Raw genomic sequence first — 72,089 nt, forward strand, 5'->3', positions numbered from 1 at the left:
TAACACAAGTTAAATACTAGACAAGTTAATAATCTTAAAAAGAAAAAAATATGTTAAACCGGTCTCCTCATTTTGATTTTGAGATGCTTGTTCTTCTATGGTCATGGTGATCCGGGGGCCATGTGGTACGATACAATAGACAAACTCAATAATAGAAACCACAAACTTTTTGATCGCTCATTCATTTTTTAACCACTAATGCAAAAAAAACTGTTAGTAATTGTGTATTCCATTACAAAGTGAAATTGCCACCAAAGTATGACATCTAATGGATTCTCCGTTACACCATTACTAAACCATTGGTTCATTTCAAATGAAATTGATTTGTATCAAACTGTTTTTTCCACATCGGTCCGGTTTGGTTTATGATTTTTTAGTGAAAGTCCCAAAAGTCGTCGGTAATACTAATAGCGGCGACGCATCGCCGGTACTGAGTCGCCGCTACTGCCTCCGCTACTGCCTCGTCGCTATTGATTAGTTTGTCGCCGCTAATGATAATAGTCGCCGCTATTGGTATGTCGCCGCTAATGATCATTGTCGCCGCTAATAATCCTGTCGCCGGTAAAAGAGTCGCCGACAAAAGTGTCGCCGGTAATGAGTTCTGTCGCCGGTAAATTTTTTTCAATTTTTTTTTTTAAATAATGATTTTTGTTGCCGGTGATAATATCGCAGATAAAAGTGTCGCCAGTAATAACAATATTCGATTAAATATCAAAACCAATAGTGTCGACGCTAATTACAAAACAAACATCATATTAAATATCAAACATAATAGTGTCAATGCAAATTACAAACAAACATCCAAAATACAATTAAATATCAAAAGTCATAATATCCGAATAGCAAAACAACAAAATTTTTACAATCTACCAAGTAGCAAAACGAGACAACATATGCAAATAAAACCCATTCTCACATACCCTCGTCGCCATTCCCATCGTTTCCTTGATTATTTTGGGATTGAAAAAACGAATAAAGTTCATCCCTACATGCCGGGTCGGCGAGCATTGCACGAAGATTTTCCAACTACATAATTAATAATAATATATATAAACTTATAAGTTAGATCGTCAAACATAAAAAAAACTATCAAAATACATTGCTATTTTTAAACAAAGATAGAAAACTAAAGTACATTGCTATATTTTGCACTTGGGACAAAAACCAAATTACCAAACTTTTTAGCAAATAACCACCACAAAACCAAAACTACCAAATCAACATGCATTTTACGATGCTAAAGTAGATTGCTATATTACCTGTGATGGTTGTGATGGCGGTTGTGATGGTTGCGAAGGCTGTGGAATCGTCGGGAGACCAGAAGGTTTGCGGCCAATGCCTCTAATGTGGCCACGTCGCTCTCCTAATACTTTCTCGAACGTAGCTCTTTCTTGAGTTGGCGTTAACTCACTTTCACCTTGAGTTTGTTCTAGCAGCTCTTCAACTAACCGATTCTGTAACTCCCAAAAGTGACTAACAATTAAGTATAAATAAACATTTAAATATATGATAAAATTATAATTAAATACTTACATATTGTTGTTCCGATTCAGCAGTAACAAATACACCATTCTTATCGGTATGAGCTTTGCGAAATGTTTCCACTCTCTTAAGGTTCTGTTTAAGTTTAAAAATTAGATTATATTTTAAATAAATAATTACATGTATCGTACGGTACCTTCTTATAGCAAGTACTGCTATACGAGCTCGAACCCCCACGATTCACAGTTGTTTGCTTTTCACGGATTTTTTTGTTTCTTTCTGAAGCAATTTTGTGTTCATCAGTTTGAAAATACTCAACTGTCTTCTCCCAGTTATCAACAAGCATACCATCCGGAGGATTTGCCAATGCTCTCGGGATATATTCATACCCTCCGACCCTCTTGAAATATTCTTTTGCCTCGGCTTTATGCTCCCGAAAACCTTGTAACAAGGCTGCTTGAAAACTCACTGTCAATAGAGTAGCTTGTGTATCCTGGTACATTTGATTGAGATCAAACTTTGTTTACAATAAAAAAAAAGTTAACCAAGTAAAAAACAATTATAGTTAAACCTATAAAATATATTTAAATAAATAATTACCGCTAAATGTTGTAATACAGTGTCCTTTATATCAGGGGAAACTCTTTTCCAACTCCATTTGTCGAAAGGGACCATCTGCCACATTGTTTTCCCAACTTCTTGGGAAAACATGTCTCCCGCCTCTCCTACAGGATTAAATGTGATATCCCTATCATATTGCATGCCTATTGGTTTCCCTTGGTTCTGCAAGATTGCTTTCAAGCTTTATATTTTTTGCTTTTCCTCGAACTTTCCTTCGGGCACGTTCCTCAACTACAAATGTAATTAAAAATTATTAGAAACGACATTTAATTTATGATAATTGAACAAAAATAGTAAATAAAAATTCATGATAAGACTTACCGTCCTGCTCGTGCTGGCCAGGACCTCTACCACCTGGGAAAGGTGGGTCCTCAGCTCCGTCTCCCCCATGTCCACGACCCATGACAGCAGCCATGGTAAACATAAACAACAGCCACACTCTCATCATTTCCTGAAAAATTATAAGATATACAAATACAATTTTTATTATGGATACACATTACATAGAAATAAACATTTAGATAGGAATAAACATTTCTATTTAAACTAGAAATCCAAATAAAGTTCATATTACAAACACATATTACAAATACACATTACATAAGAACTATTCTAATCAGAATCTTTCTCATATCCTTCAGTGTCTTCTTCGGTATCATAGTCAGAATCGGTGTCATCATAATCAGTCTCGCAATCAGAAACATCATTGACTCTACCAGTTGGCGGAGGAACTTCAGATGCACTTTCTACATCAACAATGACTCTAGGAATGTTTTGAAAGTACATGCTGAAATCGATAAAAAGTGGAGCATCGGATGAAGAGATATTTTGAAGTATATCGACATCATCTACATTTTCGTGTGAGACATTGTCAACATTTTGAACAAGGTCATCGTTCGATGGTAGATCCCAAATACTTCGATGATTAATATGCTCGACAACACACCGGTGGTTATTGTTTGGCTCTCTGATGTAGAACACTTGTTTGGCTTGTGACGCATATATGAGTTGATCATCTTTGTATGCTTCGTGTCGTGTGTCGATACTGGTGAAACTATCACTAGAAATAACTCCTGTTCGAGTATCAAACCACTTGCAACGAAATAGTACAGTTGAATAATCATGTGTATACCTTAACTCTATAATCTCTTCTAACTGGCCATAATATTTCTCGCCTTTCTCACCCACCGCTAAAACCCCAGAGTTTTGTGTTGTACGTTGTGTGTCACGACTAAGTACCATAAACCTAACACCATTGACTATGCATGCGGTGTAAGAATAGGCATTCATTTGCGGGCCCATTGCAAGAACCGACAACTCTTTGTAGAATTCTGGAGATTTTTCTATTTTCATTTGATGAACCTAACAAAAATTAAGTAATAAAGAAATGAAAAAAATAAATTAAAAATTTTTATTTATGCATTTTTTTAATTAATTTTAATTAAAATTACTTGTAAGTTTTTAAACAATTTTATAATACACATTATGTTGTTGTATTGTTCTTTTTTACCGTCGAGATTAAAATATATATAAGTTTTTAAACAATTTTATAATTTTTTTTGTGTTTTTTTTCCAATTATAACAATAATTTAATTATTTATTTATTTTTTCAATTATAAGAAAACCACATAATTTTATATAATACATAAGAACATGAAATTCACATACTTTTACATACATATTATGTTGTTGTGTTGTTTTTTTTACCGTCGAGATTAAAATATATATAAGTTTTTAAACAATTTTATAATTTTTTTTGTATTTTTTCCAATTATAAGTTAACTATATAACTTATTGGTTAATTAGTTTGGAGTTAGCTTGGGTAAAAACTAGAAGCTTTCTAGTTTTTATATAAGTTTTTAAACAATTTTATAGTTTTATTTTGTGTGTTTTTTTTCAAATTATAAAAATAATGTATTTTTTTTTCAATTATAGCATCCTACTTATAAAAAAACACATAATTTTACATAATACATAAGAACATGAAATTCACATACTTTTACATACATATTATGTTTTTGTGTTGTTTTTTTTTACCGGCGAGATTAAAATATATATAAGTTTTTAAACAATTTTATAATTTTTTTTTGTGTTTTTTTCCCAATTATAACAATAAATTATTTATTTATTTAATTTTTCAATTATAAGAAAACCACATAATTTTACATAATACATAAGAACATGAAATTCACATACTTTTACATACATATTATGTTGTTGTGTTGTTTTTTTTTACCGTCGAGATTAAAATATATATAAGTTTTTAAACAATTTTATAATTTTTTTTGTGTTTTTTTTTTCCAATTATAAGTTAACTATATAACTTATTGATTAATTAGTTTGGAGTTAGCTTGGGTAAAAACTAGAAGCTTTCTAGTTTTTATATAAGTTTTTAAACAATTTTATAGTTTTTTTTTGTGTTTTTTTTTTTCAAATTATAAAAATAATGTATTTTTATTTGTTTTTCAATTATAGCATCCTACTTATAAGAAAACCATATAATTTTACATAATACATAAGAACATGAAATTCACATACTTTTACATACATATTATGTTTTTGTGTTGTTTTTTTTTACCGTCGAGATTAAAATATATACATGTTTTTAAACAATTTTATAATTTTTTTTGTGTTTTCTTTTTCCAATTATAACAATAATTTATTTATTTATTTAATTTTTCAATTATAAGAAAACCACATAATTTTACATAATACATAAGAACATGAAATTCACATACTTTTACATACATATTATGTTGTTGTGTTGTTTTTTTTACCGTCGAGATTAAAATATATATAAGTTTTTAAACAATTTTATAATTTTTTTTGTGTTTTTTTCCAATTATAAGTTAACTATATAACTTATTGGTTAATTAGTTTGGAGTTAGCTTGGGTAAAAACTAGAAGCTTTCTAGTTTTTGTATATAAGTTTTTAAACCATTTTATAGTTTTTTTTGTGTTTTTTTTTTCAAATTATAAAAATAATGTTTTTTTTTTTTTCAATTATAGCATCCTACTTATAAGAAAATCACATAATTTTACATAATACATAAGAATATGAAATTCACATACTTTTACATACATATTATGTTGTTGTGTTGTTTTTTTTAACCGTCGAGATTAAAATATATATAAGTTTTTAAACAATTTTATAAATTTTTTTGTGTTTTTTTTTTCAATTATAAGTTAACTATATAACGTATTGGTTAATTAGTTTGGAGTTAGCTTGGGTAAAAACTAGAAGCTTTCTAGTTTTTGTATATAAGTTTTTAAACAATTTTATAGTTTTTTTTGTGTTTTTTTTTTCAAATTATAAAAGTAATGTATTTTTTTTTCAATTATAGCATCCTACTTATACCAAAACCACATAGTTTTACATAATACATAAGAAGGTGAAATTCACATACTTTTACATACATATACCACATATACACCAAATACAAATAAACACAAAATAACATCCTACTTAAACCAAATACACATAATTTCACATATATACATAATAACATCTTATTTATACCAAATACAAAAGTTTCACAATCATATATCACATTTACAACAAACATACATGCATTCACATACACACAATAACATTCTACTTATAACAAATACATAAATTTCTACCAAATACTAATATACCACATATACATCAAACACACATACATTGGAATATATATACCAAATTCACATATATTCAAACAAATACGGAATATACAATCTAATTTTCACATATGACAATTTTCACATAATTTCACATATAAATACAACTTGAAGCTATACAACTAATTGCAATTCAATAACCACAAACAAAAAATTAAATAACTTGCTTGTAATCCAAAACAACACCACCAAAAACAAGAATATGAACAATTTATTATCATTCAATCACTACATAAAGCTAGAAATCGAAATTCATACAAAATAAAAATGAAATCATCAAAAAAAAACTTACCTTTCTTCAAGAAATTGAGGTAGAAATTGATCCCAAAGCTTTAACCACACCTAGAGACACTTGCTTGGAACAATGTTGGGAGAAATTTGCTTGGAAGAAGTAGATTGAAGAGGAAATCGGCCAGATGGTGAAGGAAATTGGAAGCAAACAGAAAGGAAAATGAAGATGGGAGGTTATCTGCGTGCGTTTTTTTTTTTTTTTTTATCTGCGGATGGCAATAGCGGCGACACCGGGGCTTTACCGGTGACAATGAGTAATAGTAGCGACAAACTGGAGGGAAGGGTACCGCGTCAATTTTAGCGGACTATTAGCGGCGACTTTTTTAACCCTTTAGCGGCGACAACTGTGTCGCCGGTATTAGGTTTGACAGGATAAGGCACCCCACCCGTTGGATTGGATATCTCATCGAACGGTTGAGATGCAATAGAGGGGGAAAGTGCGGATTCGGGTGACAACCCTTTAGCGGCGACACTATTACTGGCGACAAAGAGCTTTACCGGCGACTTTTGATAAAGTCGCCGGTAAAGCTCCTTGTCGCCGGTAATAGTGTCGCTGCTAAAGAGTATATTTCTTGTAGTGTTTTATATGCTACGAATATATGAATTTTTCAGGATATCTTATTTCATACAAAGCAGGGAAAAAGGCCACCCATGGTGTTGGTGGCAAATATATTGATATGGGAGACTTAAAAAACCCCAGCCAAATTACATATTGCATACAGGAAAATATGAAATGAAAAAAGAAAAAGTAGATGACATACTAAGTCTGTCGAGCCTTTTGCAAACTTGAAATAAACACAATCACCTTCACATAAACCCAATCTTTGAAGCTATCAAAAAAGTGAAAAAATGCACGTCTCCCTCGGCGGTTGAGAAGTAAAGCTCCGCATGCTATCCAAAATCCAGTAGCAAAACCCATGCCCCCACCAATATAAAACCATCCCCAGAGTTCATCATCATCTGTGTCTTCCTCATCACCCTTGCTTTTACCAATAAGAGGTGGTGCTTTTGATTCTTCATCTCCAGGACAACTTTTGGTAAGGGGAAGTCCGCATAGATGCGCGTTTCCATTGTATCTTGAAGGTGGAAAGGACTGGAGTTGAGTGCAAGATGGGATTCTCCCTGACAAGTTATTGTAAGACACGTCTATGTAATTCAGGAAGCTCATATTAGACATGCTTGATGGTATCCTCCCTGAGAAATTATTTCGGGATAAATCCAAAATCTCAAGATTTATCATCTCACCAATTTTCTGTGGAATCTCTCCAGATAGAGCGCTCTTTGACAAGTTTAGGGAAACCAAGTCATGAAGATTGGTAATTTCGTATGGGATTTGTCCTGTTAAGTTGTTGCTTGACAGGTCAATGCTCTTCAACAATTTCAGAGTGCTAAAGAATTCATGTTCATCTCCTTGCCACTCAATAGTCACATGGTCGGCATATATACCTTGTGTGTTTACACTATCACTTCTCGCAGTTCCATAGGAAAATTCACCTTGTGAGAATCCTCCTTGTTGAACCATGTTTGTAAGATTACTCAAACATGAAGGGATAGTTCCATGGAGATTGTTCATCGACAAGTCCAGAACTTGAAGATTAGCTAAATGGCATGACTGTAAGGGTATGGTTCCAAAGAAGTTGTTTGATCTTAGGATAAGAACATACAACCCTGTTAAGTTTTCACCAATCCAGACAGGCACTTTACCAGAAAACTTGTTGGCCCCCAGATTCAAAGAGATTAAACTTGTGCAATTTTTTAAAGACAGAGGCAATTCTCCAGAGAAGTTGTTCTTGTATAAATACAACGCATTGAGTTGCATCAAAGATCCAATAGAGGGAGGAAGCCTTCCAAAGAGATTGTTGTGTTCGAGATTAAGAACTTTTAGCTCTTTGAAATGCCACAAACAGTCTGGGAGTTGTCCGCTTAATGAGTTATGAGAGAGGTCGAGAAATGATAAGAACCCATCAACAAATTGGCATATAAATGATATTCCTCCAGAGAATTTGTTTCTGGAAAGATTTAATGATGTCAAAGTGGAAGAGACATTCAGTATCGGACCATGAAAGCTGTTGGAACTCAAATCTATCACTGAATCATAGGCAAAATTCGATAATAAATCTGGTACTTTCCCGCTAATGTTGTTGGAAGAGAGATTCAGATATTCTAATTGAGAAGGCCAGCTGTCCCAAAACTCTAGAGGACTTGTGTCCGAAATTCCAGTATTGGAAAGATCAAGAAAGGTAAGATTTTTAAGTGTCTGAATAATCCATTTGGGGAAGCGAGGCCCTAGCCGCTTGCAAGAGCTCAGATCAAGATATTTAACATAAGAGATGTTTGACAAGTGATATGTGGAAGGAACTGTAAGATTATTAAAGGAAATGATAACAGTTTCAAGGCTGGGTAGTTCCCACAATTTCTCACTTATACTTCCATTTAACTGATTATCAGATAGGTACAGAGATTCTAGGGATGCAAACTTCTGGATCTCATCGGACAGTGACCCTGTAAATTGGCTACCGTGAGCATCCAACAATTGTAATGAAAGGGATGTGCAACCAGACAAGTTGTTGAGAAAATCAGGAAATTTGACAATAGCAGAGTTGTTATTGAAGTACAAAGTTTCCAGACTACAGAGGTTACCAAGGTATTTGGGTATCCCATCTAACATGTTGCCAGAGAGCAAAAGAACACGAAGCTTATTGCTGGTTAATAGGAACAACCAACGATACATGGATGAGTTGAGATTGTTGTCTTGGAGAGAAAGGGTATGAATGGATAAAGAAGAAGAAGAAGAGTTGAGAAATGAAGAAGAATATGGATACATGACCTGTGACAGCTCACATCCACCTAAAGATAAATCTGAGAGTTTCTGGAGACTCAGAATGACATCTACCCAGTGATTTTGTTTGGCTAGGGAAATCCCACCCATTCTCAGGGACTGCAAATGAGAGAGATGAGACAACCACTCTATGCTTTTAACTCTACACCTTCCAACAGAATTAAGATGAAGGTGCTGCAAGTTGGTGAGGTTTCCAAACTCTGGAGGAATGGTTCCATTAAAATGATTCCAGCCAAGGTCAAGGTACCTTAACTCGGTCAAAGAACCAACTAATTACCTAAATAGATGAAGATTGGGGATTTCAAAATTAATATAAGTGGAGCAATTGGAAACATCTTATAGTGAACCTGGGAAGCATTCCATGAAGGCATGAGGTTAAACTTTTTGTATATTTGATTCCAACCATGTGGTGCTAATATGACGTTCATGTGGGCTTTCTCGTTTATTTATTTATTATTTTATCAAACATTAAATTTATTTTAATATAAAAGCATAATTAATACGTATATTTTTATTTATTGAAAACTTAAAACTGATACTATGGGCAAAAAGTGCAAGTTCAAACTGTATCTATTACCTTTTATTCTCAACCTTTTCTTTCTAAAAAACTTGTTCATCTATAGAAAGATACAATAGAGGTCATTTGTTGAAGATACAATAGAGAACTCAATAATAGAAATGATAAACTAGAGTAAAATAAGCTTTCAATTTCCATTTATAACTTTTTTTACCGTTACACCATTACTAAACAGGTAGTTCGTTTCAAACAAAATTGATTTGTATCAAACTATTTTTTTTCCACAATGGTCCAGTTCGGTTTCCAATTTTTTTAGTGGGGAAAATGACTTGGGAGGGTAACTACCTCTTATCCGTGTTCACATATTGGCAACTTCTTCCTTTTTGTACATAAGAAAGCAACTAACTTGTTTTAACTGTTTAAATTACACCAATATTACCGGCTAATACATATTTTAACCGGTAACTCAAAGGGAAAATGACTTAGGAGGGTAACTACCTTTTATCCGTGTTCACATATTGGTAACTTCTTCTTTTTTGTACATAAGAAAGCAACTAACTTGTTTTAATTGTGTAACATCCCAAAAAATCATGACAAAAAATTTCGTTTTTAATTTAATACTAAAACCATAATTGTCAAACCATTAATTTAATACTCTAGCATCGGGTCCCGCCCCGCATCAGTCCCCGCCTGGCATCGAGCCCCGCTCGGTATATAGATCTGTCTCGCTTAGGCCCCGCCTGTCTCCGGGCCCCGCCCGCTAAACACATACAATCATATAACATCCTAACACATAAAGAAACATACTCTGCTAATAATGAGATGCAGAACCTCCTCACTGTGTGAATGGGTCTAAGGCCACAATGCCAACCCATGTAGTCTATGAGTAGGAAGACCCGAGGGTTAGTCCTAGGCATTGTATGCTAGTACGTTATTCTGGACCAAGGTTCGATGCTGAGCGGGTGCCTAAGGAATGTTTGCATGTTAGATTATACTTGTTGTCTGTGTGATACTTGTATGTTGTTGTCTGTGTAATACTTGTATGTGCCTGGTAGGGAGATGAGTGTGGGCGAGGTCCCGTATCTCATTACTAAACAGGTTGTTCGTTCCAAACAAACTTGATTTGTATCAAACTATTTTTTTCCACAATGGTCCGGTCCAAACAAACTTGATTTGTATCAAACTATTTTTTTCCACAATGGTCCGGTCCGGTTTCCAATTTTTTTAGTGTACCTCTAATTTTCATTGTGTTTTTTTATGCTATGAATGTATGATTTATTTGAGGATATCTTATTTCATACAAAACAGGGAAAATGGCCACCCATGGTGTTGGTGGCAAATATATTGATATGGGGGATTTAAAAACCCCAACCAAATTACATTACATATTAGAAAATAAGAAATCAAAAATAAAAACTAGTTGACAAACTACGTGTGTCTAGCCTTTTGCATACTTGAAATGAACACAACCACTTTCACATAAACCCAATCTTTGAAGCTGTCATAAAACTGAAAAAATGCACGTCTGCCTCGACGGTTGAGAAGTAAAGCGCCACATGCTATCCAAAATCCAGTAGCAAAACCCATGCCCCCACCAATATAAAACCATCCCCAGAGTTCGAATTCATCATCTGTGTCTTCCCCATCACCCTCACTTTTACCAATCACCGATGTTGGTTCTGATTCTTCATCCCCTGGACATTTTTTGGTAAGGGGAGGTCCACATAGTCCTTTGTTTCCATTGTATCTTGAAGGTTCAAAGGATTGGAGCTGAGTGCTAGATGGGATTCTCCCTGAAAAGTGATTATATGACAAGTCTAGATAATTCAGTAAGCTCATCTGAGACATGCTTGATGGTAGCCTCCCTGAAAACCTGTTTCTGGATAAATCCAAAGTTAGAAGCTTTTTCATCTCACCAATATGCTGTGGAATCTCTCCAGATAGAGCATTCTTTGAAAAATTCAGGGCAATCAAGTCTGAAAGATTGGTAATTTCATTTGGGATTTGTCCTGTTAGATTGTTGCTGGACAGGTCAATGCTCTTCAACAATTTCAGAGTGTTAAAGAATTCATGTTCCTCTCCTTGCCACTCAATCATTGCATGGTCAACATATGGCCCTGATTCATATGGATTATTGGTTACATTTATATAAAACACTACATCTTGTGAGAATCCTCCTTGGTGAAGCATGCTCGTAAGATTACTGAAACATGAGGGGATGCTTCCATGGAGATTGTTCATTGACAGGTCTAGAATTTGAAGATTAGTTAACTGACATAACTGTAAAGGGATGGTTCCAAAGAAGTTGTTTGATCTTAGGATAAGAACATACAGCCCTGATAGGTTTTCTCCTATCCAAACAGGCACATTACCAGAAAACTTGTTGGCCCCCAAATTCAATGAGATTAAACTCGTGCAATTTTTTAAGGACAAAGGCAATTCTCCGGAGAAGTTGTTATCGTATACATACAACACCTGGAGTTGTATCAAAGATCCAATAGAGGGAGGAAGACTTCCAAAGAGATTGTTGTGTCCGAGATTAAGAACTCTTAGGTATTTAAAATGCCACAAACAGTCCGGGAGTTGTCCGGTTAATGAGTTATGAGAGAGGTCAAGAAATGATAAGAACCCATCAACAGCTTGGCATATGAAGGAGATTCCTCCAGAGAATTTGTTTCTGGAAAGATTTAATGATGACAACGTGGAAGAAACATTGGGTATCGAACCAAAAAAGCTGTTAGAACTCAAATCTATCGCTGAATAATCTTTGTCAAAATTTGATGATAAATCTGGTACTTTCCCGCTAATGTTGTTGGAAGAGAGATTCAGATATTCTAATTGAGAAGGCCACATGTCCCAAAACTCCAGAGGAATTGCGTCTGAAATTCCAGTATTGGAAAGATCAAGACTGGTAAGATTTTTGAGTGTCTGAATCCATTTGGGGAAGCGAGGCCCTACCTTGCAAGAGCTCAGATCAACATACTTTAAATAAGAAAGGCCTGACAAGTGATACGTGGAAGGAACTGTAAGATTATTAGAAGCAAGGTCAAGAATTTGGAGGCTGGGTAGTTCCCACAGTTTCTCACTTATACTTCCATTTAACTGATTATCAGATAGGTACAAGTATCGTAGGGATGCAAACTTCTGGATCACATCGGACAGTGGCCCTGTAAATTGGCTTCCTTGAGCAGACAACTCTTGTAATGAAAGGGATGTGCATCCAGACAAGTTGTTGAGAAAATCAGGAAATTTGACAGCAGCAGAGTTGTTATAGAAGTACAAATATTCCAGACTACAGAGGTTACCAAGATATTTGGGTATCCCATCTAACATGTTGCTGGTAAGATCAAGGATTTGAATGCTATTGCTGGTTAATGGGAACAACCAACGATACATGGACGAGTTGAGATTGTTGTCATTGAGATAAAGGGTATGAATAGATGAAGAAGAGTTGAGAAATGAAGAAGAATATGGATACATGACCTGTGACAGCTCACATCTCTGTAAACTTAACCATGAGAGTTTTGGGAGACTTGAAATTACATCTACCCAATGATTTGCTTTGGACAGGGAAACCCCATCCATTACAAGTACCTCCAACTGAGAGAGATGAGACAACCACTCTACCTTTTCCACTCTACACCTTCCAACAGAATCAAGATGAAGCTCTTGCAAGTTGGTGAGGTTTCCAAACTCTGGTGGAATGGTTCCATAAAGAGAATTATAAGAAAGGGAAAGGTAACTTAGTTCAGTCAAGGAACCAATTGACCTGGGAATGGTCCCATTAAAATGATTCAAGCCAAGGTTAAGGTACCTTAATCGAGTCAAAGAACCAATGAAGGTGGGAATGGTTCCATAAAAAGCGTTACCGTAAAGGCCAAGATGATTCAAGTAGGTTAAGTTAAGCAGTGAATGGCTTATCTCACCTTCAAGCCAATATACATTGATATCAAGCCCTGTGACATGACCTGTTTGGTTGCTGCACGTGACTCCACTCCATTTACAGCAGTCATGCTCATCAGCTCTCCATGTAGAGAGATAATCATAAGGGTCTTGAAAGGAAGCTTTGAAAAGAAGGAGAGCATCTCTCTCATTATCCAAACACTTCTTTTTCATATCATTTCCTCCTGCAGCTACCAATTGGCTGCCAGTTGTAGTCACAAGGAGTAGCAAGAGAAGTGAGGAAATTATAAAAACACAAAAATTCATAATGTAAATCAAAATCTTAATTGCTGATTTTTGGTTTGTATTGATGCCTGCCTATATGAACTGCCCCCATAAGGGTTTATATAGTCTCCACCGTGAAGATGAATGATTATAAGTGGGTCGCCATAAATTGTGTGGAATTAATTGCCCCAAATTAAACTTCAAAGACTTGCAAGTCTTGGCAATTTGTCTTTATTATAGTAGATATCTTTTCCCATCTTCTGATATGATATTGTTTGGTATATGATATAAATCCCCAAATGCAAAACTAATGGAATCTTTCAGTCAAATACAAATCTACCAATGATATCAATAGTGATATTATTTGGTCTTTTCCATTGTTAAAAATGATATTTAAAATAACACTGCATTAATAATGATTCGATTTAAAACAGATTAGGATGATAACTAATACAATTTTTCAACATTCTTTTGTCCATATTCCAAATAAAATGACTATAATTAATATCAGCTATACTCGATCGGGAACCAAATATAGTCATTTTAACTGAAACATGGACCAAAGCATTTCAAGAACCTCAAATAAGGACCAAAACTGAAAATTTCAGCTATACTCAGGGACCAAAAACATTTTATTTTACTCAAAAATAAACATAACATACATAAACAGAAGTTTTCATTTGCAACAAATCCTACCTTCTGTTTACCTAAATTAAGCTCCTGTGAATCAAAAATCACATATTAAAGGCTCCAATTCTGCAACTGTCTTTTCTGACCAGCAATTTGTAGCTTCTGAAGCTCCACTCCATTCAACTTTAGAACTTTGCACTACTCATTTACAAAATTTAAGAAAATCATGTTATTAATATTAATCTCAAAGACAACGTATTGATGTATTAAGTATTATAGTATCCTACTTTCATAGTTAGCTACCTCTTGATGTAATACAAGGGGTATGTTGGCCATTTAAAGACATCCAGGAGAATACTTTTTCCAAAAAAAAAAAAAAAGAAGCCGTTAAACTGGATACAAATTACTAAAAATAATTATTGAAATGATCAACTTAGATTCTGCTTCATACAGGTATGTAGATAACTAGTTCTTAACTGATATGAGTATTATTATATGAAAATTTATTTTTGCTCGTGTATTGAATGTAAAAAACCGTGAAAGTATAATGATGTTTTAGTTACTAAACCTTAATTGAGATGCTCATTACAATATGATAGATAATTTTCTTTGTACATGCATTAATTTTTTTTTTTAAAAAAAATACATGAAAGTATATTCAATAAAATTTTCATTTTACTCTCTATGATAGCTGTTAGAAGAACACATTAAGTAATTAGTAATTAGCCTATCCATCAACTAAACTACATAGCTTCTCCAGTTCATACTTTCAATTTTTTTTTTATAAAAAATACAAATTGCAAAATATCACAAGATGAGAAAAGATATCTACAATAAAGACAAATTCCCAAGACTTATAAGTCTTTGAACGTATAATTTGGGGCCATTAATTCCAATTCTGCATCTATGATTTTTCTTATAGTCTTGTTCTAATTTTATGGAAAATAAGTATTGATGGAAATTGTGTATGCCTCATATAAGTGGCCACCAATTTGAGGCCACCCTCATGGGCCCAGGAGCATGTTTGGGCCTTCTAACACAGACCAAGAATTACTTGTTGTGGAGCCCACTTTTAACAATTCTCATCACATCACTTTTTTAAAAGTGATGTATCTTTGAAAATATCACAAGTTTGGAAAAGATCTTGATAATAAATTCAAATTGCCAAGACTTGCAAGTCTTTGAACATCTAATTTGGGGCAGTGTATTATAACTCTTCATCTTTAATTTGTCTTCTAGTTTTAGGCTCTAATTTCATGGAAATTAAGCATTGTGTGTTCCACCCATTTAGAATCATTCATCTTCATGGATACTATATAAACCCTCATGGGCCTGTTCATATAGACATCAACAAAATACTAAAATGTCTTAATAGAGAATAAATGAAAGTACAATATTGCAAAAATAAAAAGATTAATGAATGTACGTTGCTATTTCTTACATTTAACCCTTTTGCATTTGACCAAATGTATTATCATCAAAGTCACAATACAAATTATCACAAAGTGTAGTAGATTATGGTGTTAATGAGAAGCCGAATACATTTGCTCTCATCCAAAACAATCGATCAACTTAACCCCCGGTGATTTTAGCATTTACCTCTTCTAAAAGCTAAGTTTGAAAGATATCATCAACAACACTAATTCAACTGCAATCAAATAATATTATGTTGCACCTACTTGTGCAGCATAACAATGTAAGCACAAACATTAGCTTAACAATGTAGGCACAATCAACCAACAGAACAGATGCTCATAAGGTAGCTGGAAGAAAATATCAGATAAAGGCCAGAACACGCTCCATTTTTACATTTATATTATTCATAACTGAGAAATAAAACCCATCGATCAGTAAAAATCAATGGCCTTTTCCATGGCAAAACCCTGAATTTGCAGGTTTTGCAAATAATATAAACTCACAAGTCTGTCTCCTAATCTAACAATAGATTAGATGCACATGAAGAATACCCAAAATGAAGCAAGAATACAGAAGTAGGACATCACCTAGGCAATGATGTGTGGTTGCTCTGCTACGATGTCTGATTTGGAACCCTCGTTGACTGATTTTGATTGTAGAGGAAAAATGGTGTATTGGATGGCACATAGATCTCACGATCCTATCTGGATCTTGCGAGCATAATCACCAATCTTGTTTCAAAATCAGAAATTAATTTCTGATGTATCGATCACGAGCGCGATAAACTAAATTAATAAATTTATAAAGGCCTTAAGGTATTAAAAAAGGAAAAAGAATGTCCCGCAACTTTTACCATACTTATGAAAAAAATTAAAAATTATGTTTTCTATTAATAGAAAAAACAAGAAATCAGGTAATTTATTCATTTTTGGGATATTACCGAGTTAACTCTAATTCAATGGATTGATTTGTCGAACCGAATGTTAGGTGAGTATACTAGATGCTTAGGTGGCTGGTAGGGTTATACTGAAACCCAATGCACCTTATTTGATGATCTCGACAACCCTAAGTCGTACAAGGAGGAGGGAAAATGGAACCATCTTCTTTTGTGGGAATTTGAAGCGTATGAAGTGCAAATTGATCAGTTTGTCATTGTGGAAGGTGTAGGTGCACTTGTGGATATCAATGTCCAAAATGGGTTTCGTGGATTCCAATGATGTAGACTCTTTGGTTGCCCTAATTTAAGGATAAAAGAAGTAAACTTTGCACATGTTAATAATGATTTTACTTTTAAAGAATTTAATGGTCTAACCTACTTGATGAAGAGAAGAATTTCAAATATTTTTCTTGGATATACCATGCATTACCCAACTTGACCCAACAAATAGTATTGAAATGATCAACTTAGATTTTGGTTCATATGTGTATGTCTATAACTAGTTCTTAACTGATATGAGTATTATTATATAAAAATTTATTTTTGCTGGTGTATTGGATGTAAAAAATTGTGAAAGTTTAATGATGTTTTAATTATTAAGATGATTAAGTTATATTGTGCTTCTTGTATGTACATACATAATTAAGCCTTAATTGAGATGCTCATTATGATATGACAGATAATTTGCTTCTTACATGTATTAAATTTAAAAATACATGAAAGTATACTCAATATAACTTTCATTTTGCTCTCTATGATACCTGTTAGAAGAACATATTAAATAATTCGTAATTAGCCTACCCATCAACTAAACTACATAGCTTCTCCAGTTTATAATATCCTAACAAAGTTCCAAATTTGTTTAAACAGCTAAATCTGGTTGTTCTTTGTTGGTCTTAAGAATGATCTATAGCGCCATACTTTCAATTTTTTATGAAAAATATGACACACCAAAAAAAGTATCAGGAGATGAGAACAAGATAAAGATAATAAATACAAATTGCAAAAATATCACAAGATGGGAACAGATGTCTATAATACAGACAAATTGCCAATTTGAACGTCTATTTTGGGCCAATTAATTTCAATTCTTCAAATCTCATGGAAATCACATGTTGTATGTCCCACTTAGAATCATTTATCTTGACAGTCAAAGATTATATAAAACCTGATAGGGGCCCAGGAGTTACCTTTTGAATCCTTTTCTTTTTATAATTTTCTCACATCAATAAAATAATTTACTTTTGAAAAATTGGTTGGTCCCAGGAGCATGTTGGGGCCTTCTAACAAAGACCATGAATTACCTTTTGTGGAGCCCATTTTTAACAACTCTGAATCTGATCACATCACTTTTTTATATGTCTTTGAAAATATCACATGTTTGGAAAAAGATTTTGATAATAAATACAAATTGCCAAGACTTTCAAGTCTTTGAAGAGTCTTACTTGGGACTGGGGCTGTTTATTATAACTCTTCATCTTTAATTTGTCTTTTAGTTTTAGGTTCTAATTTCATGGAAATTAAGCATTGTGTGTTCCACCCATTTAGAATCATTCATCTTTAATTTGTCCTTTTTTTTTGGTAAAAATATCATTATAAAAGAAAATAATAAACAATTATATGTAATTAACTGTGTTGTACTTGTATGGGGAAAAATGTTATTGATACAAATTTCATACCTGATGAGAGCAGTTGTACATGTGTGATAAAGCCCAAATTGCAGTGATATGTTATGTACAAATCATAAGCATAGCAGTTAAAGATGCCACATGAATAACAATTAATTCTAAATAAGATAACCCCAATTTTTTTTATAAAAATCATTTAAGGAAAACAAAAACATCTACAATTGCAAGAATTGTGATTCGCTAAGTAGTTAAGGTATTTTTTTGTTTTGAGTTAATAAACTTAAGTTGACATGGAGGGTATTACACCAACTTTCTATTAGGGGCTGAGGACATTACAAAAGCTACCTTCCAAAATTTAATGGTTTTGTCATTAGTAGACCGAAGAAAAACAACACCATTGGTCAAACCACCGCTATGTCAAAGTGTCAAACCACCACTAACATCATGTAAACCCTTCAAGAGGATGTCGGTCTGGTGTTGCTGGCGGAATTCGACTTTTATTTTTTATGCATCTCCCAGTCGCAATTCTAGCAGTGAACAACATCACTAGAGTATAAAACCGAAGCATTTGAAGAATCACAACCATCACAAAGCAACGTGCGTGTGTGCTTAGTGAATACATGATTAGTCGAATAAACTTCCCGATGATATCAACGTCGTCGATTGATTACAAAAATCACAAGTGCGACGACATCTCAGTGGTCTACCTTTAACTTCATGAGAGTGTTAGCAGGAGTGTTATCTGGAGGAGGTGAATCATACATGTTCTTCCCATAAAAAATGGTGTAAATGGCAGTAGGAACTATGCTTTTTTTTTCCAAGCAATAGATAAAAATCAAAGTGTCCTCATGATATGATAATAAGGTGGATAGTATGTACATATTTGAAGGAAAGTGTAGAAGATTCAAGATATTGAGAGGGATGGTAGGGATATAGATACGTGGAGATGCCGTTATAAGTATTATAAGAAATTTATTTTATTCTCTCTTACCCCAACTTTATGAAAAGGATATTACAAATAAAAATGGAATGATTTGGTGATGGTGGGCGGTAGTGTTTGGTGGATGCCTAAGGTTAAAGACGAGAAAATACAAGTTGCTAGAGGTTGAAGACGATGGTGTGGCAATGATGTCCCACATGGCATGCCATGTTATCAAACTTAACGGGAGTAACTGATTTCTTAATGAAAATGATGAAATTGATACACAAATTAAGATCTCAGTGAGTGATCTATTGGGCAAAAAAATACTTTAGCGATGAAGTCGGGCCAAAGACAATAGTTTTTTGTGCTACAATGTCATTTTCCCTTAAAACAAAGACAAAAGGTTTTTAGTGGGGAAGTGTTGAGGTAGATTGATTATTTCCAGCCTTCACATTTGGTCAAACTTCAAAGAGTGGGATATTTTATAATTTTTTTTTATGAAACTCAAAATCTTTACATTGATTTCATGGCGGTATATGATAGTTGTAGCGGTGGTAAGATTCATTTATCAAGTATATTTGCACAAAAAAGGTCCTTATTCAAAGTAAAGGAGTAAACATAGGTCCTTATTCAAAGTAAAATGCATATATTTTAGGATTAAATTTGGAAAAATCAACTATAATCGGAGATTAAAATAGTCATTTTGCTTGGAACAAAGACCAAAAAATGTTACAATAATCTCAAATAAGGACCAAAATTGTAAGATAAAAACTTTCTTGGACTAAATTTGAAAAAAATCGTCTTTACTCACCGACTAAAAATATAATTTTCCCACAATCTTATGTTTCTTTTCTTTGGGAGGGTGTTAAGGTAGATGATCCAGATTTATAGCAGTTTAAAGGCCAAGAGGTGGAGGTTTGGTCTCGTGTTTTGTGGAAGCCAAAATAGGTAATTACAGGTCATAATGTTTCTTAAAAATCTACTTTGGTCATTAGAGGTCGTAATGTTCTTATTGAAGATTTTGTCACTCGATGGAACCCTAGTTATCGATTCAATTGATGATGTTGAGGTATGTGAGAAATAGCAATGTACTTTCACTTCTCCCAACCTAACTTGTTTAATAAACAGGCCAGGTTAACCTATTTAAATTTCCAAAAAAAAACCCTTGAAAATCAACTAATCCATCAAATAAAATTACATAAAGCTTAAAAACTCCAATAAATATTCCTGTCTGAAAACAATACAACAATAAGTCGATAAGTCTATAACACAAACAAAAATCAAATGTTTACAACAACAAAAACATTATACATATTTAATTTGTAAATGCTACACAAATCGACCACTAATAATGGTTGATAACCCACGTTTTTTGAGTAATAAAAAATAATTAAAATATAATAATCAATTAAATAAGAATGTGTTGTTTAATAGTGTGAACGTGTGACAGTGCTATTCTATGAGAATTACTAAGAGAATATGTTGTTTAATAATGTGAATATGTTCAATCTCACACAACTATTATCATTTTCATGCATTCTCACTAATTCTTATTCATTTTTGTTCTCATGCATCGTTTATCACTTATTTTCATTCTTATAGAATATGACTCAATAATAAATATTCTAACAACATTCTGACAGAATGAGAATAATAATAAAAAAAAGTCTATAATAACCTTATAGACGATTTAGTTAATGAGAATGCGTGATAATGATAATAGTTATGTAAGATTGAATGTATTCACAGTATCAAGCAACATATTTTCTTTGTTATTCTCACAGAATAGCATTGTCCATACGTCCGCACAATAGATGTCAATCCACATTTGAACCAAGCTCTCTCTCTCTCTCTCTCTCTCTCTCTCTATATATATATATATATATATATATATATATATATATATATATATAGAATATTTAAAAAATTTAAACGGGTAGTAAACATTTTAAGAATTTCAAGTTTTCAACCTAACCCAACCCATTTAATTAAACATGTTAGATGGTTTGACCAATTTAATTAAACAGGTTAGAGATCTCAACCCAACTTGCTAATTACTAATTACCGAGTTGAGTTTGGGTTGGGAGTGCCAACCCTAAATAAAGGTGGATGATCGAAAGTGTTGATAAAGATAGCAATGTGTTACTCGAAGAAGTGAAGATTAGGGATTTCAAAATTAAAAAAAGTGGAACAATTGGAAACATGTTATAGTTAATTTTTTTTGCATATTTGATCCTAACCATGTGGTGCTAATATGACGTTCATGTGGACTGTATTTTTTATTTAAATCTTATTTGATTAAACTTGAAATTTAGTTTAATATAAAACAATAATTAATATGTATATTTTTATTTATTGAAAACTTAAAACTGATATTATGAAAAAAAATAAATCAAATAACTATTTCCTTTACCAACATCACCTTCATCGATGTTGTCTATATGATTTCATAATCCATGAAAGCTTTCATATTATGCATAATTTTTTGTTATGTAACACAAAATCCTAACGAACTCATGGTGCTATATGATGGTGGTGGTTGTATTGATGAATGTAATGTGCACAAAATTTTGCCAGAAGGATGTCATGTTGACGCCACATCATATTTATAAGGATTTATCTAGTTAAAACATACATCGTTTTTGTCCTGAAAACACATTAGATTACGACTAATATCAAAATGCCAATAATGTGGCTAAATAGTGACATTATCCCTTATATAGATGATAAATAACACAAGTTAAATACTAGACAAGTTAATAATCTTAAAAAGAAAAAAATATGTTAAACCGGTCTCCTCATTTTGATTTTGAGATGCTTGTTCTTCTATGGTCATGGTGATCCGGGGGCCATGTGGTACGATACAATAGACAAACTCAATAATAGAAACCACAAACTTTTTGATCGCTCATTCATTTTTTAACCACTAATGCAAAAAAAACTGTTAGTAATTGTGTATTCCATTACAAAGTGAAATTGCCACCAAAGTATGACATCTAATGGATTCTCCGTTACACCATTACTAAACCATTGGTTCATTTCAAATGAAATTGATTTGTATCAAACTGTTTTTTCCACATCGGTCCGGTTTGGTTTATGATTTTTTAGTGAAAGTCCCAAAAGTCGTCGGTAATACTAATAGCGGCGACGCATCGCCGGTACTGAGTCGCCGCTACTGCCTCCGCTACTGCCTCGTCGCTATTGATTAGTTTGTCGCCGCTAATGATAATAGTCGCCGCTATTGGTATGTCGCCGCTAATGATCATTGTCGCCGCTAATAATCCTGTCGCCGGTAAAAGAGTCGCCGACAAAAGTGTCGCCGGTAATGAGTTCTGTCGCCGGTAAATTTTTTTCAATTTTTTTTTTTAAATAATGATTTTTGTTGCCGGTGATAATATCGCAGATAAAAGTGTCGCCAGTAATAACAATATTCGATTAAATATCAAAACCAATAGTGTCGACGCTAATTACAAAACAAACATCATATTAAATATCAAACATAATAGTGTCAATGCAAATTACAAACAAACATCCAAAATACAATTAAATATCAAAAGTCATAATATCCGAATAGCAAAACAACAAAATTTTTACAATCTACCAAGTAGCAAAACGAGACAACATATGCAAATAAAACCCATTCTCACATACCCTCGTCGCCATTCCCATCGTTTCCTTGATTATTTTGGGATTGAAAAAACGAATAAAGTTCATCCCTACATGCCGGGTCGGCGAGCATTGCACGAAGATTTTCCAACTACATAATTAATAATAATATATATAAACTTATAAGTTAGATCGTCAAACATAAAAAAAACTATCAAAATACATTGCTATTTTTAAACAAAGATAGAAAACTAAAGTACATTGCTATATTTTGCACTTGGGACAAAAACCAAATTACCAAACTTTTTAGCAAATAACCACCACAAAACCAAAACTACCAAATCAACATGCATTTTACGATGCTAAAGTAGATTGCTATATTACCTGTGATGGTTGTGATGGCGGTTGTGATGGTTGCGAAGGCTGTGGAATCGTCGGGAGACCAGAAGGTTTGCGGCCAATGCCTCTAATGTGGCCACGTCGCTCTCCTAATACTTTCTCGAACGTAGCTCTTTCTTGAGTTGGCGTTAACTCACTTTCACCTTGAGTTTGTTCTAGCAGCTCTTCAACTAACCGATTCTGTAACTCCCAAAAGTGACTAACAATTAAGTATAAATAAACATTTAAATATATGATAAAATTATAATTAAATACTTACATATTGTTGTTCCGATTCAGCAGTAACAAATACACCATTCTTATCGGTATGAGCTTTGCGAAATGTTTCCACTCTCTTAAGGTTCTGTTTAAGTTTAAAAATTAGATTATATTTTAAATAAATAATTACATGTATCGTACGGTACCTTCTTATAGCAAGTACTGCTATACGAGCTCGAACCCCCACGATTCACAGTTGTTTGCTTTTCACGGATTTTTTTGTTTCTTTCTGAAGCAATTTTGTGTTCATCAGTTTGAAAATACTCAACTGTCTTCTCCCAGTTATCAACAAGCATACCATCCGGAGGATTTGCCAATGCTCTCGGGATATATTCATACCCTCCGACCCTCTTGAAATATTCTTTTGCCTCGGCTTTATGCTCCCGAAAACCTTGTAACAAGGCTGCTTGAAAACTCACTGTCAATAGAGTAGCTTGTGTATCCTGGTACATTTGATTGAGATCAAACTTTGTTTACAATAAAAAAAAAGTTAACCAAGTAAAAAACAATTATAGTTAAACCTATAAAATATATTTAAATAAATAATTACCGCTAAATGTTGTAATACAGTGTCCTTTATATCAGGGGAAACTCTTTTCCAACTCCATTTGTCGAAAGGGACCATCTGCCACATTGTTTTCCCAACTTCTTGGGAAAACATGTCTCCCGCCTCTCCTACAGGATTAAATGTGATATCCCTATCATATTGCATGCCTATTGGTTTCCCTTGGTTCTGCAAGATTGCTTTCAAGCTTTATATTTTTTGCTTTTCCTCGAACTTTCCTTCGGGCACGTTCCTCAACTACAAATGTAATTAAAAATTATTAGAAACGACATTTAATTTATGATAATTGAACAAAAATAGTAAATAAAAATTCATGATAAGACTTACCGTCCTGCTCGTGCTGGCCAGGACCTCTACCACCTGGGAAAGGTGGGTCCTCAGCTCCGTCTCCCCCATGTCCACGACCCATGACAGCAGCCATGGTAAACATAAACAACAGCCACACTCTCATCATTTCCTGAAAAATTATAAGATATACAAATACAATTTTTATTATGGATACACATTACATAGAAATAAACATTTAGATAGGAATAAACATTTCTATTTAAACTAGAAATCCAAATAAAGTTCATATTACAAACACATATTACAAATACACATTACATAAGAACTATTCTAATCAGAATCTTTCTCATATCCTTCAGTGTCTTCTTCGGTATCATAGTCAGAATCGGTGTCATCATAATCAGTCTCGCAATCAGAAACATCATTGACTCTACCAGTTGGCGGAGGAACTTCAGATGCACTTTCTACATCAACAATGACTCTAGGAATGTTTTGAAAGTACATGCTGAAATCGATAAAAAGTGGAGCATCGGATGAAGAGATATTTTGAAGTATATCGACATCATCTACATTTTCGTGTGAGACATTGTCAACATTTTGAACAAGGTCATCGTTCGATGGTAGATCCCAAATACTTCGATGATTAATATGCTCGACAACACACCGGTGGTTATTGTTTGGCTCTCTGATGTAGAACACTTGTTTGGCTTGTGACGCATATATGAGTTGATCATCTTTGTATGCTTCGTGTCGTGTGTCGATACTGGTGAAACTATCACTAGAAATAACTCCTGTTCGAGTATCAAACCACTTGCAACGAAATAGTACAGTTGAATAATCATGTGTATACCTTAACTCTATAATCTCTTCTAACTGGCCATAATATTTCTCGCCTTTCTCACCCACCGCTAAAACCCCAGAGTTTTGTGTTGTACGTTGTGTGTCACGACTAAGTACCATAAACCTAACACCATTGACTATGCATGCGGTGTAAGAATAGGCATTCATTTGCGGGCCCATTGCAAGAACCGACAACTCTTTGTAGAATTCTGGAGATTTTTCTATTTTCATTTGATGAACCTAACAAAAATTAAGTAATAAAGAAATGAAAAAAATAAATTAAAAATTTTTATTTATGCATTTTTTTAATTAATTTTAATTAAAATTACTTGTAAGTTTTTAAACAATTTTATAATACACATTATGTTGTTGTATTGTTCTTTTTTACCGTCGAGATTAAAATATATATAAGTTTTTAAACAATTTTATAATTTTTTTTGTGTTTTTTTTCCAATTATAACAATAATTTAATTATTTATTTATTTTTTCAATTATAAGAAAACCACATAATTTTATATAATACATAAGAACATGAAATTCACATACTTTTACATACATATTATGTTGTTGTGTTGTTTTTTTTACCGTCGAGATTAAAATATATATAAGTTTTTAAACAATTTTATAATTTTTTTTGTATTTTTTCCAATTATAAGTTAACTATATAACTTATTGGTTAATTAGTTTGGAGTTAGCTTGGGTAAAAACTAGAAGCTTTCTAGTTTTTATATAAGTTTTTAAACAATTTTATAGTTTTATTTTGTGTGTTTTTTTTCAAATTATAAAAATAATGTATTTTTTTTTCAATTATAGCATCCTACTTATAAAAAAACACATAATTTTACATAATACATAAGAACATGAAATTCACATACTTTTACATACATATTATGTTTTTGTGTTGTTTTTTTTTACCGGCGAGATTAAAATATATATAAGTTTTTAAACAATTTTATAATTTTTTTTTGTGTTTTTTTCCCAATTATAACAATAAATTATTTATTTATTTAATTTTTCAATTATAAGAAAACCACATAATTTTACATAATACATAAGAACATGAAATTCACATACTTTTACATACATATTATGTTGTTGTGTTGTTTTTTTTTACCGTCGAGATTAAAATATATATAAGTTTTTAAACAATTTTATAATTTTTTTTGTGTTTTTTTTTTCCAATTATAAGTTAACTATATAACTTATTGATTAATTAGTTTGGAGTTAGCTTGGGTAAAAACTAGAAGCTTTCTAGTTTTTATATAAGTTTTTAAACAATTTTATAGTTTTTTTTTGTGTTTTTTTTTTTCAAATTATAAAAATAATGTATTTTTATTTGTTTTTCAATTATAGCATCCTACTTATAAGAAAACCATATAATTTTACATAATACATAAGAACATGAAATTCACATACTTTTACATACATATTATGTTTTTGTGTTGTTTTTTTTTACCGTCGAGATTAAAATATATACATGTTTTTAAACAATTTTATAATTTTTTTTGTGTTTTCTTTTTCCAATTATAACAATAATTTATTTATTTATTTAATTTTTCAATTATAAGAAAACCACATAATTTTACATAATACATAAGAACATGAAATTCACATACTTTTACATACATATTATGTTGTTGTGTTGTTTTTTTTACCGTCGAGATTAAAATATATATAAGTTTTTAAACAATTTTATAATTTTTTTTGTGTTTTTTTCCAATTATAAGTTAACTATATAACTTATTGGTTAATTAGTTTGGAGTTAGCTTGGGTAAAAACTAGAAGCTTTCTAGTTTTTGTATATAAGTTTTTAAACCATTTTATAGTTTTTTTTGTGTTTTTTTTTTCAAATTATAAAAATAATGTTTTTTTTTTTTTCAATTATAGCATCCTACTTATAAGAAAATCACATAATTTTACATAATACATAAGAATATGAAATTCACATACTTTTACATACATATTATGTTGTTGTGTTGTTTTTTTTAACCGTCGAGATTAAAATATATATAAGTTTTTAAACAATTTTATAAATTTTTTTGTGTTTTTTTTTTCAATTATAAGTTAACTATATAACGTATTGGTTAATTAGTTTGGAGTTAGCTTGGGTAAAAACTAGAAGCTTTCTAGTTTTTGTATATAAGTTTTTAAACAATTTTATAGTTTTTTTTGTGTTTTTTTTTTCAAATTATAAAAGTAATGTATTTTTTTTTCAATTATAGCATCCTACTTATACCAAAACCACATAGTTTTACATAATACATAAGAAGGTGAAATTCACATACTTTTACATACATATACCACATATACACCAAATACAAATAAACACAAAATAACATCCTACTTAAACCAAATACACATAATTTCACATATATACATAATAACATCTTATTTATACCAAATACAAAAGTTTCACAATCATATATCACATTTACAACAAACATACATGCATTCACATACACACAATAACATTCTACTTATAACAAATACATAAATTTCTACCAAATACTAATATACCACATATACATCAAACACACATACATTGGAATATATATACCAAATTCACATATATTCAAACAAATACGGAATATACAATCTAATTTTCACATATGACAATTTTCACATAATTTCACATATAAATACAACTTGAAGCTATACAACTAATTGCAATTCAATAACCACAAACAAAAAATTAAATAACTTGCTTGTAATCCAAAACAACACCACCAAAAACAAGAATATGAACAATTTATTATCATTCAATCACTACATAAAGCTAGAAATCGAAATTCATACAAAATAAAAATGAAATCATCAAAAAAAAACTTACCTTTCTTCAAGAAATTGAGGTAGAAATTGATCCCAAAGCTTTAACCACACCTAGAGACACTTGCTTGGAACAATGTTGGGAGAAATTTGCTTGGAAGAAGTAGATTGAAGAGGAAATCGGCCAGATGGTGAAGGAAATTGGAAGCAAACAGAAAGGAAAATGAAGATGGGAGGTTATCTGCGTGCGTTTTTTTTTTTTTTTTTATCTGCGGATGGCAATAGCGGCGACACCGGGGCTTTACCGGTGACAATGAGTAATAGTAGCGACAAACTGGAGGGAAGGGTACCGCGTCAATTTTAGCGGACTATTAGCGGCGACTTTTTTAACCCTTTAGCGGCGACAACTGTGTCGCCGGTATTAGGTTTGACAGGATAAGGCACCCCACCCGTTGGATTGGATATCTCATCGAACGGTTGAGATGCAATAGAGGGGGAAAGTGCGGATTCGGGTGACAACCCTTTAGCGGCGACACTATTACTGGCGACAAAGAGCTTTACCGGCGACTTTTGATAAAGTCGCCGGTAAAGCTCCTTGTCGCCGGTAATAGTGTCGCTGCTAAAGAGTATATTTCTTGTAGTGTTTTATATGCTACGAATATATGAATTTTTCAGGATATCTTATTTCATACAAAGCAGGGAAAAAGGCCACCCATGGTGTTGGTGGCAAATATATTGATATGGGAGACTTAAAAAACCCCAGCCAAATTACATATTGCATACAGGAAAATATGAAATGAAAAAAGAAAAAGTAGATGACATACTAAGTCTGTCGAGCCTTTTGCAAACTTGAAATAAACACAATCACCTTCACATAAACCCAATCTTTGAAGCTATCAAAAAAGTGAAAAAATGCACGTCTCCCTCGGCGGTTGAGAAGTAAAGCTCCGCATGCTATCCAAAATCCAGTAGCAAAACCCATGCCCCCACCAATATAAAACCATCCCCAGAGTTCATCATCATCTGTGTCTTCCTCATCACCCTTGCTTTTACCAATAAGAGGTGGTGCTTTTGATTCTTCATCTCCAGGACAACTTTTGGTAAGGGGAAGTCCGCATAGATGCGCGTTTCCATTGTATCTTGAAGGTGGAAAGGACTGGAGTTGAGTGCAAGATGGGATTCTCCCTGACAAGTTATTGTAAGACACGTCTATGTAATTCAGGAAGCTCATATTAGACATGCTTGATGGTATCCTCCCTGAGAAATTATTTCGGGATAAATCCAAAATCTCAAGATTTATCATCTCACCAATTTTCTGTGGAATCTCTCCAGATAGAGCGCTCTTTGACAAGTTTAGGGAAACCAAGTCATGAAGATTGGTAATTTCGTATGGGATTTGTCCTGTTAAGTTGTTGCTTGACAGGTCAATGCTCTTCAACAATTTCAGAGTGCTAAAGAATTCATGTTCATCTCCTTGCCACTCAATAGTCACATGGTCGGCATATATACCTTGTGTGTTTACACTATCACTTCTCGCAGTTCCATAGGAAAATTCACCTTGTGAGAATCCTCCTTGTTGAACCATGTTTGTAAGATTACTCAAACATGAAGGGATAGTTCCATGGAGATTGTTCATCGACAAGTCCAGAACTTGAAGATTAGCTAAATGGCATGACTGTAAGGGTATGGTTCCAAAGAAGTTGTTTGATCTTAGGATAAGAACATACAACCCTGTTAAGTTTTCACCAATCCAGACAGGCACTTTACCAGAAAACTTGTTGGCCCCCAGATTCAAAGAGATTAAACTTGTGCAATTTTTTAAAGACAGAGGCAATTCTCCAGAGAAGTTGTTCTTGTATAAATACAACGCATTGAGTTGCATCAAAGATCCAATAGAGGGAGGAAGCCTTCCAAAGAGATTGTTGTGTTCGAGATTAAGAACTTTTAGCTCTTTGAAATGCCACAAACAGTCTGGGAGTTGTCCGCTTAATGAGTTATGAGAGAGGTCGAGAAATGATAAGAACCCATCAACAAATTGGCATATAAATGATATTCCTCCAGAGAATTTGTTTCTGGAAAGATTTAATGATGTCAAAGTGGAAGAGACATTCAGTATCGGACCATGAAAGCTGTTGGAACTCAAATCTATCACTGAATCATAGGCAAAATTCGATAATAAATCTGGTACTTTCCCGCTAATGTTGTTGGAAGAGAGATTCAGATATTCTAATTGAGAAGGCCAGCTGTCCCAAAACTCTAGAGGACTTGTGTCCGAAATTCCAGTATTGGAAAGATCAAGAAAGGTAAGATTTTTAAGTGTCTGAATAATCCATTTGGGGAAGCGAGGCCCTAGCCGCTTGCAAGAGCTCAGATCAAGATATTTAACATAAGAGATGTTTGACAAGTGATATGTGGAAGGAACTGTAAGATTATTAAAGGAAATGATAACAGTTTCAAGGCTGGGTAGTTCCCACAATTTCTCACTTATACTTCCATTTAACTGATTATCAGATAGGTACAGAGATTCTAGGGATGCAAACTTCTGGATCTCATCGGACAGTGACCCTGTAAATTGGCTACCGTGAGCATCCAACAATTGTAATGAAAGGGATGTGCAACCAGACAAGTTGTTGAGAAAATCAGGAAATTTGACAATAGCAGAGTTGTTATTGAAGTACAAAGTTTCCAGACTACAGAGGTTACCAAGGTATTTGGGTATCCCATCTAACATGTTGCCAGAGAGCAAAAGAACACGAAGCTTATTGCTGGTTAATAGGAACAACCAACGATACATGGATGAGTTGAGATTGTTGTCTTGGAGAGAAAGGGTATGAATGGATAAAGAAGAAGAAGAAGAGTTGAGAAATGAAGAAGAATATGGATACATGACCTGTGACAGCTCACATCCACCTAAAGATAAATCTGAGAGTTTCTGGAGACTCAGAATGACATCTACCCAGTGATTTTGTTTGGCTAGGGAAATCCCACCCATTCTCAGGGACTGCAAATGAGAGAGATGAGACAACCACTCTATGCTTTTAACTCTACACCTTCCAACAGAATTAAGATGAAGGTGCTGCAAGTTGGTGAGGTTTCCAAACTCTGGAGGAATGGTTCCATTAAAATGATTCCAGCCAAGGTCAAGGTACCTTAACTCGGTCAAAGAACCAACTAATTACCTAAATAGATGAAGATTGGGGATTTCAAAATTAATATAAGTGGAGCAATTGGAAACATCTTATAGTGAACCTGGGAAGCATTCCATGAAGGCATGAGGTTAAACTTTTTGTATATTTGATTCCAACCATGTGGTGCTAATATGACGTTCATGTGGGCTTTCTCGTTTATTTATTTATTATTTTATCAAACATTAAATTTATTTTAATATAAAAGCATAATTAATACGTATATTTTTATTTATTGAAAACTTAAAACTGATACTATGGGCAAAAAGTGCAAGTTCAAACTGTATCTATTACCTTTTATTCTCAACCTTTTCTTTCTAAAAAACTTGTTCATCTATAGAAAGATACAATAGAGGTCATTTGTTGAAGATACAATAGAGAACTCAATAATAGAAATGATAAACTAGAGTAAAATAAGCTTTCAATTTCCATTTATAACTTTTTTTACCGTTACACCATTACTAAACAGGTAGTTCGTTTCAAACAAAATTGATTTGTATCAAACTATTTTTTTTCCACAATGGTCCAGTTCGGTTTCCAATTTTTTTAGTGGGGAAAATGACTTGGGAGGGTAACTACCTCTTATCCGTGTTCACATATTGGCAACTTCTTCCTTTTTGTACATAAGAAAGCAACTAACTTGTTTTAACTGTTTAAATTACACCAATATTACCGGCTAATACATATTTTAACCGGTAACTCAAAGGGAAAATGACTTAGGAGGGTAACTACCTTTTATCCGTGTTCACATATTGGTAACTTCTTCTTTTTTGTACATAAGAAAGCAACTAACTTGTTTTAATTGTGTAACATCCCAAAAAATCATGACAAAAAATTTCGTTTTTAATTTAATACTAAAACCATAATTGTCAAACCATTAATTTAATACTCTAGCATCGGGTCCCGCCCCGCATCAGTCCCCGCCTGGCATCGAGCCCCGCTCGGTATATAGATCTGTCTCGCTTAGGCCCCGCCTGTCTCCGGGCCCCGCCCGCTAAACACATACAATCATATAACATCCTAACACATAAAGAAACATACTCTGCTAATAATGAGATGCAGAACCTCCTCACTGTGTGAATGGGTCTAAGGCCACAATGCCAACCCATGTAGTCTATGAGTAGGAAGACCCGAGGGTTAGTCCTAGGCATTGTATGCTAGTACGTTATTCTGGACCAAGGTTCGATGCTGAGCGGGTGCCTAAGGAATGTTTGCATGTTAGATTATACTTGTTGTCTGTGTGATACTTGTATGTTGTTGTCTGTGTAATACTTGTATGTGCCTGGTAGGGAGATGAGTGTGGGCGAGGTCCCGTATCTCATTACTAAACAGGTTGTTCGTTCCAAACAAACTTGATTTGTATCAAACTATTTTTTTCCACAATGGTCCGGTCCAAACAAACTTGATTTGTATCAAACTATTTTTTTCCACAATGGTCCGGTCCGGTTTCCAATTTTTTTAGTGTACCTCTAATTTTCATTGTGTTTTTTTATGCTATGAATGTATGATTTATTTGAGGATATCTTATTTCATACAAAACAGGGAAAATGGCCACCCATGGTGTTGGTGGCAAATATATTGATATGGGGGATTTAAAAACCCCAACCAAATTACATTACATATTAGAAAATAAGAAATCAAAAATAAAAACTAGTTGACAAACTACGTGTGTCTAGCCTTTTGCATACTTGAAATGAACACAACCACTTTCACATAAACCCAATCTTTGAAGCTGTCATAAAACTGAAAAAATGCACGTCTGCCTCGACGGTTGAGAAGTAAAGCGCCACATGCTATCCAAAATCCAGTAGCAAAACCCATGCCCCCACCAATATAAAACCATCCCCAGAGTTCGAATTCATCATCTGTGTCTTCCCCATCACCCTCACTTTTACCAATCACCGATGTTGGTTCTGATTCTTCATCCCCTGGACATTTTTTGGTAAGGGGAGGTCCACATAGTCCTTTGTTTCCATTGTATCTTGAAGGTTCAAAGGATTGGAGCTGAGTGCTAGATGGGATTCTCCCTGAAAAGTGATTATATGACAAGTCTAGATAATTCAGTAAGCTCATCTGAGACATGCTTGATGGTAGCCTCCCTGAAAACCTGTTTCTGGATAAATCCAAAGTTAGAAGCTTTTTCATCTCACCAATATGCTGTGGAATCTCTCCAGATAGAGCATTCTTTGAAAAATTCAGGGCAATCAAGTCTGAAAGATTGGTAATTTCATTTGGGATTTGTCCTGTTAGATTGTTGCTGGACAGGTCAATGCTCTTCAACAATTTCAGAGTGTTAAAGAATTCATGTTCCTCTCCTTGCCACTCAATCATTGCATGGTCAACATATGGCCCTGATTCATATGGATTATTGGTTACATTTATATAAAACACTACATCTTGTGAGAATCCTCCTTGGTGAAGCATGCTCGTAAGATTACTGAAACATGAGGGGATGCTTCCATGGAGATTGTTCATTGACAGGTCTAGAATTTGAAGATTAGTTAACTGACATAACTGTAAAGGGATGGTTCCAAAGAAGTTGTTTGATCTTAGGATAAGAACATACAGCCCTGATAGGTTTTCTCCTATCCAAACAGGCACATTACCAGAAAACTTGTTGGCCCCCAAATTCAATGAGATTAAACTCGTGCAATTTTTTAAGGACAAAGGCAATTCTCCGGAGAAGTTGTTATCGTATACATACAACACCTGGAGTTGTATCAAAGATCCAATAGAGGGAGGAAGACTTCCAAAGAGATTGTTGTGTCCGAGATTAAGAACTCTTAGGTATTTAAAATGCCACAAACAGTCCGGGAGTTGTCCGGTTAATGAGTTATGAGAGAGGTCAAGAAATGATAAGAACCCATCAACAGCTTGGCATATGAAGGAGATTCCTCCAGAGAATTTGTTTCTGGAAAGATTTAATGATGACAACGTGGAAGAAACATTGGGTATCGAACCAAAAAAGCTGTTAGAACTCAAATCTATCGCTGAATAATCTTTGTCAAAATTTGATGATAAATCTGGTACTTTCCCGCTAATGTTGTTGGAAGAGAGATTCAGATATTCTAATTGAGAAGGCCACATGTCCCAAAACTCCAGAGGAATTGCGTCTGAAATTCCAGTATTGGAAAGATCAAGACTGGTAAGATTTTTGAGTGTCTGAATCCATTTGGGGAAGCGAGGCCCTACCTTGCAAGAGCTCAGATCAACATACTTTAAATAAGAAAGGCCTGACAAGTGATACGTGGAAGGAACTGTAAGATTATTAGAAGCAAGGTCAAGAATTTGGAGGCTGGGTAGTTCCCACAGTTTCTCACTTATACTTCCATTTAACTGATTATCAGATAGGTACAAGTATCGTAGGGATGCAAACTTCTGGATCACATCGGACAGTGGCCCTGTAAATTGGCTTCCTTGAGCAGACAACTCTTGTAATGAAAGGGATGTGCATCCAGACAAGTTGTTGAGAAAATCAGGAAATTTGACAGCAGCAGAGTTGTTATAGAAGTACAAATATTCCAGACTACAGAGGTTACCAAGATATTTGGGTATCCCATCTAACATGTTGCTGGTAAGATCAAGGATTTGAATGCTATTGCTGGTTAATGGGAACAACCAACGATACATGGACGAGTTGAGATTGTTGTCATTGAGATAAAGGGTATGAATAGATGAAGAAGAGTTGAGAAATGAAGAAGAATATGGATACATGACCTGTGACAGCTCACATCTCTGTAAACTTAACCATGAGAGTTTTGGGAGACTTGAAATTACATCTACCCAATGATTTGCTTTGGACAGGGAAACCCCATCCATTACAAGTACCTCCAACTGAGAGAGATGAGACAACCACTCTACCTTTTCCACTCTACACCTTCCAACAGAATCAAGATGAAGCTCTTGCAAGTTGGTGAGGTTTCCAAACTCTGGTGGAATGGTTCCATAAAGAGAATTATAAGAAAGGGAAAGGTAACTTAGTTCAGTCAAGGAACCAATTGACCTGGGAATGGTCCCATTAAAATGATTCAAGCCAAGGTTAAGGTACCTTAATCGAGTCAAAGAACCAATGAAGGTGGGAATGGTTCCATAAAAAGCGTTACCGTAAAGGCCAAGATGATTCAAGTAGGTTAAGTTAAGCAGTGAATGGCTTATCTCACCTTCAAGCCAATATACATTGATATCAAGCCCTGTGACATGACCTGTTTGGTTGCTGCACGTGACTCCACTCCATTTACAGCAGTCATGCTCATCAGCTCTCCATGTAGAGAGATAATCATAAGGGTCTTGAAAGGAAGCTTTGAAAAGAAGGAGAGCATCTCTCTCATTATCCAAACACTTCTTTTTCATATCATTTCCTCCTGCAGCTACCAATTGGCTGCCAGTTGTAGTCACAAGGAGTAGCAAGAGAAGTGAGGAAATTATAAAAACACAAAAATTCATAATGTAAATCAAAATCTTAATTGCTGATTTTTGGTTTGTATTGATGCCTGCCTATATGAACTGCCCCCATAAGGGTTTATATAGTCTCCACCGTGAAGATGAATGATTATAAGTGGGTCGCCATAAATTGTGTGGAATTAATTGCCCCAAATTAAACTTCAAAGACTTGCAAGTCTTGGCAATTTGTCTTTATTATAGTAGATATCTTTTCCCATCTTCTGATATGATATTGTTTGGTATATGATATAAATCCCCAAATGCAAAACTAATGGAATCTTTCAGTCAAATACAAATCTACCAATGATATCAATAGTGATATTATTTGGTCTTTTCCATTGTTAAAAATGATATTTAAAATAACACTGCATTAATAATGATTCGATTTAAAACAGATTAGGATGATAACTAATACAATTTTTCAACATTCTTTTGTCCATATTCCAAATAAAATGACTATAATTAATATCAGCTATACTCGATCGGGAACCAAATATAGTCATTTTAACTGAAACATGGACCAAAGCATTTCAAGAACCTCAAATAAGGACCAAAACTGAAAATTTCAGCTATACTCAGGGACCAAAAACATTTTATTTTACTCAAAAATAAACATAACATACATAAACAGAAGTTTTCATTTGCAACAAATCCTACCTTCTGTTTACCTAAATTAAGCTCCTGTGAATCAAAAATCACATATTAAAGGCTCCAATTCTGCAACTGTCTTTTCTGACCAGCAATTTGTAGCTTCTGAAGCTCCACTCCATTCAACTTTAGAACTTTGCACTACTCATTTACAAAATTTAAGAAAATCATGTTATTAATATTAATCTCAAAGACAACGTATTGATGTATTAAGTATTATAGTATCCTACTTTCATAGTTAGCTACCTCTTGATGTAATACAAGGGGTATGTTGGCCATTTAAAGACATCCAGGAGAATACTTTTTCCAAAAAAAAAAAAAAAGAAGCCGTTAAACTGGATACAAATTACTAAAAATAATTATTGAAATGATCAACTTAGATTCTGCTTCATACAGGTATGTAGATAACTAGTTCTTAACTGATATGAGTATTATTATATGAAAATTTATTTTTGCTCGTGTATTGAATGTAAAAAACCGTGAAAGTATAATGATGTTTTAGTTACTAAACCTTAATTGAGATGCTCATTACAATATGATAGATAATTTTCTTTGTACATGCATTAATTTTTTTTTTTAAAAAAAATACATGAAAGTATATTCAATAAAATTTTCATTTTACTCTCTATGATAGCTGTTAGAAGAACACATTAAGTAATTAGTAATTAGCCTATCCATCAACTAAACTACATAGCTTCTCCAGTTCATACTTTCAATTTTTTTTTTATAAAAAATACAAATTGCAAAATATCACAAGATGAGAAAAGATATCTACAATAAAGACAAATTCCCAAGACTTATAAGTCTTTGAACGTATAATTTGGGGCCATTAATTCCAATTCTGCATCTATGATTTTTCTTATAGTCTTGTTCTAATTTTATGGAAAATAAGTATTGATGGAAATTGTGTATGCCTCATATAAGTGGCCACCAATTTGAGGCCACCCTCATGGGCCCAGGAGCATGTTTGGGCCTTCTAACACAGACCAAGAATTACTTGTTGTGGAGCCCACTTTTAACAATTCTCATCACATCACTTTTTTAAAAGTGATGTATCTTTGAAAATATCACAAGTTTGGAAAAGATCTTGATAATAAATTCAAATTGCCAAGACTTGCAAGTCTTTGAACATCTAATTTGGGGCAGTGTATTATAACTCTTCATCTTTAATTTGTCTTCTAGTTTTAGGCTCTAATTTCATGGAAATTAAGCATTGTGTGTTCCACCCATTTAGAATCATTCATCTTCATGGATACTATATAAACCCTCATGGGCCTGTTCATATAGACATCAACAAAATACTAAAATGTCTTAATAGAGAATAAATGAAAGTACAATATTGCAAAAATAAAAAGATTAATGAATGTACGTTGCTATTTCTTACATTTAACCCTTTTGCATTTGACCAAATGTATTATCATCAAAGTCACAATACAAATTATCACAAAGTGTAGTAGATTATGGTGTTAATGAGAAGCCGAATACATTTGCTCTCATCCAAAACAATCGATCAACTTAACCCCCGGTGATTTTAGCATTTACCTCTTCTAAAAGCTAAGTTTGAAAGATATCATCAACAACACTAATTCAACTGCAATCAAATAATATTATGTTGCACCTACTTGTGCAGCATAACAATGTAAGCACAAACATTAGCTTAACAATGTAGGCACAATCAACCAACAGAACAGATGCTCATAAGGTAGCTGGAAGAAAATATCAGATAAAGGCCAGAACACGCTCCATTTTTACATTTATATTATTCATAACTGAGAAATAAAACCCATCGATCAGTAAAAATCAATGGCCTTTTCCATGGCAAAACCCTGAATTTGCAGGTTTTGCAAATAATATAAACTCACAAGTCTGTCTCCTAATCTAACAATAGATTAGATGCACATGAAGAATACCCAAAATGAAGCAAGAATACAGAAGTAGGACATCACCTAGGCAATGATGTGTGGTTGCTCTGCTACGATGTCTGATTTGGAACCCTCGTTGACTGATTTTGATTGTAGAGGAAAAATGGTGTATTGGATGGCACATAGATCTCACGATCCTATCTGGATCTTGCGAGCATAATCACCAATCTTGTTTCAAAATCAGAAATTAATTTCTGATGTATCGATCACGAGCGCGATAAACAAAGCTTGTCCAGTCATACAAGAGCAGCCTGTTTGTCTAAAATGGTAAAAGAAAGGTTTTTTTTTTTTTTTTTTTTTTTTTTTTTTTTTTTTTTCAGGTTAAGTATAATAACTTTTATCATATTCTCTAAGTCCCATATAATCAATAATCAGGTTAAGTTATAAGAATGAAATGGACTTTAAATTGTACAATTAATAATCAATAAATCATTATTATTTAATAATTACATTTTTTTACTAACTTAATTAATATTAATGATTTTATATTTATTTTTTATTAAGATAAAAAATCAACAATAATATAATTTTTATAATATAATAACATAAATACTATTATAAAAAATAAAAGTATAAATAAATTTTTATCAACCTAATATCATCGATATTATAAGAAATAAAATCTGAACAAATCTTTATCATTTTTTTAATTTTAAACATTACATAACAAAAATCCAAAACAAAAAATAAACAACAACTAATCATCTATATTCATAACAGATGTTTTCTGTAGGTCTGAATCGCTTATAAAATTCTAGACGCAACTTATATATAGTTTGCCATTCGGCTGCGGATGAGTCTTTGTGGCGGATCCATATTATTGAAATAGGAGGCATCGGATACTCTCCTTCTAACTGTTCCATCACATAGTGATTGGTGTATACGTGTGCAAGTGTAAGGACACGATGATTTTGAAACTCACTAGGACCTCTCCATAGAGGGAAAAAGGTTACATAGCCTATTGTGGTGAAAAACTGGACAATCAAATCAAACATGTTGGCTATCAGGATACTTGTCTCGTCTCAAGCATAAGCATATAGTGTTCTAGTGGTGCTATCATATTTGTCATGAAGAAAGACAATGAATCAAGTACTCTATCGCATCCAATGAAAACTCTAGAATAGTCTTCATATGAAGTCAATAACTCATCATACAATTGTTGTACGGATGATCATCAACATTAAGATTTCCATAATCCACAAATACATAAGGCTTCAAATCAAGCGTTCTCCAAAAAATATCAATTGAATCCAACGGAATAGGTGAACGTATAGTAAAATAATCAAAATGTTATAAAGTGATTATACATATAAACATTGTCAATTTAATACAATACATTTGACATACCTGTATTGACATTCATCGCAAGTTCGTGAGCGCATGGTAAACTAAAACATGTCCGTAGTTAACAGCCACAATTCTCAGGAGTTGGTACAAATCATTTTAACCGATGAAGCTCTTCTAAGATTTTATCCAAAGCATGCTCTGAAACATGATGTCGTAGTGAATTGAATATCTCATCCTTAAACTTTGGCTTACGAATGATTATGCTCCTTGTGAAACTCTCTTTGATAGTTGTGTCTTGTGACTGCACAACTGTTTCAATAATATATATGAATTTTACGGCAAGGTTTACTAATAAATATCATAAAATTATAAGGTTTAAATTATGAATTTGATGTATCTAAGGGTTAATTTGTAAATAAACAAGAAAAAATAGCAATACAAAATATTTTGCATTAATATATTATAAATTAAATAAAAGTCATTAGAAAATACTTTATTATAAACTTATAGTAAATAAAATTAATTTAACAGTAAGGTTTAACAATAAATATCATAAAATTTAAATGTCTAAATTAAGAGTTTGATGCACCTAAGGTTAGTTTGTAAATAAATAGCCAAAAAAGATATAAAAAAAATAAAGGAATAGGAAAAGATATAAAACATTAGTGGCTTCTTAGCAGCCAAAAAAGGGGGCGCGTGGCTTTTTTCTTGAAAAAGAAGTGCATTTGTTTTTGTAGAGTGCATATTGATATTAGATAGGCTGTCATTAAATTTTGTAATATTAGATTGGTGTATAATAGGGTTCAATAGTTTGGTGTGTAAAATAAAAAACCCTTGTGGGAATTTGAAGCGAATGAAGTGCAAATTGATCGGTTTGTCATTGTGAAAGGTGTAGGTGCACCTGTGGATATCAATCTCTAAAATGGGTATCGTGGATTCTAATGATGTAGACTCTTTGGTTGCCCTAATTTAAGGGCAAAGGAAGTAAATTTTGCACATGTTAATAATGATTTTACTTTTAAAGGATGTAATGGTCTAACCTACTTGATAAAGAGAAGAATTTCAAATATTTTTCTTGGATATACCATGCATTACCCAACTGGACCCAACAAATAGTACAATGATAAAATGTTTGATTTGTACACGCTTGCAGATGCTAACGATACTAAAATTGAAGAAAATGTAGAAAATGAAGTTGACTCGTTAAAGGAATGTGGATAAATCGAGTATCCAATTTCAAGATCAGCTCCCAAAAGTTTTTCAAATCACAAGGAAATAAGTTCCCACATTAGGAAGTTAAATATCATTTTCCAGCCATTTAAAAGTCAATGCCACATAAAACATATATTACATATTTCATAAATCAGGAATGTAATGTACAGATACAATTATTCTTAACCTGATTCAATCTCCTAATCCAATTTACCATGTTAACAACCCTAGACCCACTTTGTGATGTACCATCGTCATCTTTCCTAAATTGGTTCATCTTATTGTAACCCACATTCTTTTTTTATCAAATCCCAATGAGCTCGCCGTAGTACTTAATGACATATGTACACATCTTCTTGTTCATTACATACTAAGTTTTAGTATTTTACCCACATATGTATGGTGTTGTTTGTTTTTTTGAAAAAACATCTTCAGACCTATATTGTTGCGCGACGCAACACACACGGAACACGTTTCATCTCGCAGTTGTTTGTTTTTCAGAAGTCTTCGGATTAAAAAACATCTGTGCGTGTTCTTTTTGGTGCAACACTTATTTTGCCTCTTCCGACCTCTTCCAACCTTTTCTTCTTCTTTTTTTCTTGCTACAATATTGATTATATATTGCTGAAATCTTATTTCATATTTTTTTTTCGTTTTTCTTTTCTTGTTGAATTTTTTTCTTTTTTTTTATATTGAATAATAATAATTTGGTGATGAAATATCATTATTTTATGCTAAAATATTTTTATTTTTTGTTAAAATATCATTATTTTTTGTTGAAATATCATAAATTCTTGCTGAAATGTCATACATTATTAAATTTTCGGTATTAAAAAAACTATTTTCGTATTATAAAATCAGTTAATTTTAAATTTTTAATATCTGCAGCAGCATGCAGATGTTAAAAAACAAACACACTTCTTATTACAGTCTGCAACCGTTTGATCCACCTCTTCTACTACAGAGGACTGCAGAGGTGGTCCGCAGACTTTATGGATTTTTTATTCAAAAAAACAAACAACACTTAAGTTTACACACATAAGTGAGACATTAATGGAATGTCATCACAAACCCTTAGTAAAATTTCAAGATCCCAATCCAAGTGAACTCTCAAGTCAAACCTAGTATGAGTGTACACACTCAGACTAGAAAACCTTTTTGTCAAAAAAACTATAATGCACACATAACTCAAACTCTTGAAAATTTCTTTTTATGGATGTAACATCCATAAATTTTACACCAAATTTAAACTTTTTCAATCATAAATAAAAACTCAAATAGCATTGTTTACAAAATATTTTCAAATCGATATCCATCAGAGTGTCCCATAAACCATAACATAAGGATGAGGAGCGGTACGGTCACGCCTTCGCCTTGCCATGATCTCCTGAAGTACCTGAAACAATAAGCTGAAAACTGTAAGTCCGAGGGCTTAGTGAGCTACCCCCAAAATACCAATACCACACTGACAATACCATATCAGCAACAATCAATCAATCAACATGCATACTGGGCCATCGGCCTGACTGGACCTCCCTACAGGGCCTACAGTCTATCTGGATCTATCCCGAGCCTTCGGCATGACTGGTCCGCCACGTGGGCCTACAGTCTCCCCGGACCGCTCATAAGGTGTTTTGGCCTACAACACAAAGCAGGACTGCCTCAACCCAACCAACGAGCAAATAACTATGTGCGCATAGCTATCATATATTGGCATATACAAACATCAAGCATATCTATCATTGGTCATCAATCATAGAATTCTCTCGTAACTAGAGTACCGACCTAGCAGGTCACTAACATACCAATCCCTACGGATCATAAGAGTATAGCATACTGTCTACTCTGATTCCGATCTATCAGACCGTGGCCACATATAGCATACCATAACAATAACAACTAAAGGGTCAGCCTTGGTGTCGTAGACCCTATCGATATAGTGAGGATAACTCACCTTGTAGATGTCGACTCAAAAGGTAAACTCCAACTCTCGGATCACTTGACACAGGCTCCACCACCTATTATCATAGCACAATATACTCATAAGTCTTTAACCTTATAAGGTACTTCATAACCCCTAATCAACCCCTGATCAAAGTCAAAGTCCTCAGTCAAGGTCAACAATCCATGTTAACCTCGACTCGCCGAGTACCCTCGGCTACTCGTCGAGTTCCTTGAAGCACATTCCAACTCGCCGAGTCATCGGGGTGACTCGTTGAGTTCCTTCAATTCCCGATCAAACATTAAGGCCACCCGTCGAGTTCCCTCCTTACAATTCGACGGATACACACGCATACACATCCAGGAGAAAACTCATCTGACTCGCCAAGTTGTTCTTCAACCCGTCGAGTCTATGGCAATCATCATCGGACTCACCGAGTTGTTCATCCATCTCGTCGAGTTCACGGCCATCTTCATGTGACTCGCCTAGTCAACCTTGCAACTCGCCGAGTCCATTCAGTCCTTTTTCCATACAGACTTATTTTGAGCCATGCAGCGGCTCCAACTCACAGATCCAAGCTTCTAGGGCATGCTTATCACGTAAAGTTGCAAACTTCACGTGCATGCATGGCTTTAAAGGCTCCAAATGCCAAATCTAAGCTCTCAATGGGGTTTCATGCCCAAGAGGGACCTCAACCACGACCAAAACTGTGACTTTATGCTTCTAGAATCCAAAGAGGGTCCAGATCCGAAGTTACAACTTCAGATCTCGCCCACAGCTTATCATACCAACTTGATATTCCAAGAAAACCCTAAAACTCAACCAATAGAGGAGATCTATAAGGAAAAAGACGGTTTAGGTACCTCTAGAAGATGATATCTGAGATGAATGTTGATTTCCCCACTCTAAATTCTCTAATCTCCTCCTCCTCCAAGTCTCCCCCTTCCAAAGATCCTCTTTTCAAGCTCCAACACACACAAGGCACACACACACGAATAAGGTCTCTCAAGGACTCTTTAAAATTGTAAAGAGGTCCAAGGGAGGCTAAGATCCCTTTAAATTGGGGTACAAACCCCAGGATTTAGGGTTTCATCTGCTAGCTCCTACTCACCAAGTCCTAATATGGACTCGTCGAGTAGGTCACTTAACACACGATCCCACCCCACTGCTACTTGACGAGTAGGGCAACCTACTCGTCGAGTAGAGCTTAACCCAATACATTTTATTTAAAACAATACCTAAGAATCGGAGTGCTACAACTCTCCCCCACTTGAACTAGACTTTTCCCTTGAAGTCCGCTGGAATAAACAATGCAGGTAATGCTCGCACATCTCCGACTCCAGCTCCCATGTCCACTCGAATCCCCTCCGATGTTCCCACTGTACCTTTACCAAAGGTATTTCCTTGTTCCGCAGTATCTTCTTCTTCCTTTCTAAAATAGCCACAGGCCTCTCCACATAGTTCAGGAGCTCATCGACCTGAATGTCATCCAACGATACCACCACCTCCTGGTCCATAATGCATTTTCGCAATTGCGAAACATGAAACGTGCTGTGGATCCGGCTGAGCTCCTCCGGAAGCTCTAGCCTATAAGCCACCCTGCTAACCCTGAAAATAATTCTGAATGACCTAATGTAACGGGGACCCAATTTTCCCCTCTTCCTGAAGCGGATCATACCCTTCCAAGGTGAGACCTTCAGGAGGACCATGTCACCCACCTGAAATTCCAGCTCAGATCGGCGTCGGTCGGCATAACTTTTCTGCCGACTCTGAGTGGTATGCAGTTGCTGTCTAATCTGCTTTATCATCTCGGTAGTTTGTAGAACTACCTCTATCCGAACCATTACCCTGTGCCCAACCTCTCCCCAGCAGACAGGGGTCCTACACTTCCGCCCATACAACAGCTCGAAAGCCGGGGCACCAACACTGCAATGATAGTTGTTGTTGTAGGCGAACTCTGCAAGCGGTAGGTGGGAATCCCAACTCCCACCGAAATCAATGACACATCCCCTCAACATATCCTCGAGGGTCTGAATGGTCCGCTCACTCTGCCCATAAGTCTGTGGATGGAACACTGTACTAAAATGCAGCCTTGTACCCCGTTCCTCGGGGAAGTTATGCCAAAAGCGGGAAGTAAATCTGACATCCCGATCGGAAACAATGGAAACTGGGACCCCATGGCGAGAGACAATCTTGCGGACGTACATGTCGGCCAACTTCTCCGCTGACAAACTCTCCCATATGGCTAGGAAATAGGCACTCTTGGTCAATCGATCCACGATGACCCATATAGCATCGAACCCCTTTGCCGTCTTCGGCAACTTCGTGATGAAATCCATTGCGATCCGTTCCCATTTCCACATGAGTATCTCCAGAGGCTGTAGCTTACCGTGCGGCCTCTAATGTTCGTCCTTGACCATCCTACGTGTCAAACACCTCTCAAAAAACCAAGCGATATCTCGCTTCATACCCGGCCACCAATAACTCGAATTCAAATCACAGTACATCTTGGTGGCTCCCGGGTGAAAAGAAAATCAAGACTTATGAGCCTCCTCCATCACTGTCTGCCGGACCCCTCCGAACATCAGAACCCAAACCCGACCGTAATGGGTCAATAATCTGCGGCTATCCTGAACAAATCGGGCACTTTCGCCCTTAATGCTTTCCAACTTCTGGTTCTCCGGCCTCATACCCTCAATCTGAGCATCCCTGACCAAACCCACCAGCGGGGAATCCACCACTATCCTCATACACTTGGCTGGGGTAGAGGACCCAACTGACTTGCGGCTTAGAGCATCCACAACCACGTTCGCTTTACTAGGATGGTAAAGGATCTCACAATCATAGTCCTTGACCACATCCAGCCACCTGCGCTGCCTCATGTTCAGGTTCGGCTGATCCATGATGTGTCTCAAACTCTTGTGATCCGTGTATATAGTACAACGGACCCCGTACAGATAGTGCCTCCAAATCTTGATGGCGAAGACCAATGCTCCCAACTCAAGATCGTATGTGGGGTACTCGTCTCGTGTAGCTTCAACTGCCTCGATGCATAAGCTATCACTCGTCCTTCTGCACGAGGACTGCCCCCAAACCTGTAATGGACGCATCACAAAATACCACAAAATCCTCAACTCCCTCGGGGAGTGTCAACACCGGTGCCTCGCACAAACACCGCCGCAGGGTCTCAAATGCCCTCTGTTGCTCAGGGCCCCACCGGAAATCCACCCCTTCCTCACCAGACGAGTGAGGGGTACTGCAGTCTTGGAGAAATCACGAATGAATCTTCGATAATACCCTGCTAAACCCTAGAAACAGGGAGATTTCGGAGTCTCCCACTACATAACTGCCTCCACCTTGGCTGGATCAACCAAAATCCCCTCCTGGTCAATGAGAGGTCCTAGGAACTGGACCTCTCGTAACCAAAACTCGCATTTCGAGAACTTGGCATACAGTCGTTCTCACCTCAGAACCTCCAGCAGCTCCCTAAGATGCTCCTCATGCTGCTCTCGAGTCTTGGAATACACCAAGATATCATGTATAAACATAATAACTGAGCGATCGAGCATCGGTCTGCTGAATCGGTTCATCAGATCCATGAACACCGCTGGCGCGTTGGTGAGCCCAAACGGCATCACCACGAACTCGTAATGACAACAACAAGTCCGAAACGCGTTCTTCTCCACGTCTTCCTCTCTCACCCTTACCTGGTGATATCCTGATCTCAAGTCAATCTTGGAAAACCAAGATGCACCCTGCAACTGATCGAAAAGATCGTCTATCCTCGGGAGCGGATAACGGTTCTTCACCGTTAACTTGTTTAACTCCTTATAGTCAATGCACATCCTGTGCGAACTGTCCTTCTTCCTGATGAAAAGGATCGATGCTCCCCTGGGTGAACTACTCGGACAAATAAACAGCTTACCCATCAACTCCTACAACTGAGATGATAGCTCCTGCATCTCAGGCGGTGCCAAACGGTACAACGCCTTGGTGATAGGGGTCGCACCTGGCACTAGGTCAATCCTGAACTTAACCTGCCTCTCCGGAGGCACTCCGGGTAACTCCTCTAGAAACACATTAGCAAACTCCCTCACTACCGGGACCTCAGAAACTAAGAGCTGCTCTCTAACCCGCGTATCTACCACATACACCAAATAACTGGCACATCCGTGCTGGATATACTTGATGGGTTTTGGTCATAAGACATCCTATGTGCTCATACAAACCCTAATGCTTGGATCTAGGTTTCTCTATTGTACATGCTTTGAATCCAAGACTATAAACCCTAATTCTAGCATGCAAGTAATCATATTAACATGTAATTAGGTTTAAGATCATACCTTGATTGTTATGTAGCAATAACAATCCTAATTCCTCCTTGAATTGACTTTGGAAGGCTTAGAGTCACAAGTGTCACTCCTCTAATGGTTCACAAACACCATAAGCAAGAGGATGAAGAGGAGAGAGGATGGAGGCTACCAAAAACGTGTAGAAACCCTAGCAAGATCATTAGCCATGTTTTTGAGCCTTAAGGGGTCTTTATATAGTTGGGCTATTAGGGTTATCTAACAAGGAAACCCTAATTTGGATGCTTAAGCCCTAAGCAACCCATAGACTCCTTTAATTAAGCCCATGGACGATTTCCTTATGGGTTTCCCATTAGAATTCGTCCATCCCTTAATACAAGGCAATCCATGGCCCAAATTGCAATTATCTTATAATTACAATTCCAGTCCCTTAAGTTTAATTAATCTCTTTTAGTCACAAAACTAATTACCAATTAATTATTGACTAATATTAATTAAACAATATGATTTCTCCTTTAATATATTATTCCCATAATATATTAATAAATCATATCTAATCCTTACTCTCCATAATTCATCCTATCAAGTTTCTTTGGTGAAGGCAACCCAAAAGGACCATGCACCATCGGGTCAAGTACATACCAAAATAGTTATGGACTTACACACTAATCCAACAGTCTCCCACTTGGATAAGTCTAACAACTATTTTGCGTATGACTTCAGATCCCGATCTGCAATCGTAGCTTTCCAAAGCCACTGTCAACTATGATCATATCAGATACGTGTGTCCTTAGATAAGGGATCATATATTCCTCCATTCTAGATATCGTATGAGATATGATTTTTAATCATTCTCTTTGTACTACTTCTCGTTTTCTGATTTATGACAACAGACTAATTGAACAAATCAAATTAGTCCTAGCCCGGCCGAGCATTTACGTATGTCATCACTAAACCATCGAGGGGCCCAAAGATATTGCTTTTATCCTTCTTTGGATAAAAGGAACGGATAAACTTTGATACAATGCTTGCTTGCACTCACTAACCAAATCGCACACAACAATATGTTTTATAACACCAAGTTACTAGTGCGTTTACACATTATCAATGTGCAACCGATTAGCAAGATACAACTCACACATCTTAGTTTGAAGAATATAAGATGTTATCGTCTCACTAATCACTCGAGATAGTGATCCAAGTGAGCGTGGGTTTAATCCAATGCTCAAATCATATTCATAAGCACTCATGAACGTTGCAGCAAACATTTGCTTATGTCTAATACTCTTTTAGACAATCCACACACCAATTCACGACAATCTTCATTCATATCTACTTCCAACATATGAACGACTGTGGCCCGTTTGAATAATTCGATTATTCTTAATAAACTCAATTATTCTGGAAGTCAAAACATGCAAGGTGAACACAAGAATAATACTAATCCCATATGGCCTCAAACCTTTGAGTATAAACAAAACACGTTTTAATTATCACCATATCGATTACTCATTATTTGTCGTTTCGGGTAATCAACTTTATACTTGAATTATTACACTTGTCCCATGCTCCTAGCATGCACACAATGTTTACCTATGGTTCTTACTTTTGTGAAATAGACAAATTGAACACGTTTCCAATCATTCTCATTTAACAACTCCAAAGCCATTTTCTTAAGTGTAAGAATATCAAATTCTTGTTACTTATAGAATATACTAGATTCTAACACTTTATGCAACGATCCTTTTGTAATGTCACTGCACCAAAGTCTCAAAGACTATTGCCAATGATATTACAAAGTCCTCTAACGTAGATTGTTACAAGACAATTCCTTAGATATGATGTCTCTCACTCAAAGTACATTCCTTTGAACATCCTTTTGCATAAAGGTTTCTAATCTAGTCATAGATTTTCAATATTTACTTCCCAATATGGACACGCTTCCATATTTTCCATATGGCAACTATTTTCTTAATAGAATCTTATCTATTCGTAATGATGTCGATATTGTCCATCCAATATGGAAACATTTCCATAATTTCCAATACTATACTTCCAACTACTCACAAGCGACCAATCTTCGTCGAACTTTGGATTATCCTTTGATAGTTGTTTAAATATTTTAGTCAAAACCAATTCTAGTCCCTTTTCCCTCTAAATGCGCTAGACATTTGGAAAATTTTAGAATGGTCAAACATTAAATCATTTGCAATCGATCCTATACCACGACGCATAATGTTTTATTTTCTATGTTCTCAAAATTTGAATTGTGAAGAGGAATGCCGTAATCATAATCGAAACTTTAAGAACACACTATGTACCTTTGAATAAATATTATTAACATTCCACAACCTAATCCTTTAGATTTGAAAAGAAGCATAATATTCTCTCCCTTAATTATAGCAAAACAACTATACAACCCTTACAACTTTGCAAAGTATGACTATTGTTTTCTATAATTAATATTGCCAACTATGCAATACGTGCCTTAATAATCATACAATCATAACATTTATGCTCCCACTATCATGATGATTATTATAAAACATAACACTTATGCTCCCACTAGCTTCGACATGTATTCATAAACATCTTAACTTCCAGAAAGACAATACCTATTGAATTTCTTAAGTCCATGTTTTTAATACTTAGTGCTTTGATAATCTTTTATCAAGGCTTCTTGAACTTATACACCTTTGCCTTAGATAGTTCATATGTGTGTTTTAACAATTAAGACTAATTGCCAAACCTCACAATTCAAATTATGGAAAGGGATGCCGTAACCATGATCGAATTGGAGAATGCAATTTTACAATCACTATCTTTTAAAATCTTTCTTAGTGAAAGAATTTTCTCACAATCATTTTCATGAAGGAGGAAATCTTATGACACTTAGATTTAAACAGTGTATGTGTTCCTATCCATGTGAATTTGTTAAAAACCAAAGTTTACGACAAATTCAAACTCATATGGATCGAACTTTCTTAATCTTGATTTCTTGCCTTATGGTAGCACAGCTGCCTACCACGTTTTCCAAGTAGTTAAGCAACTCACCTTTTCCTATCAATGTACTTTCCATTGATCAAGGTCCTTGACTTTTATGCATTCAAATGAGAACTCATAGGACTCACATGCATAATTAACTCGATTGGATTGGCACAGAAACAAAATAATGTCTTCACGATAGGTTGTAAACCTCAACTCGTGTGCTAGTGATGATCGATAAGGTTTATTTGATTTGTTCTTGAAACCTTTCAAGACCATTAAGATTCCCACTGACTCCTTGACATATACGATTCTCTTATCAAAACATTTCTTGACAAACAAATATTCAAGAGTTAGTGTAGCTTTTATCAAAACACTTCATAAATTGGTCCAAGTTGGTCTTTGTCTTATTCAAGACATCACAACTTTCCACATTTGATGAATGTTATAAACCTTTAATACTTTTCACTAATTGTCACAATCTTAACTTTAATACTTGTTATTGGAACGAAGTATGATAGACTTCTTGATTTAACCATTTCTTCAATCCTTGATTCCTCTTCTTAAACATACAATTGTACTAAGACTCACTTAGAGGATCAATTGAGATATGGTTCTTAATCATTAAGACCTATCATAAAGCATAAAAGGTACTCTCCTTTCTTCTTATAATGGAGAAACTTTTATCTTTCTGCCTACTTGACTCTTCTTATTCGTTCTGCTATTGATTTAAACATTTTCAATCAATTCAGAATTACACTTAATCTTATAAGCATAATGATATTTACTAAACCTTTAGTAAATCATGACGAATATCTTTGTTACTCTTATGGTGAACTTGATCAACACACAACTTTGTGTACTCGATCTCCTAGTCCTTCACTTGACACTTTGTTAATGAATTAGTCTAATTTCCAAATACGTAATTTCTCATTCATCATGCATCCACATTGCATGATTCCAAGTTTCTGTCCAATTGAAACTTGGGCGATGAGAAACTCTCCCTATTTGGTAAATTCTTGACATTTCCATAAATAACATAACTAAGAATCATATCCATTCGTTGTAGAAATATGCAATCATCAATTTTCATAACAATTTCATTGCAAGGAAGTAAACAAATAAATAAGTTAAACAAAATTTGTTTTATTTATAAAAGCAGCGGAAAAACATTTGTCCTTACAATGCAAAATCTATTGAAAACTATGTAAAAAGAAAATTTCTAACAACTCTATCATAACTATCTAAGCTCAAAATCCAATCTTCAAGTCCATGCGATCAAGATCCATCTCTTGTGATTAGATTCATCTTGCTCTCTTATCAAGCTTCCTTTCTTTTCACCGATCCTTCAAAACATTCAAATGCAATCTTATCACATCATGTATTAAGAATCAATGAATAGGAACTTAATGAAGTTAGATAGTGGATTATTACCTAAAGCGTAGTCATACTTTTGACTCTCCCATCTCTTAGATCTCTTAGGTAAATAGGGCAACTTCGTCTCCAATGCCCCTTCTCTTGGCAATAAAAGCAAATTGACTCCTTTGGAACAACACATGGAATTACTTTAGACATCGCCTTTCTCTTATGATCAAAGTTTTCGATCATTGCATGTCTTTCATTGCCATTGTCTATATCCATAGAGGTCTTGAAGGCAGATTCACCAATCAACTTTGCTTTTCTATTGCGCCAAACCATTGCTGATTCAGCAGCAATAAGCATATAGGTGAGATCCATAAGGGTCACGTCGCGGTTCATCATATAGTACTCTCTTACGAACTCACTATATGAGTTAGGAAGTGACTGAAGAAACCAAATCAACAGCCATCACTTCACCGACAACGAATCCCATCATTCTTAATCTATCAATGTGTGACTTCATCCCTAAGACGTGTGCACACACCGACTTGCCCTCTTTATGTTTACTTGCCAAAAGGGCTTGAGTGATATTGAACCTTTCAATTTTACAATCTTGTGGGTTAGGGAGAATAATTGGAGGAGGAGGAGGAAGTGAAGCATGATTTCTTGTTCCTAGATCGAATCGTGGAATATCATCTTCATGTGGAATGCTTGTTCCACGGGATTTGAGAAGACCATAGTTGTCGAACTTTGACATCGGGAGAAAAACGAATTCAAGTTAGTTGATTGATTTAGTCCTTGGTAAATCACCCAAATGAAATTCCAAGGCTAGGACCCAACACAATATCCTACAACTCGGGAGAGGGATGCCATAACCCAAATTGCAGAACATTTGAAGGTAAGTGAATGACGATTCACTAATTTCCACCATGAAAAACGAAAAAGAAGTTTAAGTTTTAAACCTATGAAAACTCCTAGATCCTTTGAGATTCATTGAACATTTCACTGGCATGTTTAAATCTCGATATGCCCCTCTTGTTTGTGACTGGGATGTCGAGGATCACAAAGCGGGTGTGAATAACCATGCAAACTACATGGTGCCCTCATATGTTACAATCACCTATTCGATGTGCCGGTAAACCACACACGCTCCACCGAACTATGACAAACATTGAGTCACCCTTTGCTACCTTTGCTTAGAACCATTTAGTGTGCCGGTAAACCACACACGCTCCACTAACGTCTTCGCAAGGGCACAAAGTGTAATTTCATGAAATTGCATCAATTCACTTTTGCCTAAGTAACTAAGATTAGGAATTTGAAAAACGTTTAGTTACTTTGTATTTCATTATACTTATAATGGAAGGTTTCGTCCTATCCTACCCGTTCGGCTAACGACCCTCCACTAGTCAAGAGTGCGGGGGGGTAAGAGTGGATACCCATTCAATCGCCATTTTATAGGCAATTTCCTTAAACACCCCTTATAGACCAGCTTCGTGAATGAGGCCTACTAACGGTAAGACTGACTTTTACTCATACATATATATATATATATATATATATATATATATATATATAATGTTAGACTTTTAATGTTATATATAGTATAGGGTGTATTTTATACTTTTAAAATACTATATGGTTAACTTTAACCATTACACTTTTAATTCAATTAAAAGGTTAACCTAAACCTTTATGGATTTATTAAATCTCTTTTAATTATACTCCTTAATTAATTAATAAAACCATAAGGGTGTGATTTGAACTTTTCAAAACATTACTAAGGTTTTAGAATTTAACATTTCTAATTAAACTTTTAATCAACTTTTAAATTCCAAAACTTGAGGGCAAATTTTGAAACCTTTTTCAAAACATTAGGGTTTTAACTATTTAAATTTCAAAACTCCAAAACTTTTGGGTTCAAATTTAAACTATAAAACCTAAAGGGTAAAATATGAAACTTTTCATAACAACAAGGATCAAATAACAAATAATTTTAAATTAACATTTAATCACATAATTATCCATATTTGATTTTTTTAATGATTTCTTGCAAAACAATTTCTCAATTTACTCAAAATAATTAATCAATTATCTTATAAGGAAACAATTATCTTGTTAATTGATAATTATCTTTAATTAGATCAAGAATATAGTCATATATATCATAAAATCGGATTTATATTGATCTAACATGATAAGGTAACTATCCATATGCAAAAATAGCAAGAAATCCCGAGATAAGCATTATCTGATGAGTTGACTCGTCGAGTCAGGCATGGACTCGTCGAGACTGCATGGACTCGGCGAGTCCAGCCTCCACAATCCAAAAAATCGAATTTTTTAGTTATACAAAGCATCAATACAATTGAAACCAATCTAGGCTCTGATACCACTGATGGGTTTTGGTCATAAGACATCCTATGTGCTCATACAAACCCTAATGCTTGGATCTTGGTTTCTCTATTGTACATGCTTTGAATCCAAGACTATAAACCCTAATTCTAGCATGCAAGTAATCATATTAACATGTAATTAGGTTTAAGATCATACCTTGATTGTTATGTAGCAATAACAATCCTAATTCCTCCTTGAATTGACTTTGGAAGGCTTAAAGTCACAAGTGTCACTCCTCTAATGGTTCACAAACACCATAAGCAAGAGGATGAAGAGGAGAGAGGATGGAGGCTACCAAAAACGTGTAGAAACCCTAGCAAGATCATTAGCCACGTTTTTGAGCCTTAAGGGGTCTTTATATAGTTGGGCTATTAGGGTTATCTAACAAGGAAACCCTAATTTGGATGCTTAAGCCCTAAGCAATCCATAGACTCCTTTAATTAAGTCCATGGACGATTTCCTTATGGGTTTCCCATTAGAATTCATCCATCCCTTAATACAAGGCAATCCATGGCCCAAATTGCAATTATCTTATAATTACAATTCCAGTCCCTTAAGTTTAATTAATCTCTTTTAGTCACAAAACTAATTACCAATTAATTATTGACTAATATTAATTAAACAATATGATTTCTCCTTTAATATATTATTCCCATAATATATTAATAAATCATATTTAATCCTTACTCTCCATAATTCATCCTATCAAGTTGCTTTGGTGAAGGCAACCCAAAAGGACCATGCACCATCGGGTCAAGTACATACCAAAATAGTTATGGACTTAGACACTAATCCAACAATACTGTCGAGCCCTGGCGGCCGAACAAAACCCTGATCCTAACCTGGTGCCCTCACCATATACTACAAGTTCTCCCCTACTTGGGGTTCGAACCACTACCCGCTGTCCCTCACAGTCGATCATGGTGCCAAAATGGCTAAGCCAATCCATCCCTACAATCACGCATACATACCTCATGGAGATAGGAATCAAATCTATCGGGAAGGACACCCTGAATATCTCCAAATCACATCCCCGGTAGACCGAAGAAGCAGAAACCCCGTGCTTGTTGGCGATCAAAACTTGTAACGAGCACTCAAGATCATCCATCGGCACACAAAACCCTTTATTGAAAGTTTAAGATACAAAAGACCAACTCGCCCCTGAGTCAAATAATACCAAGGCGGGCAAGGAATTCACTAAAAACGTACCTAATCACAGGTACAATCAATAAGCATAACACAAATACAATAATTGAGACAGAGATTAGAAACGTACCAGCAACCACGTCAGGTGCTGACTTGGCCTCCTCGGCCGTGAGCTGGAAGGCACAACCCTGAGCCTTCAGAGGCTCCACCTTGACTAGCCTCCTATCTCCAATCCTCACAGTAGCTGGCACGGAACCCTACGTCGGCTTGGCGGCGAGCTGCGGACAATTGGTCCTTACATGACCAACCTGATGACACTGGTAGCAAATCTTCATATTTGTTGGATGGGCGGACTGACGGCAGTCCCTGGCATAGTGCCCCTCCTTGCCACATTTGTGGCACCCACCTCCTGCTCGACAAACCCCCGAATGAACCCTGCCACACTTTCCACAAGTGCGGCTCTATTGACCCCCAGACCGTGTATCAGCGGTCTTAGACCGCTTAGGCGCCGGCTGAGAATGTGCCGGTGCCTGACGCTGCTCCTTCAGTTGCAGCTCTATCTCCAACTCACACCGCCTCGCAGCTTCCTGAAGGTCCAGGAGGGTATCACATCGCTGTGTCGACACAAACTGTCAAATATCAGTCTTGAGCATACTCACATAACGAGTCATCTGAGACTGCTCTGAAGCAAACTCTGGGCAAAACATAGCCCTTTCCATAAACATACGGGTAATCTCCATCACAGACTCCCCATCCTGTCTCAACATCAAAAACTCCTGAGCAAGTCGCTCCCGCTCGACGTGTGGAACGTAGCGGGTGCGGAACATATCCCTGAGCTACTCCCAAGTAATAGCAGCCCACTGATCATCAGTATACGACCCAGTCGTCAATCTCCACCAGTCTTTTGCCCCAAGCCTCAGCAGGTTCAGGGCACACCTGACCTTCTGGTAAGCAGGGCATGAGCACGTAAAGAAACAACCCTCCACGTCATACAACCTCCGCATAGCCCTGATCGCATCCTGCGTACCATCAAATGTCGGGGGCTTCGTATTATCAAAGTCCCGGTACTGGAAAGCCCTGTCAGTTCCTCCTCCAACCCCTGTCGCAGTTACAGCCAAAGTGGATGCAACGATAGCTATCTCTGCCAGAGCTGCATAATGCTCATCAAAGTACTCAAACATCGCGGTCTTAATCGACCCAAACATCTCTAGCAGCTGCGATCAAAACGCAACAGCAATCTCATCGTGCATGATCTCTCGAATCCTGGCATCTAACTCCTCGGTCCCCATCTGTACCACGGGCTCAGGTGCTACCGGCACCTCCAACCCTCCGTCTCTTGACCCCGATCCTGATCCTGGCCCCGATCCGGATCCAGAAGCAACACGTCTCATCACCACCATACTGAATATATATATATATATATATATATATATATATATATATATATATATATATATATATATATATATATATATATATATATATATATATAAGGCATCAGATAAATAACATAATGTCGGGAGACCAAAACCCACAAACCCAAGGGGTTGTGATTTACTTGCTACGTGTATGGGTCCTGTTCTTTCAATAGTATGGGCCCATACTACCTTCCACACCTACCCATATTTATCTCAAGTATCACCACAACGCCCATAAAAATATCATCAACATAGAAATGCGCTCAACCCTCACTTCTAGGGGAATACCAACTGTCTCGCACCTAGTCTCACCACTTATCATGACTCACACATCCATGAAACTTCCATCATCCCCTGCAGCGCTAGTGCATGCTAGTTGCACATAATGCTGGACCCAATAGACTTTCGAATATCCAATCCTACCCAAAGGCCGAATCAACATTCTCAGGCTATAAGGTCTTTATTACGCACAACCATGATACATACACTAAAAATCTACAATTATGATTTCAATTCCACATACAAGAAACCCTAGGCTAATAGGCATCATGTAATCAGGCAAATCTATCATGCGATTCCTGAAGATCCCTAGCCTAGCACTAGCATGTTGTCCTAACATATCAGAATATCAAATAACTATATGGTATTTTGGGGTTTACTTACAGGCTCCGGCTCATCGTACCCTCTGCATCCTCCATCCTTTATTTTGAAAACCATTTTTTCAAAAAAAAAAAAATTACTTTCCGAAAATCCCCTTGATTTGAGACTGGATTCACACGAGTGTTCCTCCAATTCACTCAAACCAAGGCTCTGATACCAACTTGTGACATCCATGAATTTTACGCCAAATTTAAACTTTTTCAATCATAAATAAAAACTCAAATAGCATTGTTTACAAAATGTTTTCAAATCGATATCCATCAGAGTGTCCCATAGATCATAACATAAGGATGAGGAGCGGTACGATCACGCCTTCGCCTTGCCATGATCTCCTGAAGTACCTGAAACAATAAGCTGAAAACTGTAATCCCGAGGGCTTAGTGAGCTACCCCCAAAATACCAATACCACACTGACAATACCATATCAGCAACAATCAATCAATCAACATGCATGCTGGGCCATCGGCCTGACTGGACCTCCCTACAGGGCCTACAGTCTATCTGGATCTATCCCGAGCCTTCGGCATGACTGGTCCGCCACGTGGGCCTACAGTCTCCCCGGACCGCTCATAAGGTGTGTTGGCCTACAACACAAAGCAGGACTGCCTCAACCCAACCAACGAGCAAATAACTATGTGCGCATAGCTATCATATATTGGCATATACAAACATCAAGCATATCTATCGTTGGTCATCAATCATAAAATTCTCTCGTAACTAGAGTACCGACCTAGCAGGTCACTAACATACCAATCCCTACGGATCATAAGAGCATAGCATACTGTCTACTATGATTCCGATCTATCAGACCGTGACCACATATAGCATACCATAACAATAACAACTAAAGGGTCGGCCTTGGTGTCGTAGACCCTATCGATATAGTGAGGATAACTCACCTCGCAGATGTCGACTCGGAAGGTAAACTCCTACTCTCGGATCACTCGACACAGGCTCCACCACCTATTATCATAGCATAATATACTCGTAAGTCCTTAACCTTATAAGGTACTTCATAACCCCTAATCAAACCTTGATCAAAGTCAAAGTCCTCAGTCAAGGTCAACAGTCCATGTTGACCTTGACTCGCCAAGTACCCTTGGCTACTCGCCGAGTTACTTGAAGCATATTCCAACTCGCCGAGTCATTGGGGTGACTCGTCGAGTTCCTTTAATTCTTGATCAAACATTAAGGCCACCCGTTGAGTTCCCTCCTTGCAACTCGACGGATACACACGCATACACATCCAGGAGAAAACTCATCGGACTCGCCAAGTTGTTCTTCAAATCGTCGAGTCTATATCAATCATCATCGGACTCGCCGAGTTGTTCATCCAACTTGTCGAGTTCACGGCCATCTTCATGTGACTCGCCTTGTCAACCTTGCGACTCGCCGAGTCCATTCATCCCTTTTTCCATACAGACTTATTTTGAGCCATGTAATGGCTCTAACTCACATATCCAAGCTTCTAAGGCATGCTTATCACGTAAAGTTGCAAAATTTACGTGCATTAATGGCTTTAAAGGCTCCAAATGCCAAATCTAAGCTCTTAATGGGGTTTCATGCCTAAGAGGGACCTCAACCATGACCAAAATTGTGACTTTATGCTTCTAAAATCCAAAGAGGGTCCAGATCTGAAGTTACAACTTCAGATCTAGCCCATAGCTTATCATACCAACTTGATGTTCCAAGAAAACCCTAAAACTCAACCAATAGAGGAGATCTATAAGGAAAAATACGGTTTAGGTACCTATGGAAGATGATATATGAGATTAATGCTGATTTCCCCACTCTAAATGCTCCAATATCCTCCTCCTCCTCCAAGTCTCCCCCTTCCAAAGATCCTATTTTCAAGCTTCAACACACACAAGGCACACACACACACACACACGAATAAGGGCTCTCAAGGACTCTTTAGAACTATAAATAGGTCCAAGGGAGGCTAAGGTCCCTTTAAATAGGGGTACAAACCCCAGGATTTAGGGTTTCATCTGCCAGCTCCTACTCACCAAGTCCCAATATGGACCCGTCGAGTAGGTCACTTAACACGCGATCCCACCCCACTGCTACTCGACGAGTAGAGCAACCTACTCGTCGAGTTGAACTTAACCCAATACATTTTATTTAAAACAATACCTGAGAATCGGGACGCTACAATGGATGCAAAAACATCTACATATAATATAACTTATAAAGTATTATTCTACAAACATGTTCTACAGATAAGTATAAAACCATGTAGGGATGTGTCTCCAGGTAGAAACTCACCTCAATAACTTCATATCTAACTCATTTCAAACTTGTAACACCTTTTATTCACCACTTACTACTGACTATAATCAAATGGTTATAAACATACAAAATTACTCCAATGAAGGTGTTAGGTTTTCTTTGTTGGAAAGTATGTCCAAGGTCATTAACTATTAATAATATTTTTAATAATGACATGGTCCTTTTTTTTTGGAAAGGGAACTTCCCTAATGAGGGTTTCCGGGCCAGCTTTCGCGCACCGACTAATCCCCCGCTGCAAACATAAAACTTTGCCTCATGCCCTGGAGTCACTGCAGGCGAACCTTCATGGCCACAAGGGCTGAGTGAACATGGTCCTTTTAGGTTGCCCTCAAGACCCAAATTGAGTAGAATAAATAAAAGAGAAATTGGTTTATTAATTATTATGGTTAATAATTAATTAGAAACTAATTTGAAATATATTTTGGGAATTAATAAACAGTTTAATTAATTAAAGGGTTTAATATTCATTAATCGATAGTTGATTAATCAGGAATAATCCAAAACCCTTATGAGATTTGGGCTGGATGAAAATCACTCCATCCCACATGGGAAAATGAGTGAATTTCGTTCTAGGTTCCTTATCCCACATGGGAAGGCGTACTAAACCTAGGAAGGGATCCAAGGCTATGAATAGGGCCTTAAGGATTTCATTCTTCCTTGTACCTTGGCTTGATGTTTCACCAACCCTTCTTCCTTCCCCTATTAAGGATAATTTCTAACCTTCTTTGGGTTTGTAAAATTGATCATTCTCCTAGTTATTTTTATTCCACTCTTTGGTGTCATTAGGTGTGATACCATTAGAGGGATTCTGGTGTGGGTCCTCTCATCCAAGCAACTTCATGAAGGATCAAGATCTCAATTATGTAGATCATGGGCTACATAAGAGGTATGTTTCTTCTACTTTTTTTATTTATGTTTTCTAGGGTAGATGTAACTAGCATGAATCCATATATCCATAGGTTGCATGTACATTTAAGTATATCATAGTTTCGATTTTTCCGCTACCTAATTTAGAGTGTATTTGATGCATAGAAAACCCAACAGTGGTATCAGAGCCATTGGTTCATGATTACATTCACCCTAGATACATATTTTATGTAAACACTTATTTGAAATTGAATGAAAAAAATAAATAAAAATTTCATAAGTGTTAGAACCTAATTGTTGCTACGACGTGAGAGTATAGGGCATGAATTTAGTTTGGGATGTTAGATCATGTGTGTGCTCGACTTTGGATGTGATTGGATTGTCAATCAGCGGTAGGACCATGGTTAATGGTTGAGACCGTGTGGAAAGTGTTGTAAGACTGCGGGATAGCCTTAGCATTCACCAGCAGCCAGACAGTGTGGAAAGTGTTGTAAGACTGCGGGATAGCCGTATCATTCGCCAGCAGCCACACAACGTGGAAAGTATTGTAAGACTGTGGGATAGCCGTAGCATTCACTAGCAGCCAGACAACATGGAAAGTGTTGTAAGATTGCAGGATAGTCATAGCATTCACCAGCGGCTAGACAACATGGAAGGTGTGGTAAGACTGCGGGACAGTCGTAGCATTCAGTAGCGACCAAATAGCATGGGAAATATGGTAAGACTGCAGGGTGGCCTGTAGCATTCATTAGTCAACAGATAGTGTAGAAGTGTTGTAAGACTATTGGATGGCCCATAGCATTCACTAGTTGGCAGATATAGTAGAAATGTTGTAAGACTACGGGGTAGCCCATAGCATTCGTTAGTTAGCCGTTAGTATAAGGGTATAGTAAGACTGCGGGGTGGCCCGTAGCATCCACCGGACCCTATTCGGTAGTGAGAATGTGACATATATGTGATTCAATCATGGATTCCTTCAGATGGTTTAGACCAGGCCAGGACAGCCTGCACGAATGTCAGTAGGCCACAATATGATCAGATTCTAGGAATGGTAGGTCCTTGGAGCCCAGGCGTGATGTAAGGCTATAGTGGTTCTGGTGGCATTCACTTTTCATATTAGATTCGGGGATGATGGGTAGTCGAACTGTTATGATTAGGAGGATCAAAAGGAATAATGGATCCATGAGTGGCAATATGGTTAGGGCAGATTTCGATAGATGAAGTTCTTTTTGGAAGTCGCAGGAAGTGACTGTGAGGTTGCTCTTTGGCTCAACAATCGGGTAGGAATCTGATATTCCGAATAGCGGCAGTGATTTGGGATTTGCGCAGAGTAGATTGTGGACAGGAAGATTCTAAGACACTTGTAGTTGGATTAAATAATCTTATAGTAATTAATTTGACCCTGTTGCGCAGCTCTCATCTGAGTCTAACCGTTGCAGGGATGAATCTTCTACTCGAAGGATTATCAGAGCCTTCTGTCAAGTATAAGTATTTTGCAGCTGGTTATGGTCAGTGGCTTGGTTTTCGTAGGTTGCATCAAGATAATCAGGGTTGCAAGTATTATGGTTGGTCAGTTATTCGTTGAGGTTTTGGCATGGTAATTTTTCAGCTTAGGCGGTCTGTCGAGGAGATAGACCATTATAGATTTCGGATCTCGGGAAGGCAGATGTGGTTTTTTGTATGAAAGTAAGGATTTATCCTTCATCGGGTTTGGAGAGTCTTGCTTCGTTGGGTTCAGTTTCCTCGGGAAGACCATTGAATGCTCTGTATGATGGATGCGTCTCTTAGGCTGTCGGGTGACAATATTCGTTGGATTCAGAATGGGTTGTCGGTTGTGAGTGGAAACATCGATGGGATCATAGCAGAAAATAGGATCATGCGAAAGTGGCATGTGAGTAGTATCCGGAGTGGGTTGCTGCAGCAGACTTCGAGGATGAAGTCTAGTTTAAGCAAGGGAGATTTATAACATCTCGAGAATTATAAGGTTCATATTGCATGCATGGGCTTGATCTAATTACCTATGGAGGTTTTTCAAGCCTAGAACGTTTAATTGCTAGCTTGGTGTTGGAGGTAAGGCTTGCATGCGGGGTGTTCATATCTTGAACGCTCAACATTCAGTGCATGAAGTGGACACAGAGGCCAAGACGAACGCGGGGAGTTCTAGGGAGAAACGCAAGGCGTTCACCGTCTGTACTCAAAAACCCTAAGTGTGCACTATTGAAACAAGTTAAGACCCAAGGCTCTTCATTCTTTATGCCTCCACTGTACCTTGAGCCTCATTTCGAAACCCTAACCCTAGTTGTGAGTGTGTGAGCTTGGAAGATCATCTTTGAGTGTATTTTGGTGTTCTTGAAGGAGAGTGATCACCTTAGAGTCTCATTGATCAAGGAAGAGCGTTTGGATTAAGATTCTCCAGCTCATTTGCAAGTATCAGAAGGTATAGAGTTTCTATCTTGATATCTTATAGCTTAAGACCTAGATTAGGGCTTGTCTTGTGCTTCTTATGAATATGTGGATGCTCTTTGGGAGTTTGAGCAACTCCAAAAGCCTAGGATTGTAGATCCTCACATTTCTGAGTTGTTTGAGTCATAAAAATGGTAACTTGATGGTTGATGACCAAGCATGCAAATGTTTTGGGTCTTGATTTATGGATTGGAATCTTTAATGGATGTTTGGGTCCTTTTTGGGCCATGCAAAGGTGCCAAGTTGATGACTTTATGGCTTAAGACACTGATAGGAAGCTACTTTGAAGATTTGAACTTTGGACTTAAGGTATTAACACATAAATGTAATTTTTGGTCCCTGGTCGGGAACGCAACAGGTTCATCTCGGGAACGTTGTACGTTTCGACGTCGAGTCACGATCGGCGGTCAGGCAGCGAACGCCCAACGTTCGGTCCAACAGTAGGCTTCTTAGGCTTGTTCTCATTGGGCTTCGGACTTGGATTGGAGTTTTCGCATGTTGGGATTTTTGTTAAGAAGGTTCTTAGAGCTTTGGACTTTTGTTTGGACATGTCTAGTTGGGCCAATATTTCGTATTGGGCCTTGGTGGTCCCAATGGTTTTCGACTTTACTTGGCCCAATGGGCTTGGAACTTTGGGCCATCAGAGAACTATTATTGGACCATGAATTGTTGGCTTTAAGTAAGGCCCATATGGGGTTAGGCCCAATTTGGAAAATTAGGCCATTAGTGGGATCTTATGGATCATATAGTTTTGGGCCTTTTTGTAAGATCCAAAAATACGACCCAAAAATTTTTGTTTTAAATAATAATAAAATCATATTCCAATCGTCACATCATAAAACCATGTGTCAGTTATCTTAACCCATAATAAAATGTCATGAACATTTGTGCCAAATAAAACTATGAATCAAAACAAACAACCAGGAAAAGACTAAAGCTGTGGTGTGTGCGATGCCATCATCACGAGCTCTTCCCTTTACTTGAGGAAGTACCTGAAACCAAAACTGAAACTGTAAGCACGAAGCTTAGTGAGCTCCCCCAAACTACCACCTATCATACAACAACATATAAAGCATCTACTGGGCCTTGCCCACTGCATCAGACCAAAGTCTGGAAACTAACCAGGGCCTTGCCCTTTGCATTGGACCGAAGTTCGGAAACTAACCAAGGCCTTGCCCTTTGCATCTGACCAAAGTCTGGAAACTGTATCGGACCGGAGTCCGGAACTAAACAAGGCCTTGCCCTCTGCATCGGATCGAAGTCCGGAACTAACTGCATCGGACTGAAGTCTGGAACTGAATGGGACCTTGTCCCCTGCATCGGACCAAAGTCCGGAACTGACCGAACGTATCATAGCATAAACATATCAACTAGCATGAAAACATATATTACATACTACATCGGAACAGAGTCCGGAACACATAACACAAAACGTGCTTGAATCACAAAGACGTCAAGCACTCTAACTACTGCATCGGACTGAAGTCTGGAACCATTGCTAACTAAACAGGCCGGCATTGTGGCCGTAGACCCGTTCCTACTGGAAGGAAACTCACTTCGTGATGCTGACCACTGAACTCCTGAATGAGAAATCCCTGACTGCTGCTCTGGCTGCTTCCTAGCTATAATGGGAAATAAATACTAAATTAGAATAGGGATTCCTCTATGGGTAAAATGACCATTTTACCCCTACTATGGTGTGAGACACAACATGGTCCAAAACCTAAATTCCTTCTAAGTCCATCTATGGCCCCACTATAGGTCCACTAATGGCCCAATTTGCTATATTGGGCCTAGGACCCTTTTATTAGGCCTTACTCAAGCTCAATACTAAATCCTTGGTCCTTAGCAACTAAATTCTGATGGGCCATAAAGGCCCAAGGACCCTAAGCCTGAAACCCAACCCACATCGAGGCCCAACACTCGAAGCCCAAACTGGTAGCGTACGCGGGGCGTACACCAAGGTACGCTGAGCGTACTGGCTGCTGGCTTGTACGCGACGCGTACTTCCTTGTACGCCCATCGTACAGCTCTGTTAAGCCAACATCCCATTAAGTTCTTAATAATTCGATCCAGAAGCTACAAATCCAGATCCTAAGCTTGTTCCATGACTTAAGCCATAAAGTTGCTTACTTGATGGCTTACAAGTCTCATAAAGGCTCAAAAGTCCACAAATAACATTCTACTTCCATAAAACCAACTAGATCTCATGCATGGATCCATATAAGCCACAAAGATCGAAATTTTACTACTATGGGGACACTTGAGCCTCAAGGATAGCAATCCCAAGCTCCAAAAACGAAGTTGCTAGATAAAGGTCCTTCCTTTGGACCTTAAAGGTCCAAACTTCCAAAAACTCCTAGATCTAAACTTACAAGAGGAAAGTTGGAAGCTTTATACCTCTTTTGAATGCCAAAAGAAAGGATGATCCCAGATCTATGAGCTCAAGGTGCTCAAGTTCTTCTTCTTCCACTTCACTTCTTCTCTTTCTTCACAAAAATAAGCTCAAAGATCAAACACACACAAACAAGGAGCAAAAGAGGTTGAACTAGGGTTTCTCTGGAGTGAATGATAAGCGTGGAGTCCAAATGGGAGGCTATAATGGGGTTTAAATACGCCTCAACCCCTAAAATTAGGGTTTGCCACCTGGTCGCGTACGTTGGGTGTACCTTAAGGTACGTTGCGCGTACGCTCAACCTCCCCGCGTTTCATTTAAGCAGTACGCCCAGTGTACAAGGGGGTTACGCCCCGTTTACATCTTATGGGCTGCTTACTCTTCGGCCCAAAATAAAGGTCCACTTACAATATTAATTCAGTTATGGCCCAAACTAAACTGAAGAATTAAATAACTTTTATACCTCGGAAACGATCGTTACAAATCTCCCCTACTTGAATCAGACTTCATCCTCGAAGTCTGCTGCCACTGAATCTGAAAATAACTCCGCGTAATGCTCCTACATCTCCTCCTCTGATTCCCACATCCACTCTAAACCCTTCCGGTGCTGCCACTACACCTTCACTAGCTGATTTACCTTGTTCCTCAAGGTCTTTGTCTTCCGGTCCAGAATCGCGACCGGCCTCTCAATATAATTCAACTTTTATCAACCTGAATTTCCTCTAAGGGAACAACTGCTGAGTCATCCACCAAACACTTCCTCAACTGGGAAACATGGAAAGTGTTGTGGATCTGGCTAAGCTCTACCGGAAGATCCAACCGGTAAGCAACCCGACCCACCCAGGCTAGAACCCTAAAAGGACCAATGAACCTGGGGCCCAGCTTTCCCCTCTTCCGAAATCTGATGACACCCATCCAAGGTGATACCTTCAGGAGGACCATGTCGCCTTCCTGAAACTCCAAGTCTGATCGCCTCCTGTCGGCGTAACTCTTCTGCCGACTCTACGCAGTCTACAGCCTACTGCGTACCTGTTGGATCAACTCTGTCGTCTTGAGCACCACTTCGGTGCTCCCAATGACATGCAGACCGACCTCGCCCCAACAAATCGGGGTCCTACACTTCCTCCCATATAACATCTTGAAGGGAGGTCGGTCAATACTCGCATGGTAACTGTTGTTATACGAAAATTCAGCTAACGGAAGATATGTATCCCAACTGCCACCGAAATCTAGGACACATGCCCGAAGCATGTCCTCCAGGGTCTGAATCGTCCTCTCACTTTGTCCGTCCGTCTAGGGGTGGAAAGCGGTGCTGAAATGGAGACGAGTGCCCATCTCGTCATGAAACCGCTTCCAAAATCTGGAAGTAAAACGGACATCTCGGTCAAACATCACAGATACAGGCACTCCATGTCGTGCCACAACGTCTCGCACATAAATATCAACTAGTTTCTCCGTCGATCTACTCTCCTAGATCGGTATAAAATGAGCACTCTTCGTCAACCGATCCACAATAACCCAAATCGAATCCATCCCACATGCGGTCCTAGGGAGCTTAGTGATGAAATCCATGGTGATATCCTCCTATTTCCACACTGGAATGTCTAACGGATGCAACTTGCCATGGGACCTCTGGTGCTCTGCCTTGACCTTCCTGCAGGTCAGGCACCTCTCCACATACCAGACGACATCCTGCTTCATGTAGGGCCACCAATAATCGGGTCGAAGATCCCTATACATCTTCGTCGCCCCTGGATGGATGGAAAATCGAGGCTTATGAGCCTCATCCATCAACACCTGCCGTAATCCGCCCCATTACGGTACCCATACTCTCCCATGAAGAGTCAACAATCCTCGACTATCGTAGTCAAAAGAAGCTACTCGGCCTACAATCCTCTCACACTTCTGTCTCTCCTCCTTGAGGCCCTCGGCCCGCGCCTCTATGATTTGCTCCAACAATGGAGTAATTGCTGTCATCCTCAAACAAATATCTCTGATTGGGGCCGCTGCTGCCTTGCGGCTCAAGGCGTTGGCCACTACATTGGCCTTCCCTGGGTGATATAAGATCTCACAGTCGTAATATTTCAACACATCTAACCATCGCCTCTGCCTCATGTTTAGATTCGACTGATCCATGAGGTACCTCAAGCTCTTGTGATCCGTGTAAATGGTACAACGGACCCCGTAGAGGTAATGTCTCCAAATCTTGAGGTCGAACACCACCGCCCCCAACTCTAAATCATGTGTAGGATAATTAGCCCCATGAGGCTTCAACTGTCTCGAGGCGTAAGCTATCACACGGCCTCGTTGCATCAACACTGCTCCCATACCTGTGATCGAAGCATCACAATAAACCACAAAATCCTCTACTCCATCTGGCAGGGTAAGAATCGGTGCCTCGCACAATCTCTGCCTGAGGGTCTCAAATGCTGCTTGCTGCTCAGGCCCCCAGCAAAACACCACCGACTTCTTAGTTAGTCGGGTGAGCGGTACTGCTATCTTGGAGAAATCCTGAATGAACCTCCTGTAGTACCCTGCCAGACCTAGGAAGCTCCGAATCTCAGATAGAGACCTCGAGACCTCCCACTTCATCACGGCCTATATCTTGGCCGGATCTACCAAAATATCCTTCTGGTTGACGAGGTGTCCAAGGAACTGCACCTCACACAACCAGAACTCGCACTTGGAGAACTTCGCGAAAAGTCTCTCTTTCCTCAAAATCTCTAGCACCCCCTCAGGTGCTCCTCGTGCTGCTCTTGAGTCTTGGAATAAACCAAGATGTCATCAATGAATACTATCACCGATCGATCCAACAACGGCCTACATACGCAGTTCATGAGGTCCATGAACGCGACTGGGGCGTTGGTGAGCCCAAACAGCATCACCACGAACTCATAATAACCATACCGGGTCCTAAAAGCAGTTTTCTGCACATCCTCATCCCTGACTCTCATCTGATGATACCCGGAGCGTAAATCAATCTTGGAAAACCAAGACGCTCCCTGCAGTTGATAAAAAAAATCATCTATCCTTGGGAGTGGATAACGGTTCTTCACCGTTACCTTATTTAACTCCCGATAACCAATACACATACGGTGCGACCCATCCTTCTTCTTCACAAACAAAATCGGTGCTCTCCAGGGCGAACTGCTCGGCCTGATAAAACCCTTGTCTAACAGCTCATGCAGCTGCGTAGACAACTCCTACATCTCTGGGGGAGCCAACCGATATGGTGCCTTGGCTATCGGAGCCGCACCAGGGATTAGGTTAATACCGAACTCGACCTGCCTCTCGGGAGGTATTCCAGGCAAATCCTCTGGAAATACATCCAGGTAGTCTCGCACTACCGGAACATCATCAACTATTGTCTTGCCCTTCTCTCGGGCATCTAAAACATATGCAACATAACTAGCATAACCCTGCTGAAAATAGCACCTCGCTGTCGCCGCTAAACATAAAACTGGTCTGCACTGTGGCCTCTCGCCCTTAATCACTAACTCTCCCCCACTGGGAGTGCGAACCCTCACCAACTGTAGCTCACAATCTATCACCGCCCCATTGGGGCGCAGCCAATCCATGCCTACTATGACCTTATTCCCCCGCAAGGGAATAGGGGCCAAGTCCACCGGAAACTACTCATCGAATAACTGTAGGGAACACCCTCTATGATCCTTGCAACCCTAACGGTCTTATCAGCTACTATCTCAACCTCAAGTGGACAATCTAGCTCCCCTGGAGCTCTACTAAACCTTTTGCTAAGTGCAAGAGAGACGAATGATCGGGTAGCCCCCGAATCAAACAATACGGTAGCTGATATGCCGTTCACTGGGAACGACCCTATACAAAACATATAACCATAAGAAACAATCAATAATAAATGCAGAGGTATGGAGAAAAAAATACATACCCGTCACCACGTCAGGAGTCGCTCGCGCCTCCTCTGCTGTCAACTGAAAAGCCCTACTCTTTGCCACTGGAGTCTCAGCTCGGCCCTGAAGGCCATCTGTAATCCTCAAAGTAGCAGGGGCAGGTGCTGACACCTTCCCTGCAGCAACTAAACTCGGACACTGGGACTTTTTATGTCCCCTCTGATTGCAATGGAAGCAAATCAGATTTGATGCTGCAACGATAGTAGTAGTGGCTATACAATCTCTGCTCATATGCCCAGTCTGACCACACTTGTAGCAGCTAGCACTCCCTGCTTTGCACGCCACATCGTGCAATCTCCCACACTTGCCACACCTAGCATGGATCTGCTGACTCCTAGCTCTGTGATCTGAACCCTTGGGCTTTTTTCCCGAACTCCGTGAACCTGGAGCCGCCTCCGACTTCCTCTTTCTCTCCATCTCAAGGTCAATCTCTCTCTCTCTCTCTCTCTCTCTCTCGCCCTAGCAATCATGTCATCCAGCGTCTTATAGCTGGACCGGCTCACGAACTGGCGGATATCACTCCGCAACATCTCATGATAACGGGCTTTCTTCATTTCCTCATCAACTGCATACTGTGGAACAAGAAGAGCCCTCTCCCTGAACTTGGCGGTAATCTCTGCCACTGTCTCTGTAGTCTGGGTAAGATCCTGAAACTCTCTGGCTAACTGCTGCACCTCAATGACTGGTGCGAACTCAGCTCTGAACCTGGTAGCACTACTAGAAAAACAACCTTTTACGACGCGCAATTTATGATACGCATTGATTCACGATATGCAAACGAGTGTGATCTAAAAATAATGTCATCTCTCTATAAATTTTAAGGATTTAGGGCGCGCATTTTTGCGTACCCTTAAATTAGTGTCTAAAAAAAACACGGAGGGCGCCTATAATAAAACGTGTGCCGTCTGAGGATGTCACTTTATAAATTTTAATGGAAACGCGCCTTCCATCCTTTAGTAGCTGAGGGGGAAAATGAAATCCTAAAAAATTAAAATCCCCGCCTTCCTTTTTGTTCCTTTCCCTCTTGCCCTAATTATCACGCTCCTTCCTTCCCCCTGCCGACATTGACTGCCACCTACTTCTTCCCTCACACTTCGACCATCGTTACTTGCCATTCCCGATCGTCGACGTCGATCAAGGAAAGCACGCCACCAGCCGAAAACCTTCAATCTCTCCTTCTCATTTTCTCTGTAAACCCTAATCTGTATATGGTTTCCAGTCGTTTCCCCAAAGGAAACAGATTTGATCCAATTGTTTCCCCAGAGGAAACAGATTTGAACCCTCTTGAAGGAAGATCCGGGCCCATTTATGTGATTGAATCCGCTTCGTATGTGTTCGATCCAGAGATTTTAGGGTTCTTTGAGGCGACCTCAACCCAGCAGCTCGTATCGGGAGAAGGTATTGCTGGTAAAGCGTTGGGTACAAACCAGCAGCTCGCAGGTTGTCCATCATTAGCCACACACCGTGTTTTATAGGCCACAAAGACTTGGAGTAGATGAAATTGAAATTGAAATTGGTATTATCTAGCTGAATCGATATCGATTTGACTCCAAATTGCAGTCAATCGAAGGATTATTTGGTAAGGTGCACTCCTCTGTATTGTAAAAATTGCTCTTCTTTCTCCTTTATTCATGCCTCTGATTTCGATTTTGATTCTTCTTGTATTCTCCTCTATAAAACCCTAACTGGAAAAGCGATATCTAGATTTCCCATTCTTTCTCATTCCTATATCCCTTTGGCACTTACCGATTCTTCTCCCTTCCTCGAGACAAACGTCGGTCACCTAAACTCAAATCCTCTAAGGATACCTGCTCTGATTCATTCCCAAAAATCAAAAAATCTCGTTGTCTATCCCACAGTTTATCAAGTCAGAATTTTGGGAGACAGAATCGTGCCTCATTTGTGGTTCGTGGCCTACACTACTGCTTCACCGCCCTGCTCCACTCTTATTTGCCCTAGCTTGTCCGTCCTCTATCACCTCCTTCATATGGTTATGTTTATGAATGTATGTTATTCTTGATTCAACACATCCTATGGCAGCTAAATGCAATTTTAACCTATATAGTTTTGAAGGAATACAATTTTGGAGATTATTGAAATATTTACGTTTTTTTGTAAAATTTTACATTTTCTGATAGGGATTTTTATGTGGGATTGGTTTCTTGAAGGTTTTCATGGTTCTATGGCTCCCATTATTTATGTTATTCGATCATTACAACTTGTTTAAAAAGATCAAGATTATAACAGGTGCTATTTCTTTTTGACTTAAAGGCTGTTTCTTTTGGGACTGTTTACAAGGGCTATATTGATGAGAATGTTCGGGTTGGTCTCAAATCTCTTCCTCTAGCTGTTAAGGTTCTCAACAAGGAGGGTCTTCAAGGTCACAAATAATGGCTTGTATGCTCCTCTAGTTCTCTGTCAATGCAGCAACTAATTCTTTGTTTTGTTTTATCTTCCTTATACCATTAATCCATATCTGTAATGGCGTTTTGTGTTGTAGACTGGAGTTAATTTCCTTGTTCAGCTCAGACATCCCAATTTGGTGAAATTGATTGGGTATTGCTGTGAAGATGCCCACATATTGCTTGTTTATGAGTTCATGTTTCGAGGAAGCCTTGAAAATCACCTCTTTCGAAGTATGCAGCTTCGTACCATATATATATATATATATATATATATATATATATATATATATATATATATATATATATATATCTTTTTTTTTCTTTATGTCAAACGTCTCAAACCCCCCTTTTTCCTAACTTCAATACTCTACATAACAAATAGTATATGACATCTTTAGCCATGATAGCTGTAATACCAGCTGGTGTATATGAGGTAAAATAGTGTTCTTGTGTTTTCATTTTCTATTTTTTGTTGTTTTTCATCATCTTGATCTTTGTGTGTGTGTATTTACGTTGAGGAGATTGATGACATTGAAGGAAGTTTCGCAACTTCATTTCTAAGTAAATTACATTTAATATACACTAACTCCACACAGGTATAAACTGCTATTGCTGTAGTGATAGAGAGAAAACTGTATAAATCTGAAGATCGTAAGAAGAACATCAGAAAGGTATGTGAGGCTTACAAGACTTTTTTGGTGCTATTAATTATTTTCAACTCTGATATCTATATTCGATCATCTAAAATGTTAAGACTATGTTTAATGTGAGTTGCTACCTTTATATGCACTATATGCTCACCCTAATACATTGGCTTTTTTTTAAATTTAATATTTTGTGCTATTGACTATTAACTTTCATCTTTTTGTCAATTTTGTGCTCGTTAAAGCGATTTGTTCTTAATGATTTCTGGATTAATTGAGGTTAGTGGTAATAAGTGATTTTTTCTTAATGATTTCTGGATTAATTCAGATTATAACAATACCTTAATGATA

At 36.9% G+C, this 72,089-nt stretch overlaps 4 protein-coding genes and 2 long non-coding RNA genes across 14 annotated transcripts; all 6 read right to left on the reverse strand.

The window, feature by feature from the left end:
- Positions 1-1,370: 1,370 nt before the first annotated feature.
- Positions 1,371-1,727, reverse strand: LOC145000527 (uncharacterized). The gene is made up of 3 exons (XR_013661247.1): positions 1,679-1,727; positions 1,534-1,617; positions 1,371-1,454 (listed from the first exon to the last, which is right to left on the reverse strand). It is a non-coding gene; the product is annotated as an uncharacterized LOC145000527 (long non-coding RNA).
- Positions 1,728-6,716: 4,989 nt separating this feature from the next.
- Positions 6,717-9,106, reverse strand: LOC145001607 (receptor-like protein EIX2). Its single transcript, XM_078960967.1, has one exon. The coding sequence runs from the start codon at positions 8,981-8,983 to the stop codon at positions 6,815-6,817; it is 2,169 nt and encodes a 722-aa protein (XP_078817093.1). The 5' UTR covers positions 8,984-9,106; the 3' UTR covers positions 6,717-6,814.
- A 1,611-nt stretch (positions 9,107-10,717) lies between these two features.
- LOC145000796 (receptor-like protein EIX2) lies at positions 10,718-16,403 on the reverse strand. 5 transcript variants are annotated; one of them, XM_078960079.1, is made up of 4 exons: positions 16,211-16,403; positions 14,511-14,564; positions 14,274-14,405; positions 10,718-13,554 (listed from the first exon to the last, which is right to left on the reverse strand). In XM_078960079.1, exon 4 carries the CDS (start codon positions 13,524-13,526, stop codon positions 10,839-10,841), a length of 2,688 nt encoding a protein of 895 aa, XP_078816205.1. In that variant the 5' UTR covers positions 13,527-13,554; positions 14,274-14,405; positions 14,511-14,564; positions 16,211-16,403; the 3' UTR covers positions 10,718-10,838. The 5 variants fall into 5 exon arrangements, with proteins under 5 accessions (XP_078816205.1, XP_078816202.1, XP_078816204.1 ...); XM_078960076.1 differs by having other exon boundaries at positions 10,718-14,405; XM_078960078.1 differs by having other exon boundaries at positions 10,718-14,405; positions 14,495-14,564.
- Positions 16,404-23,211: 6,808 nt separating this feature from the next.
- LOC145000526 (uncharacterized) lies at positions 23,212-23,568 on the reverse strand. Its single transcript, XR_013661246.1, has 3 exons — positions 23,520-23,568; positions 23,375-23,458; positions 23,212-23,295 (listed from the first exon to the last, which is right to left on the reverse strand). It is a non-coding gene; the product is annotated as an uncharacterized LOC145000526 (long non-coding RNA).
- Positions 23,569-28,557: 4,989 nt separating this feature from the next.
- Positions 28,558-30,947, reverse strand: LOC145001639 (receptor-like protein EIX2). Its single transcript, XM_078960996.1, has one exon. The coding sequence runs from the start codon at positions 30,822-30,824 to the stop codon at positions 28,656-28,658; it is 2,169 nt and encodes a 722-aa protein (XP_078817122.1). The 5' UTR covers positions 30,825-30,947; the 3' UTR covers positions 28,558-28,655.
- A 1,611-nt stretch (positions 30,948-32,558) lies between these two features.
- LOC145000773 (receptor-like protein EIX2) lies at positions 32,559-38,299 on the reverse strand. Of its 5 annotated transcripts, XM_078960049.1 has the most exons (4): positions 38,052-38,299; positions 36,352-36,405; positions 36,115-36,246; positions 32,559-35,395 (listed from the first exon to the last, which is right to left on the reverse strand). In XM_078960049.1, the coding sequence occupies exon 4, from the start codon at positions 35,365-35,367 to the stop codon at positions 32,680-32,682; it is 2,688 nt and encodes an 895-aa protein (XP_078816175.1). In that variant the 5' UTR covers positions 35,368-35,395; positions 36,115-36,246; positions 36,352-36,405; positions 38,052-38,299; the 3' UTR covers positions 32,559-32,679. The 5 variants fall into 5 exon arrangements, with proteins under 5 accessions (XP_078816175.1, XP_078816172.1, XP_078816174.1 ...); XM_078960046.1 differs by having other exon boundaries at positions 32,559-36,246; XM_078960048.1 differs by having other exon boundaries at positions 32,559-36,246; positions 36,336-36,405.
- Between the last annotated feature and the right edge of the window lie 33,790 nt (positions 38,300-72,089).

Source organism: Lactuca saligna, chromosome 6 (genome assembly GCF_052625555.1).
Source record: "Lactuca saligna cultivar CGN05327 chromosome 6, ASM5262555v1, whole genome shotgun sequence".
Taxonomy (NCBI): domain Eukaryota; kingdom Viridiplantae; phylum Streptophyta; class Magnoliopsida; order Asterales; family Asteraceae; genus Lactuca; species Lactuca saligna.

What these genes read in the sequence shown, in the direction of transcription:
- LOC145000773 (XM_078960047.1), bottom strand. Translation starts at nt 35,460, where the DNA reads ATGAATTTTTGTGTTTTTATAATTTCCTCACTTCTCTTGCTACTCCTT.
- LOC145000796 (XM_078960077.1), bottom strand. Translation starts at nt 13,619, where the DNA reads ATGAATTTTTGTGTTTTTATAATTTCCTCACTTCTCTTGCTACTCCTT.
- LOC145001639 (XM_078960996.1), bottom strand. Translation starts at nt 30,824, where the DNA reads ATGGGTGGGATTTCCCTAGCCAAACAAAATCACTGGGTAGATGTCATT.
- LOC145001607 (XM_078960967.1), bottom strand. Translation starts at nt 8,983, where the DNA reads ATGGGTGGGATTTCCCTAGCCAAACAAAATCACTGGGTAGATGTCATT.